This window comes from Cupressus sempervirens, chromosome 8 (assembly GCF_028749045.1).
Source record: "Cupressus sempervirens isolate cs-2001-9-10 chromosome 8, ASM2874904v1, whole genome shotgun sequence".
NCBI classification, from domain to species: domain Eukaryota; kingdom Viridiplantae; phylum Streptophyta; class Pinopsida; order Cupressales; family Cupressaceae; genus Cupressus; species Cupressus sempervirens.
This window is the reverse complement of record NC_143125.1, coordinates 797467049-797539137: the sequence shown is the minus strand read 5'-3', so window position 1 is coordinate 797539137 and position 72089 is coordinate 797467049. Positions and strand designations below refer to the sequence as shown.

At 36.4% G+C, this 72089-nt stretch overlaps 2 protein-coding genes across 5 annotated transcripts; one reads left to right on the top strand and one right to left on the bottom strand.

The window, feature by feature from the left end:
- The first annotated feature begins 9829 nt into the window (after positions 1–9829).
- LOC149544806 (uncharacterized) lies at positions 9830–10476 on the top strand. The gene is made up of 2 exons (XM_089796010.1): positions 9830–9926; positions 10163–10476. The coding sequence occupies exons 1-2, from the start codon at positions 9830–9832 to the stop codon at positions 10474–10476; spliced, it is 411 nt and encodes a 136-aa protein (XP_089652136.1).
- Positions 10477–15372: 4896 nt separating this feature from the next.
- Positions 15373–57560, bottom strand: LOC149544805 (NADPH-dependent aldo-keto reductase, chloroplastic-like). Of its 4 annotated transcripts, none has more exons than XM_089795373.1 (8): positions 57386–57560; positions 55361–55482; positions 37073–37123; positions 36616–36692; positions 16800–16887; positions 16435–16710; positions 15964–16218; positions 15373–15764 (listed from the first exon to the last, which is right to left on the bottom strand). In XM_089795373.1, the coding sequence occupies exons 2-8, from the start codon at positions 55466–55468 to the stop codon at positions 15678–15680; spliced, it is 942 nt and encodes a 313-aa protein (XP_089651499.1). In that variant the 5' UTR covers positions 55469–55482; positions 57386–57560; the 3' UTR covers positions 15373–15677. The 4 variants fall into 4 exon arrangements, with proteins under 4 accessions (XP_089651499.1, XP_089651501.1, XP_089651500.1 ...); XM_089795375.1 differs by having other exon boundaries at positions 55361–55477; XM_089795374.1 differs by having other exon boundaries at positions 57455–57560.
- Positions 57561–72089: the final 14529 nt, after the last annotated feature.

Here is a 72089-nt window from a genome sequence, read left to right as displayed (position 1 = left end):
CCTCCAATCAAGGATTTCTGAAGAGATAGTAAGGGTGCCACTAACCCAAAAGCAAGAAACAAGAAATCTATCCAGACGTTCTGAGATAGCAGCAACACCAGTCCTGCGATTATTCCAAGTATAGAGACCATTAGAAGGCTTAACATCAGAGAGATGCAAAAGAGATATGTGTTGTCAAAGAAGAGCAGAAGAAGGCACCAATCTAGCCAAACCACCATGCTTCTCCTCCAGACTTAAAACTGAATTGAAGTCCCCTGCTAACACCCAAGGATGATAAGGATGACAATTTCTAACATATTGAATATGTTCTTAAAGTTCCTCCTTTCCCGCAAGATCAACAGGTGCATACACATTAGTAACCATGATTACCTATCCTGAGTCTAGAGCAGAAGCTACCATAGAGAGAGCTGAGTGAGAAGACATCCAGCCAAGGGGAGAAATTTTTTGAGGATCCCAAAATATAGCTAAACCACCAGCACTGCCTGTTGCCCCAACACACTGGCATTGGCCACAAGACCAAATACTAGAGGCATGTTGGACCATAGACTCCACAGAGAGCTTAGTCTCTTGGATACAAAAAACATCAGGACTATGATCAACCACCAAGTTATGAATAGCCTTTTGTCTAGGGATGCTATTCAACCCCCTTACATTCCATGAGAGAATAATCATCATTGGGTAGAATTGGGAAAACGAGAATCCAAAGGTTTCACTGAACCAGACTCAATCAATATATCTCCCGTGAGTTTAATCTTCTCTTGGTCTATTTTATGCCCACTCCTTAGAGGGGGAGTAAAAGAAACTCGCTTAAAGGGTCGAGGCATCAAGCCCAAGGGGAGAGGAGATCCCTTGCCCTTACCTGATGGTAGCACATCCTTAACCAAGTTAGCCAAAACAACATCATTACCCTCCAACACTGCAGGAGTCACTAGAGCCTCTGTCACAAGAGCTACAGGGACCTCACAGTTCTGATATACTACAACTTGGGATGCCCCACAAGCATCATTAGGAACAGATCTCTCATCTGGGAAAACTAGATCAAAAGAGCTAGGAGGAGGAATACCCTCCTCTAGAACCATACTATCCAGCACCTCAAATTGGTTAAAACCTGAATCAAATAATCTTTCTTTCAAAGGCCTCTTTTGACCACATCCCTTAGCTCGAGGGTGAATAGGGGTAAATCCATCCTTATCCTGCATTTGAGGCTTACCCTTACCTGTAGCATCTTGCAGATTCATCTCCTTGGTAGTATTAGCCATCTGAGATTGTCCTTTCCCTATAGCATCTGCCAAACCACTAGCATTGGCAGTTGTAGAACCATCCACTCCTTTGAAACTCGAGTTACGAGGTCACTGACGCTGTAAATGACCATACTCATGACAAATCTGATAGCGAAAAGGGAGGGATTCATAATCTAACTGCTGCACCCAAGAAGAATCTCCCAGACAAATTTCCAAAGAATCTGGTAATGGGTTATTCAAATTAATTTCAACACAAATTCTAGCATAAGAAATAACCTTTTTATCAAGGGATTGATGTGCAATCACAGCCGGCTTCCCCAAAAAAAAAGCAATTTGTCGAAGGATGTCTTCACGCTGAAATTCCAAGGGAAGACGAGGCAAGCGAACCCAAATTGGCACTGTTGAAGGGAGATCCTTAGTAGAATTAAAACCTGAATGCTAGGGTTTGACAAATAACCCCACATGGTTGTAGAAATAAGGGCCTCCTTCAAAAACACAATCACGATCAGACATGCAAGAGAATACAACAAAAAAATAACTATTCCTTGCCAACATAATCTCCATATCGCCTTCCACCTGCCATGAGTGGCGGATCCATGCCTCAAGAGCGGATAGGGAAATCCGGATTCCAAGAAATTTGCATATCAAAGCATGCTTGGTCCAATAATCAATATCCTCCATTACAGTCATTGGAGGAATAATCAGAACAGGGCGATCATGGCTACGTGAAAAACAATCATTAACTTTTTTCAGCTTGGAGCTCTCCCCTGAATAAAACGATTCAGATCGCATTGCATGCATAGTTGGAGAAGAACCATCTGTTCTCACCAATGCAGAAGAAATCCCAGGCCCTGCCATGCAAACAATAAAACCCCAATCCAAAATTGACTGCAGAAGATTTCCAAAAACACCCACGCAAATCATGTCCAGTAGCTAGCAATCCAAATAGAACAGGAAGAGTAGTAAAGATCAAACAACAAGAACAGGCTAGGGGAAAAACCCTAGCCCAGCCGGCAGCCAACGCTTCTCCACATTCCCTGTTAATATTAGACTTAAATAAAAATTATATTAATATTTTAAAAATTGAAATTAATATCAATATTTAAATATAATAATATATTTATGTTATTAATTAAATCATTTATAATTTAAGATTATTTAAATTAATAACATTATAATATTGTACGATATTTTATAGACATAAAAAGATTGGTTATTTAAATACTTATTATTTTAAATAAGTATATCAGCATAACATTTTATATTAACATATATTCTTATGTTATTTCTAAACACATCCTTATGACCCAAACTAAAAAAGAGAAATTGGTGGATTTATATCATGTGGTTGAAAACTATGTATTTTCTAATATTCTATGTATAGTCTTGCGATGTTTATTTTCATGATAATTTTTCTTTGTGGGTTGTTTAGTTGGCCAAGTTAGGATGTGAATTGGAGACAGTTTTTGAGATTTCTTTTATAATTATTTGACTAGATGTCATGTTGAACTTTATTATTTGAATTGAGATTTATGTTTTACGATTTTTATGCTATTGCACAATTTTGAGAACTTGAGTTTTGAGAACCAATGTTATTTTTTGGGTTGCCTGTTAAGGAACCAAATTCGATCAATATTACTTTTTGTGGTATGAGACACTATTGTGGTTTATGATTTTTGGGAAGGTAATCTAAGTGCATGTCTATGGGAGTGGCTTGTAATGGGGGCTAGGGCCCAAAGTGGCTACCAGGGTAACTCATTGTAGGTTGTGTAACAAGTGATAACATAGTAATTAAAATATCTTTCCTAGCCCTTTTCTTTGAGATATATTTAAAAGATAAGCTAGAGATTTTTCCTCATCCATGCCTTGAGCACTTGTATAGACTAAGGGTGAGATGGAGATGATACCTTGAGAGGTATGACTAGTTTTCTCGTCATCATAAGAGGGTATTCTGGTTTCCCATAGAGTCACTAGGGGGCTGGAGTCCTGAGAGACTGCCAAGGTAACTCTAGAGTTGACTCGTATGATGACACTCCATAGTATGTAGCCCGAGTCTCCTTTATGATTTTTTAATATTTGCCTCTAATGGTGTGCTTGTTGGATATTACTTTTGATGGTGTATTTATTGTGAGTTGTTACTCATTGATTGGATATCATTTATTGTTAACAATTGACTTTTATTAATGAATGATCAATTATTTATTGGTGGTATTTTTTATTGATGGAGTTAGTGACTGGTAGTTCACTTTTATTGATGATAGTTGTTATCTGTTGGTCATTGTGCTTGTGACTTTGACATTGATTTTGAGGTGGTTTTATATTTTTGGTCTTGGTATTTGTATGTTGACTTGGTATGTGGTGTTTGTATTGGATGAGTGTCCTTTTGATTTTGATTATCTCTTCTTCTTGAGTAGTTTGTGTTACCCTTGAGGTAGTTTTGGCTATCAAGATTACTCGCTTAGGATTATTTTATGATTTGATTATCTGTATGTGGATTGTACATTATCTCTTCTGCATGGTGGGAGTGGGAGTCTGATTAGGTGACCACATGGTCGGGAGGTAATGTATTCTTACCATTTGGGTCATCCTCAAATTGACAGATGTTGGATGCTCCTTGATACAGTGGTACCATTATCATTCTTCCTCTTATTCTTAAAGACTTCTATTCATTTGATGTATCTATGTATCATGTGTTTTGAGATCCTATGAGATATTATATTGTATATTGATGTACTTGTATCTATTTTCACATACCCTATGACATGTGTAGTGGATGTTATTGATTAGATGTGCTTTCATATTGTTAGTTGTACTTATGCATTTTCTTATATGACTATGTATGTGTTTATTCATTTTATGATTATGGACATTGTAATTGAGATTTAAACTTATTAATAAAACTTTCTTAAATGTGACTCAACGTGAAGGAACCCTTGAGGAATTGAAATTGTATTTGTAATTGATTATGTGTTCTTGGTGTGTATGTATATATTGCTTACGCATTATTGTTAATTTGATGTTGTTTAAATTTTTTAATAAAAATAGTTCAATAAACTTTGTAACATATTAGGTTTATTTCTTCTGGGTTCCCAAGCAGGGCGTTATAGTGATTCCTCTCTCTCTCTATGATTCAACTAGGAGACATTGTTTAGTAAGTTACAAGCCTTTGAAATTTCTAGATTGAAATATGTTTTCTCTAAGATTGATTTTAAACCTATGCCTACTATTTATAAAGTTTAAACTTGCTAGGAAAGAGTGTCGGCAATAGTAGAGTTTGTGGTTCCCTTGGAGAATGTGCTAAGGAGTACACAAAGATAAAGGAAGAGGAAAGCAAGATGGATGAACTTGAATCTATGATTGCAAAATTACATATAAACTATTATTCATGTCAAAATATTGGTCACTTTGCATCTAGATGTCCTACAAACATACTTATGCTCAAGCCTAATTAACCATGTATCATCAAAAACATCTAACAAATCATATTAAATCAAATATAAATAAGTCAAATCATCCAACTGATCACCAAACATCAATCAATCTATTAATTATATAATCTATTTGTTCATCATGAGCTCATCAACTTTCATCTCTCTAGATTTTGACTATGACACATCAACCTATCAACCAATCTATCCTATTAGATTAACATCATTACAACATCAAAAAATTGATTTGACATCAAATGATACCAAAATGTCATCAACCTATCTAGAGCATCAAAAACATGTTATCAATCAAATTTATTTTAACTAGGGCAATTATTTTTCAAATCCAAAATTCATTAAGAAATAAATCAAAATTAAAATTTCAATCCATTTCTTGAGGAGGCATACATACTATCATCATAATGAAAAATATACCATCACATGAAAAATCATTAACTCAATCAACAGACTTTTTTAAAGTTAGGGATTGAATGTAGGAATTTTTAAAATCATTAGTAGGGTGTCACATAAGTGTTTCTTTGTCAAATTATTTGTTAATCATTAAATGAGTCATCAATCATATTAGTCATCAAGTTCAAATCATGCATCAGTAAATCAAACATTAGAACTAATGCTCTTCACACATTAATTCAAAGAGGGGCATTTGTAGACACCCTGAACTGAAGTGGTCAAATCAAGTGAATAATAAAAATTGATTAATTGAACCTAAGTCACTTGAATCAAAATTTTTTAAAAATTCTCCAAAGGGATCCTGGATTTAGACTTAAGATTATGAAGGTCTTCCTTACAAATGTAGAACATATTTTAAAACAAGTCATATGGTAGCTAAGTGTGACAATGTCAGATTTAAACTAACAGGCCCTCTTCATGGTGGAAGGGACCCTTGTTGGAAATCTATAAAATTATTAACAAAATCTATAAAGAGGATAAGAATATTGTTGATGGGATGCAGGGAACCACTGGATCAGTTCAGGAGCGGGCTATCTAGGTTGGGGTGAGTTATCTTTTGCTGGTTCTATCTTGGAAAAGTGGTAGGTGATGGTACTATTTCAATGATGATGGTTGTTCTCTATTGGTCTTGCTAGCTCATATATTAAGGTTGTGGTGGTAGATAAGTCTAGGTCTAATATTGTTGAATAGGGAAACATTGATGTTGTTGGCTTTGTCCAGAATGATGTTGTTGAGGATATTGTTTTTGGATGTGTTCAACAAAAGTTGGTTGAGACTTCTTTGGGAGAGGCTATGTTGTTGAACGTATCAAAAATATTTATGTGGATGGCAGTTCAAGTGCAGACTCTATCATGTGATCTCATCCTTGTGTTGGCTTTTTGTTGTGTTATGGCTATTCTAGTTAGGATTCTCTTTCTTGGCAAAATAAATTTGTAATGGTTGAGGAGGGTTGGATTCTAGTTACTGAAAAGCACTCTAAGAAGTCCCCTCCTCACTTTGATATGACTCTTTCACTCCCAAAAGAAGGGAGGTAAAACTTAGTTTCTCCTTTGTACTGCAAGTTGTGGGACCCTATGTGCAAAACCCTCTAGGCTAGATTGGGCTTAGGGCTTATTTTATTTTTTGTCTTGGGTAGTGCTATCATTGCCACTATTGACTTGTGGAGGGGTTATCTTTTTCCTCTCTTTTGTACTAGGCTTTGGGTCCCTTTCAAAACTTATTTTTTTCATAATATAAAATTATGTCATTGATTTTAATCAATTGGTTAAATAGTCTATTTCAATTAAATAATCCAACCCATTCAATGGGGCAAACATAACTAAATTAAATCAATTATTATTTCTATTTTCCCTTACCCCACACATGGGAAAAATCAATTCCAACCAATGGAAAATAAAAATGGAACTCACATGGATCACAAAAAGCTTTTCTATCTCTACCATCCAATTTGCATAGCAATCTTGACTGTTGATCTTGTCACCTTGTACAAATATTTGAAACATGCCTTGTCTCCTTATCCCAACACTTAAAATCATTGACTGAACCCTCATCTAACCTTAGTTAACCTAACTCTACACCCTACTCTTGGGAGAGAGTTATAAATAACATGCCATCTAAGAATAAATCATCCATTATCAGTTGTGTCCATATTATAGACATTTGTATTCAAGCTTTTGAGATCACTTAGTTGTAATTTACATTGTTCATTAGATCAAATTTCTTATTAATTCGTCATGATTTAGCTTAGCATTACATCTTATTCTAGGAATTGTCACTTAGGATTGCTTGTAAATTTGAGAGCATACTTAGTCTTCTTAGTTAGAAAAGCATGTGAGAGATGTTCATGATTTCATACTATAGACAACTACTCATGGAATTATAGTTGTAGCAGCCACAACCAATGTTCATTTCCAAATCAATAGTGACATTCATCAACAAATTCTTGCAAAAGACAACCTTTTCACCTTTCAACTCACATACTCTAATCTAATTTGTAAATGTGTGTACATTTAATAACATCTAATGAATTCCATTGTCCATTTACAATGCTCATTTGTTCTTCAAGTTGTTTACATCAACAAAATCAAATCCATGCAAATTGATGCAACAATCGGCAATATCTCAATTTTATAATCACCTAAATTCTATACAAATCAAGAGTACATTTTTTTATTTTTTTTGTCCTATTAAACAAATTATCAAAAAACCTCCAACATGATTAGCATGATTTGCACCTTCTAAGATATTTATTAGGTTTACATGGCTATCTTATCCTTTTCGTTCCACTAATGCTATTGTTAAGCATCACTTGTAATTTCCAATTTAAAACATGACATATTTGATTTATTTGCAAGTTTGGATTACCTCAAAGTTTGAATCTTTTCTTTTGTTCAATTATCTATCTTACATATGAAGATTCTCATAATTTATTAAAACATTTGTTAACTATGACACTAATGGTGGAATGATCTATTGGAAAGTAAAATTTGGAAAATTTTAAAAATAGAATTTATGTTGAGAAATATCTTAATTCTTACAAAGACGACGACATTTTTTCAAAAAATAGTATGTAAAAGTATGAGTAAGATAATTTCATGTGATTGTCAATTTCAACAAAGATCTTCAAACAATAATGGTTTTTATACTACCAAAATATGATAAGATAGATGGTTGTATTCTATATATATACAATAAACACATGTATATAGGCATGCCATACCATATTTGATGAGTAAGAAAATCAAATAATTAAATTTGAGAGGCCTATCAAGTAATATGAGACAAATATTGGACAGAGCTCACTAATAGAACAAACTAACTTTACAAGTATTTATTGTTTGTAGAGAATACCATAAGATATTTAAATGTGAATTAACTTTTTATATATATGCAAAAGATTTGAAAGTATATATCTCGTCATATGACTAGACACATTATCTCATTTAAAAAGAAGTATTTTTTTAGAATTCAATTAGTACATAATCATGGTATCCTTGGTAGTTTAACAAAAATATGTCATTTGCTTAAACTATAATAATATTATATTTTATTTTAAGCAATAGTCTACAATACAATGGTAATTGGTTAATTGTGAGCCTCTTATCTGGGATCTTTGGTTCAAATATACTCTAACTTAATAAATAATTATAATAATTAATCACAACACATTAATTAATCTTGGCAAAAAAAAAATTATTTTATTTTATTTTATTTTTAAAATGTAGCTTATATGCAACCTAAACATCTAATGTCTATTCTCCATTGTATATCTAAATCTTTCATATTGTATCTAACAATCAAAATTCAAGTGATTACAAAATAAAACCTCCTTTTATTTATTTTAACTTCCATTTCAATTCTTCAAAACAATATATTACACACCACAAAATACATATCAAAACCTAATACTTCATATGATTAGTATCACAAAACACATTCTCATGGAGTTCATCATACCATTCAAAATCTATCAACTCTATAACACTAAAGCAATTTTTGTAAATTACAAAGATCAAATACTTTACATTAAAATAAACAAGAGCTCTGATGGAGCTAGAATCCTTGCCTTTTGTTGCAAGTGGGTGAACATTTGGGTTTATAATTAGAAGGTTTAGCTAGATAACATTTTATTGTTAAATCGACTTACAAACATCTATGAAGTAAAGATTTGTGCCCCCTAATTTGGCGTAAAGTTTGGATAAGTAATCTCCTCCCCAAAATTAATTTCTTTTGGTGGACTGTTCAGCATGGCAAAATTCTAACTATGGACAATTTGAAAAAAAGGGGTTTTATTGTTCCAAATAGATGTTATCTTTGGAAAGGAGAAGAGGAGAATATCTCCCACCTATTTCATTTTTTGTAAATTACAAAGATCAAATACTTTACATTAAATTAAACAAGAGCTATGATGGAGCTAGAGTCCTTGCCTTTTGCTACAAGTGGGTGAACATTTGTACGAACATGGGCCAAGGTTTATGATTAGAAGGTTTAGCTAGATAACATTTTACTGTTAAATCAGCTTACAAACATCTATGGAGTAAAGATTTGTGCCCCATAATTTGGTGTAAAGTTTGGATAAGTAATCTCCTCTCCAAAATTAATTTCTTTTGGTGGACTGTTCAACATGGAAAAATTCTAACTCTGGACAATTTGAAAAAAAGGGGTTTTATTGTTCCAAACAGATGTTATCTTTGCAAAGGAGAAGAGGAGAATATCTCCAACAATTTTATTGTCAAATTGGCTTACAAACATCTATGGAGTAAAGATTTATGCCCCTTAATTTGGCGTAAAGTTTGGATAAGTAATCTCCTCCCCAAAATTAATTTCTTTTGGTGGACTATTAAGCATGGCAAAATTCTAAGTCTGGGCAATTTGAAAAAAAGGGGTTTTCTTGTTCCAAACAAAAGTTATCTTTGCAAAGGAGAAGAGGAGAATATCTCCCACTTGTTTCTAAAATGCCCATATACTTTAAAAATATGGGAGTTTGTTTGGGAGAAATTGGGATTATGTTGGGTGTTGAAGGATAACTTAAGTCAATTTGTGGAAAATTATGATTGTCCCTTCTATCATCCTAAACTAATACTTCTATGGAAAAGTGTTCCATCTTATATTTGTTGGCACATCTAAAAAGAAAGAAATAATAGAATCTTTTGGGAGGAGAAAAAACCAAAGGAGGTGGTTATGGGAATTATGCCGAAACTATTGACAGAAAATATAATGATTGCTAAATGCAAGCTACCAAAGGAAGAACCAGGTGGTAAAGAAACACAAATAGCAGAGAGATGGGGTATCTAGGAAGGTTCCAATCATTTTGATAACTCCAAGGTCTTAAAGAGACAGAAAAAAAAATGGGAACCACCAACCTTAACACAACTTAAACTAAATTTCAATGGTGCTGCAAAAGGGGGTATAGGAGCGGCGGGCAGTGTGCTGAGGGATAGAAATGGTGATGTGCTACTAGTGTATTCTAGAAATATTGGAGGAGGAAGTAATAATCTGGTTGAAGCAATGGCTTTGCTCTAGGGCTTGCAATTGATAAGGGAAATGCAGATAAAAGAATAACCATAGAAGGGGATTCCAAATTAATCATTGATTTGGTGAAGGGAGTTTCTAAACCTAGCTGGAATATCCTAAATGTTATCAAGGATATAAGACATATTGTTGATAGGATGGAGAAAGTTCAATTGCAACATACTTACAGAGAAGGAAATATGGTGGCGGATGCTGTTGCTACCATGGGATTTGAATTACGAAAATTGACATGTTGGAGAAACTTAGAAAGTCTAAAGGAGGAAATAAAGGCCTTAATCGGCAAGGAAAAGGAGGGAAGCAAATGATAAGCATAATTTGGCAAATAAAGGTCAGTGCCAATTTTGGCAACATTATACCTAGGAAGACAAAATGTGCTAAATTTAATAGAAAGTTTAAGGGGAAGTTGATAAGACAACACCATACTGATTGGATAATAAATAGAGGTGATTTGAGGTGGCAGTTATATCTCCATTATGGTAACCCAAGGCAAGATTTGAATTAATTTCTTATTGAAAGTACGAAAGCTTTCAGTACCAAGGTTGTTAGTACATTTAAGGATTTGTGAATAATAATGCTAGGTATGTGTGAATCCTGTCATAATTTCTATTGGGATTTTGAAGTGTCCCAAAAACTAATTTGGGAGATGATTAAAACCACTATTGTTGTTAATCGTACAATTTTTGTGATATTGGTGAGTAATATTTACAAGAACACTGACGGTAAAGAAATTCAAATGAGAATTACTGACGTTGGAGAGGCGAAAATCAATGAGGAGGAGATGGGTGGAGATTTGAATAGACTGGAACCACTGAAGATTGAAAATTTTAAGGACAGAATGGCAACCTAGTTTTTGTTAAAGGAGGGGGAATTTCTTCCCTATATGCAGGCGATGGCAGGATATGACGAAAATTGTTCACTCCAATTTGTGAACGGGTGGAATGAGCACAAGGTCACAATAAATGGCATTATATTTCAAGTTAATGAGGAAGTGATCGCAATGGCTATTGGGCTATCCATGAGGGGGGGAAAATGGTTGAAGGTCACGAAAACTATGGACGAGGCCAATATGATCATTTTTTTGAGGAGAATGAAGAACTGGTGCGGTATAGGGGAGGATTCAAAAGGGACAAGCTTTCGGCTCCGTGGGATGACGTCTGCATGTTGCTTATGAAATATATTACACTTGAAGGCAGGTTTTGAGTTTACTACTACTATCATTTTCCATTGCTCAATCATTTTAGAAAAAGGGATTTCATATCTATTCCATTTTATCTCTTACATTCTTTGGAGGATATGGTTAATGATGTTAGAGAAAAAAGGAGTAAGGGACTTAATTTTACCATTATCCATCAAGGTCTGATTTTTAGGCTCTATCAATTCCACCTTCCCCTTTGTCCCCCTAAGGTTATAGTGGTTGATAACCAATGCAAAAATTGGAATTCTCCTCGCCCTCGAGTACCAGCACATGTACTAAAATCTACACCCCGCATCCCTCCCCTAGAGGAGATGATAAGAAAAAGAAAAACCCAGGGTTAGCTATGGAAAAGAAAGATTGTAAAAAAATTAAGGTTGAAAAACCTATGGAGGTGAAAATTGAGGAGTCAGAAGAGGGAGGGGGTAAGGGTAGGAGAAGGTCAAGAAGGATTGCTAAATCCCAGGCTAGGTACAAGCAGAAATTCAAAAGATATAAGGTAGAAGAGGAGGAAGAGGAGAGTTCTGAGAGCAAGGAGAGGGAGCTAGAGGAGGGAAATCTCTCTGATTCCAAGAGAGATAATGAGAAAGGAAAAAAGAAAAGAGTGAAAACTCAGTGGATAATTCTCAGGCATCTACTGGTAATACCTTGGTGTTGGCTACTAAAGACATTACCACTAACACTCATGTGTTGGCCAACTTCACCCTTCAGCCAATTACTTTTTGTGAAGATAGTAACAAAGTGGACACTTCCCCCATCACAATTTCCTCCCTGGTTAAAGAAAAATGTAATGTTTTTTTACTAACCCTCAAGTTTTGCAGGATTTGACAAAGATTGAGGGTCCTGGAAAGGTTGAAAAAGATGGAAACGAAAAAGAGGAGTAACGAAATGAAAAGACGACACCGCTAGAAAATAGAGTCAGAACTTTGGAGGAGGGATTTCATACTTTCTCTAAATTTGCACTGAAGGTCACTCATGCAATGGCTACCACTCCAATTGCTGGTACAGGAAAAGGAGGATTCAGGGATGGACATGGAAGATAATAAGATCCTCTATAAGTTTCTTGCTTATGACTGGGCCCGGGTTCTTTTGGCTGGGAAAGGAAAAGAAAATGATGACAAATAATTTGACTGTTTCTATGGGATCTAACGATCCTAGTTTATTTTATTTTTTGGTACTACATTGTTGTTGGTTCACAGATGTTACTAAGACTTGTGTTGGCCTGTCTGAGCCAATAGTTTTATTTGAAACTTTATAGTTTGTTTAGTCCTGTAGTTTTTGGTTACTATTCTTATTAATAACTTTATAGCTTGTTTAGTTCTGTAGTTCTCAGATACTGTTTCTAGCTTTTTGGTTGATAGTGTTGTGGCTGGGTTGCCCATTGTTACTTCTATAGGTGCTTGTTGGTAGTGTGTTGGTTACCACCTGTTTTTGTAAGGGTCGACCGCCTTGTTTTGGTCGCTTTATATTTCAAAAACATTTTACATTATATATAGCATTATTTAAAAAATATTGTAAATTTTTTTAAAAATATTTATATATTTTTTGAAAATATAAACTAAAATTTATGATTGCTATAAGATGTAGATTTTGTTATAAATGTATAAAACAAAATATAAGAATGATGATATATACATAGTACTTTTTCATAATTTTTTTAATATGTTATTGAATGTTTGAGTCCAAAAAAATCTTTTTAGATTAGAATTAATATTTTTTTAATATAAAAATATTTGATTTTAAAAAAATTTATATGTGATGTATATATTATAAAATTATAAATCTACAGAATACTAAATTTCTTTTCAAATTGTTTGGTAGAGAAATTGCATAAAGAAAAAATATTGTCATTTTTCATACTCCAAAAAATTACATGAATAATTACATGAATAAAAAAAAGCATGTCCATTTATCTGTAATAATTGAAAACCATAATCTATATTTACTATATTGTCCATTGTAAAAATTTCTAACTTTGAAATGAAACAAAATTTATTATCTGAAATAAATAAATATTTTCTATGTTTTAGTCTATTCTAATTTAAAACTTTGATGTAAATATAATCTTAGACCTTTCTAATTAATATCGATTATAAGTGTAAGCATTATTTTATTATTATTAATTTTTGAAACAACAGTAATGAATTAATACTTTATACATTTTGAGCTGCCTGTTATTTGAAAAAGTGTGGATTTTAAGCTGATTGACAAGCACCTGTCACGAAGTATACATGCGTGCTATGCCATGGAACGGGCTGATGAGATGACAAGTGCTATGTGGGAGACTAAATTTAGCAATTTGGGGAAGGTTTCTTGTCAAAATTTATGGAGAAAGATTGTTGTCGAAGGTTAAAAGAGGGTTTCTGCTCTTGAGGATTTAAAGACGACCTTCTTCCTCTTTGATGTTTAAAATATTTTTTCATTTATGTTTGTTGGAGATTGTTGAATGTGGAGATGAAGGCACTATAATTTATTCTTTGTTTCCGTTCTCAGGGTTGAGTATTTGTTATTATCTGATCTGTCTGTCGTCGTGATAGAGCTAGTTACAAGTTTGAAATAAGCTTGATGTCTCAGATTCTTTTGTGCAATTGTAGACATGAATGGTTTTGGTCTTGTAGTATTTTATGTTCTTGCATTGGTGTATAATTATCTGAGGGGAAGGCATCCTCCTAGTTCATGGACTATGCAAGGGAATATGGTAGTTATTTGGTAGTACAAGAGCTTAATAAGAGAAATCTTTGTTAGGTTAAAAAACAATCCTTTGTAATTGAAGGTAGTGAAGGTTACAGGCGGAGGGCTATTGCATGTGTATTTATATATTTTTTGTTTGCTGCCACAAATTGTACTGCTTGAATCGGACAAGGGTTACACAGTGTTCTTAGGGAATAATTGATGGTATTCTTTTCCTAGATTTCTTGTGGTTTCAAACGGTAGGCATACTATTTTTGCGCAGATTTCCTTTCAAACAAGGAAGATTTTTGGGCACGGACGGCAACGCTGTTCTTGCCATAATAAAAAAAGGCCAAAGCAAGATCATGATCTTCGTGCAGAGTTGTTAATCTCCTATCCTGTTGTCCGTAGTTGTTAAACTCATGATTACTTTACTTTGTCCTCAGTTGTTGATCACTTTTCTTTCTTGTTTGTGATTTGGGTTGAAGCTGGAAAGTTCGGGAAAGAACAGCATATAAAAGACGTTTCCAGATTTATTTATTTTCTTAATTTTTAGTATAAAAAAATATTTTTACCCTGGGACAATTGGCACCAACCAATTAGAAAATAAGAAATCTTCATTTTATATTATTTATAAAATAATCTGCATTTTGAACTTTAGAAATTTTAGTTTTAGTTGTAAAAAAAATTAATGATGGCCACTATGGAAAACATTAGTCCCTGCCTTGCATAAGGCAGAGACTAATAATAACCAACTTGTATATTTTATAAGCACATAAAAGATACTTCTGCCGGTCTCTATGAAATCCATAAAAATAAATCATTTCATAATATAAAAATATATGTTCCCCACTGACGAAAACAACAATATTTCGCACCAAAAAAAAAACTACAAATAGTTATAAAAAGAAAAACTGATCCAAACATTTAAAAGAAACATTCCCACAAAAGACAATAACCTCCTGATAAATCATTATTCCATGCTCAAATTTGCCCTCCTAAAAAGATCCAAATTATTTTCCGCAAAATGTAACTCCAAAAAATGTAAAACATCATAAAATAACTCCTGCATTCCAATACAACCCCTCCCTCTATGCATCCACGCCTTCAAATCGTTCGACGCAACATATAACTGCCAGTTTAAAAAAAAATCGCCCATCCCACATATATAAACCTTAAAAAAAATGTCAGCCAGCTTTCAGATATAGTGCCCAGGCTCCCATAATTTTCTTTAAAAACGAAAAGCACGACACTACTTCAAATTGTTCCGTCAATTAAATGAAACAGTTCTATACACTTTAATCCCACAAACTGTAGACAAACCAAATTGTAAGCTTAATTGCTGCAAACAAAATCAGTTTTCTTATTCACTATAATCACCGACAAATGTTGAATTTTGTCTTTCTCTAATAAAGCAAACAATTTTTTTGTTACTCCATATCACCAGCCTTGTAACTTAGTCATAAAAAATCAACAGAGCTAAAAACTATTGCTCAACCACTTGTAATTTTTGTGATCAATTTTTCGCTACTCCATATCACCCAAACTTGTAACTTAGTCAAAAAAATCAATAGAAATGAAAACTATTGCTCAGCAGCTTCTAATTCTCGTGATCCAGAAATATTACTGAAAAGCACAAATTGCTTAGATTTCACCATCCCAAAGATCCTCCACATTCCTGTACGGACCATATGTCTCATGAGTAAAGAAGTCTCCACGGAGTAGCTTTTCCTGTTAAAAGCAAATCAAATGTCAATCATAACATTTCAAAATATACTAAATGTTTTTCAATTAGTAGAACAAGGTACAGACATGCAATTTTAAAACAAGGGTTTGTTTATAGTTATGTCTGAATCGTCACTGTGAGATGTGGGCATGATGAGCATCTGGTGAAGACAAGGAATCAAATGCTCAAAATTCAATTGGTTACCTGTTCAATTTGTTCAAACTGGTCCATCATATCTTGCGGTATTGACCAATCAAGCACATCTAAGTTAGATTTTATTCTTTCCTCACTGGTGCTCTTAGGCAGCACGCTGTAGCCCCTCTGTATACCCCAGCGCAGCGCAACTTGGGCAGGTGTCTTTCCCAATTTCTCTGCCACTTGCTTCACAACAGGCTGTTGTAGGACGCTCACTTTTGCTTTAATAATAGTGGTGCCTGGAGAACCTAGGGGCGAGTATGCCTGGAAAAACCAACATTTTAACTTCATTCCTTGTAGAACAAAAGTCATTTTTGTGATCAATGTTGCAAATTATCATGCAAAGCAAGTGTCACCATGTGTCTGGAACAAATGTCACTACTTAAAGAAACATATTTGTAACAATCTAAGTACCAATCTAAGTTGATTGACAAGGAATTCAGATCTGTAATCTAGGCTCTTTAGAGATTCATGACTTACTGTTATGTGTATACCATGTTTCTTGCAAAAATTCTGTAGTTTGGATTGTTGCCAAATTGGATGGCATTCCACCTGGTTCACAGCTGGAATAATTTCTGCATGCTTCACCAATTCCTCAATCTTCTTGGTAGAAAAATTGCTCACCCCAATAGCACGAACTTTTCCAGTGTCCAGAAGTTTCTCCATTGCTTGCCATGTGCTGCGGATGTCAACTGGCAAAAAGTTTGCGGGGTCGAAACGCTTTGGATCCTTTTTCAATCGCATGGGCCAGTGTATCTGGAGTAAAGCCACTAAATGAATTAAAAGGTCTTGTTTTCTTTGTCTGAAAGAAAGAAAATAAATTACAAAGATTGTTGATATAGTACCAGGTAAAGATCAAGATAATCAAGTTGCAGATCCTGCAGAGTACTGTTCAAAGCTTCAGGCACATCTTCTGGAGCATGATGGGTGCACCTGCAGTACATGAAAGAAGTACAATAATTCATCTATAGATATAACATAAGTGACTTAAAAGATGAAACACAATTTCTTAATCTCTTAGATATTAAAGCAAAAACACAGAAAATGACCAAAATTGCAAATACAAGAGCGCTGAGTAACTCTCTCATTTGCAGAGGAGTTCCTGCAAGTTATGTCCTGCAGATTTTGTGGGACACCCCCATGAGCACTGAGTCCTCGATTGCAACTCAGCCCATGGTCTGTACGCCAAAATTACCCCCTTTTTTGGTAATACACCCTTGAAATTAAGCTAAAACTATACTGTCCAAATCACTTGATTGCAATGTGTGTTTATATTATTTTATTAAAAAGGTTTGAAAAAGGGACACAACTGTGAGGAGCCACTACAGCCAAAAAAAAGCCATTTAACTATTTAGTCCTGCTCTATTGATCTTGTAATATGTATTTCTTTTCTTCTGTAGACTACCAAAATCAGGCATCAGAAACATACAGATAAAAAACCATGAAAAGCATGAGATTGACCATTTTTCAATCGAGACATTTTCATGAATTAAGCGTCCACATTATCTGCCAAAGCAGATAAAAGGTGCTATTTAAGAATCCTAATCAGCTATAATTAAAATGTTAAAATTTATTTTTATGGGTATAAGGAGAGCGCTGAATCTTTGGAAAAAATCATAGAAGAGAGATCAAGGAAAAGAAGCTAATAATGCATATTATATAGATTGATTGTGTCTTGAGTATAGATTGTGGTTCAATCAATTTGTTAGCAAAATTCTTCTGGGTTAAACATTCCAGGATGAGAACCACGGAAACCTTTTATTCTGACAATTTTAATTCCTGACAGATTAAGAGACATTTCAAAAGTATTCCAGTAAAGAAAATCACTGCAAAAAACAGACTGTTTACCAACTGCTAAACTGCTAAAAAGAGACACCTTGATCATCATAAAATGTTTTGTCTGATTTTCGAATTTTATTATTAGCAAAAAATTCTAAATCATAAGATTTTATAGTTATACTAATTGTATGAATTAATTTAGTTGTATGTTTAGGTTATTATATTCAAAGTGAATAAAAAGAAAATTTAAAAGGGACATTAATTTTTCATTTTGAACAAAGTGTTATTGTTGTCCAAACTTTTACCAAGACACCAAATCCCAGCAAATTTAGATCGGCCAAAATTAGGCAGCTTGAAAACTACATATATGAGCCTTACAGATATTTGAAGTTAAAATTTCTAAATGAAACAATCAGGAAAACTGGAGGATATATTTTAAAACTAAGAAACCATATAAACAATGGTATAATGATATCTCTTTTTTAAATTAAATGGTCGGGGGTTGTGAAGGGGCTCTCATCCAAGAACAACATATGTTTTTACAATGAACAGGACCATTACCGTCAACAAGAAAATCATATAACTAAGAAAGTGAAAAAACCACCACCCGCCACCTAAGAACTACCCATTAACAGAAAAGCGTGCTCCACCAGCCACCTCCCACAAGCCAAAACCTCCTCCAAATCGTACAAAAGGAGGCCTACCTCTTAGAGGTTTAATTTTACCAAACTCCCCATCTACCTATCCTACAATAAGCTCACATGCCCGAAGCTGTCAAATCCAGCAGTGCAGCAAAAGTCCCACAACAGAATTTTAGTGCCCACAGATATCGACACATTGTTGACAGCTTCTTGCCTAAATCTTGCACATCCACTTGAGGGGCCTTCAAAGATGCCTCTTGCTTCAAACCCACAAACGCTGCCAGCCTTAAATTCATCAACTTGCATCCCTGAAAAGGGAGGGAAGTATTAAGTGATCACAGCCAAGTCTTGTGCAGAACATTACACGATTTCTACCATTTCCTGAAATAAATTTTACCGCTTTCGTCAATCTCAGAATCACCAAGAATTACTTTCACAAACCCTGAGGCCACCAGCTATTGACTGTTGAAAATTGAACATAAGTGCATGTGATAAGTAGGAGATAATTTCCACAGCAAGTCAAATTGTGATATTGCTATCAGGATTTAACTGTGTGATTTTTGAGTCGAACTCATTGGCCCATATTTCATGAGTAGTGATTCAAAATGAATCCATCTCTCATGAGAATAAATGGAACACTTAGCACTCATTGGATCTAGGTGATGCTCACAGGGGTGAAGCACCGGGACTTCCCGGGAGGTCACCCATCCCAGTACTACTCCAGCCTGAGCGCGCTGTTTCAAATCCAACCACAAGGGTGAGAGTATCATTGCTAAAAAGCTTTTTTCTGTGTGTCATAGTGAAGAACAAGACTAAATGCATCCACTTCTCTTAGACGCCTAGCATCCAGTCTCCATGCACTAGAGACAAAAAACACCATAGCATCAACAATAAACCAGCGAGGCCTCATAAATAACGAAAAGGCGTCACCCTCAACACAAACACTGTTCAAATCAACGATTTAAATCTCCTTATCAATGCCCATTAATTATAACCAGTTATAATGAACTCCTGACCAACCATGAGACAAAATCATCATATTCCCCTCTTAATACCAAGAAAAATGGTTCAAGTCTACAAGCGAAAAAAACTTCCTTCAAAAACTGACAAAAAGTCTAAGCTTCCTCTGACATTATTCAGAGTTTCCCATCAGGGTAATCATCTTATACTAATAACTACAAGGGAGTTGCCTAGCTCTAACCACTAAACTCGAATGCTAACCTAGCAATCACCTTTCCCTACTCATAGTTTTATAATGGAAAAATTGATTGCATATGCATTCTTAAAAGTGACTTAAGAAATTTAAATCAGTTATCTAATCAACTGTCCATCCCTATTTAGTAATCTAATAAAAGGACTCTTAAGTGAAATGACTTGAATAAGAGATTGGTTGTAAATTTTAGAGGGATGTTCAGGAGTTCAATTCTGCAACGATTTATTTGCAAAAAGATTAAACATAATTCAGGAAAACTTACAATATGATCTGCCAAGACAATAATAAGCAAACTGATTAAGATCAACTCTGACAGAATAAAGATGCTGCTTAACTGTGACAGTTAAAGATGTTGCTTAAGTTATTGAACTTTTGTGGATTAAAAATTCTTTCTTGAGACTCATATTTCGGGTTTATTACAATTTTGAATGGAATAACGTGTTAGAACTGCCTTCAGATTATAAGAGGGCCTAAGTCTTGTTAGTTTCCACTTTACAGCTTTACTGTATCCATGCTCTCAAAGTTCCGAATCTTGGTAAATATCCCATGAATCTAATGTTCAAGGCTGTCTTTTTCAACAATCACATCCTTGGGGGTTAGCCATTTTCAGATCACCGAGTTACTGGAATTTTCCTCTTTTGCTGCAAAACTTTTGCCTGATTAAGCTTCTTTTAACATGATACCCTTGATCTCTTCTCTGCTAAGGGTTTGAGAAATCTGGAGCATAACCATTTCTGAAGGTTTGCAGATGTGGACGAGGCCAAGCCTCCTCTTCTAGTCTTAAACGACCAATAAGATCTGGGCATGAATTTTAATCGGATGATTATATAGTTTTGTCCGTGAATAGACCACTTGGTTAAATGTAGTTGTGGACTGTGGTTTAGCATTTAAGGCACAGCATGCATCCTTAAGCTATAAGACACAAAATAACTAAATGCTTTCTTTTTGAAGGATATTTTGCAAAATCAGTAGGTGCATATTAAGGTTACTTCAAGGCATGGAATTGAACCGCATGATTGGAACACAAAGTTTGAAGCCACAAACATGAACATTCAATGGACAAACAATGGATGTAAAAAGTGTAGACCATACAACATGTCTGGCTTTTCTTTAGGCACATCAAAAGAAACACGGTCATGAGATGCAAACTAGCATTATTGGTAAGCTCTTGTGAGGTTTTTCCCACCATCACCCTATTGCAAATGTGGGTCCCCCTCTTTTAATCGGTAGTAGTAAGAGTATTTTTCTTAGGTGCTTTTAGTTGGTAGCAATTTTCCAGTCTTTTAGTCCAAGAAGTGAGTTTGGGCGACTTTGGCATGCTGGATAGTCAAGTTTGTCTAGAATATGGGTGAAAGCTGGACTATGCTAGTCAAGGATATGGAGATGAAATCAAAGGATCAAGGATAAAATGAGTTAGAATCATTAGAAAATCTGTGTTCTAGTCTCAAGTTGAATTTGGAAAGTCAGGAAAGGTTACACAAGGTACCATTGATGAAGGCATGCCGAATCCTAAAATTTGGCCAAGGCTATGGTAGGTAGCACTATTGAAGGTATGTTGAATCCTAAAATTTGGCTAAGTCTGGAATTTTTTGGAAACTACAAAAATCCAAAATCTTTATTATAACTCCTATGAAGCTGAAATTTATCTCAGACGTCTTGACAATTTTTATATAAAAATATAACTTAAAGTATAATAAATTTTATTAAAATGTTATATTTTGTATTAATCACTGTTAGCATGAATGCTGATGCTATGGGGGACATTGCAAAACATTGTTATGATGTATTTATAACTGTATTTGTCATTGATGACAACATAGTAATAAGTTTGTAAAAGACTGACAGAGCAGCAGACTGTGATTTCTATATTAAGAACATTATATTACTTATCTGATGATGCACAGTTACCAGCACATACCACAGTGTGTATTTGTTACATAGGCAAGTGCAGAGAACCTGAATCAACATTGTACAGAAGATATGATTGATTTATAGAGAACTATATAGAAATAGAGTATTAGGAAAGCAGTTCCTATTGTATGATTGCTACAATTCGTTACAATTGTAGTGAAGGGTTGCGCAGTGAACTGGAGATAGTTTACGAACTGTTGATGACATCAGAGAGTGCGCATGTATGAAAGTCGCATGTGTGAAAGTTTGTGTATAACTGTGAGCCAACAGCATTAATTAAATGTGTATTTCATTTAATTAACATATGATAATGAAGTATGAAGCTAACTCAAGGATTTATTAATTAAGTGTGGTATAAAGGAAAGATGTTTTCTATGTTTTAGAAAAAAAAAAAAGAGAGAGAGAGAAGACTTGCAAATTACTAAATAGCAGAGTAGAGTGACATACTAATGTGTGTAAGTGACCTTAAGGGTTACTGTTATTGATCACAGAGTTCTAGATCTTATTGCATGGTCTGAAGGTAAAGGAGTCCAACATATTGGACAGAGGAAGAAGTGAACGCTTGTTACACATCTATTATTCTGAAAAGAATAGTACTGAGGTCAATTGCATAGTGGGATCGTTGATCTAATCCTGAGCTATTTGGACAGTGGGTTCAGCTGCCTTCCACAACTCCTAACAAGGTTGGAATCTCCTATCAGGGATTCAAAGTCTTCTAACAGGGACTCTTTGGTACTAAATATTGTAATAGACTCCTAACAGGGTCCATCCTCTAACAAGGAATATTCATATTAGTACATCATTTTGTATGCATCATTCCCACTGGGGTTTTCCCTCTGGTCAAGGGTTTCCCTAGTCAACATATCTGGTATAATTGTGTATGAGCATCTCTTTATGGTTATTGTTTACATTGGTTGATTGATCAAGATTGTTTAGAGGATAATTGTTTTTATTGTTGCATAACTGATTCACCCCTTCCCCCCCGCCCCCCCCTCAACCCCCTCTCTCAGTTATATTGGTGGACTATTATTTCTAACAAATTGGTATTAGAGCATCAGGTCCTTGAAGAAAAAGTTTAACAACTTTGGGAGATCTATGGCAAACATGTTCAGAAAAGAAAGTCTGAGATTTGATGGCACAAATTACAACATCTGGAAGGATAAAATAAAGACTCATCTCTTGTGCATGGGTCTAGGATATTGGCTTGTAACCAAGACATCTAAAAACATTGTGGAAGAAGACAATCTTGAAAGTTGTACCAAGGAACAAAAAGAAGTATTTATGTGCAACATAAGGGCAATAGAAGCAATATTGTCAGCTCTACTTGAAAGTGAGTATAGCCAGGTAAAACAACTCAAAACATCTCATGAAATTTGGAAAACCTTAGAAGCTAATTATGAGGGTGATACACATGCAAAAAGAGTTAGATTACAAAATCTGTATTTCGCATTCCAAGATGCTAAAATGATGGAAGATGAATCTGTAAGAAGTTATATTGGTAGAATATCTGAGATTGCTGCAGGAATCACATCTCTGGGTGGAAAGAAATCTGATGATGAAGTAATATGGAACATCTTGAAAAGTCTAACACCACCTTTCAAGACAATAACACAGATGATTCGGGTGATGATACCTTGTACTACTAATTTCACCAAAGAAACGTTGCTTGGTAGATTGGAAGCTGAAGAATTCGATCTGAAACAATCTGGAGAATTAGCAAAAGTTGAGACAGCATTTAGTGTATTTAATATTAAACCTGGTCTAGCAAGGAACACAAAAGTGCAAGGAGACATTGCTAGCAGCAGCAAGTCTATTGAGGAAAAGATCTAGGAAGGAGTGGCTCTTCTTGTGGAAAGAGAAAAGGATGGTAAGAATATCTTTAAATGTTGGACATGTAATGAATATGGTCATTATGCATCTAAGTGTCCTAAAATAGAAAGAAAGTATAAGAGAAGATTCAAATCCAGAAGACCTAGAAATTGTTTATATGCTAATGAAGAAGAAGAAGAAGAATCTGATCAAAACAAAAGTGAAGATGAATTAGGATTCGTAGCTATAAAGGAGGATGATCTTGACAAAGAAATCAAAGAAGAAAGTGCACTGATTTCACAAGTTGAAAGAAAGGATTGGATCATTGATAGTGGTTGTTCACATCACATCACTGGTGATAGGAGCAAATTTGTCAAATTCAGAAGTCATGATGGAGGAATTGTCAGAGTAGGGAACAATGCAGCCTGTCACATTACAGGGATTGGATCTATCACACTTGATGGTAAAACAAATACGGATGATGATTATTTTGTTGATGGACTAAAACATAACTTGTTAAGTGTTGGATAGCTTATGGACAAAGGTTACCAATTACAGTTTGGTAATAACACATGCATCATCAAGGACAAGGAAGGAAAATTGCTTGGCACTAGCACAAAAACCAGAGGTAATGTATTTCAGTTAAACACCACTGAAATTACATGTTTAGTAGCTAAAGTTGACAATAGTTGATTATGACACAAAAGATTTTGTCACATAAACTTTGATAATATTGTGAAAGCTAGTAATACACTTGCTGTAAGAGATTTACCTAAGATCACTAAGCCAACTAACATTATTTGTAAGGAATGTATCTTGGCTAAGTAGAAGAGAGTTTCATTTTCTAGCAAGCAGTTTGGTACTACACAAAAGTTAGAATTGGTTCATATAGATTTGAGTGGTCCCACAAGAACAAGAGGATTCTATGGAGAGAGGTATTTTATGATTTTTGTTGACGATTTTACCAGAATGATGTGGGTAGCTTTACTTAAAGAAAATCAGAGGCATTTGAGAAATTCAGATATTCAAGAACAAAGTAGAGAATGAATTTGGAGTTAAAATCAAGAGCTTAAGATCTGATAGAGGAGGAGAATTGACTTCTAGAGAATTCAATATTATCTGTGAAGAGCATGGAATCAGGAGACAGCTATCTTCACCCCATACACCTGAGCAAAATGGGATTGCTGAAAGAAGAAACAGATCAATTGCCGAAGCAGCAAGAGCTATGTTATTCGAAAATGATATACCAAAGACTTTCTAGAAAGAAGCAGTCAATACTACACACTAAACAGAGTACAAATTAGAAAAGGTATGGAGAAAACACCTTATGAGTTATGGTTCAGATACTTACCATCAGTCAAATAATTCAAAATATTTGGAAGCAAATGCTATATCAAAAGAGATGATGATATCAGTAAGTTTGATCCAAGGAGTGATGAAGGTATGTTTCTTGGCTATTCATTAAAAAGTAAAGCTTCCAGAAGTTTCAATTATAGAACAAAAACTATAGTAGAGTGTGCAGATGTGAGAATAGATGAAAAGTTTGGCACCAAAGAGAAAGTGATGGATTATAACTCTAATGGAGATGATTTTTCTGGGATGACCAATAGATGTAATGAATTATTTCTCAAGACTAACAATGACTTGCAGAATAATGTGCAAACTGAAGTAGTAAGAGAAGAACAGAGCGCAATACCTAAAATAAGAATTGAAGCAGCAACTCCTACCCCAAATAAGAATACGATAAGAATTCATCCTATTGATTAGATAATAGGAAGTAAAGAAAAAGAAGTAATGACAAGAAGCGGAGTCAATGAAGAACCATGTTTAATATCTCAAGTAGAACCAAAAAGCGCAGATGAAGCAATCAAGGATGATCATTGGATGAAAGCAATGGAAGAAGAACTTCAACAAATAATAAAGAATGACACATGAGAACTAGTCCCTTCACCCAAAGACAAAAATGTGATTGGTACAAAATGGGTATTTAGAAACAAAATGAATGAACAAGGAGAAGTAATAAGAAACAAAGCAAGACTAGTAAGCAAAGGCTACTCTCAATAAGAAGGAATTGACTATGAGGAAACATATGCGCTTATAGCAAGAATGGAAGCAATCAGAATGTTTTGACATATGCAGCAAATAAAAATTTCAAGATATATCAGATGGATGTTAAATCAGCATTCTTGAATGGAGAACTTGAAGAAGAAGTCTACATTGAGCAACCAAAAGGTTTTCCTTTGACAAAAGAGAAGGATATGGTTTGCAGATTAAAGAAAGCCTTGTATGGATTAAAGCAAGCACTTAGAACCTGGTATGCAAAGTTAGATAAATACTTAGCAAAGCTTGGATTTGCTAAAGGAACAATAGATAGCAACTTGTACTTGAAAGAGATAGAAAATGGTTTGTTGATAATCATTGTATTTGTTGATGACATCATTTTTGGAGGAAATGATGAAGCCAGTAAAAAATTCTCAGAAGATATGAAGAATGAATTTGAGATGAGCATGATAGGAGAAATGAAATTCTTCTTAGGATTGCAAATTGTTCAAAACAAAGAAGGAATATTTATTTCTCAGACCAAGTATTTGAAAGATTTGCTGAAAAGATTTGGACTAGAAAATTGTAAGCCTATTGGAACTCCTATGGTAACTAGTCACAAGTTATCAAGCAAGGATGAGACACCTACTATTGAACAAAAGAAGTACAGATCTCTGATTGGAGGATTGCAGTATCTAACTCATAGTAGACTTGATATAGCAAATGCGGTTGGAATTGTGGCAAGATTTCAAGTTGATCCTAAAGAATATCACTACGTAGCAATAAAAAGGATATTCAGATATCTAAAAGGGACATCTGATTATGGCATTTGGTATGACAGAAGTAATGATTTTACTCTTTGCACTTATACTGATGTTGCTTAGGCTGGAGATACAGATGATAGAAAAAGCACTAGTGGAGGAGCATTCTTTCTTGGTGGAAGATTGGTTTGTTGGCTAAGCAAGAAACAAGATTGCACTTCACAAAGTACTGCAGAGGCAGAATATGTTGCAACAACAAACAACTATAATTAAGTCATATAGATGAAGTAGATGATGAAGGATATTGGAATTACATTCAAAGAACCTATTATCATTTACTGTGATAACACAAGTATGGTTAACATGTCTAAGAATCCTGTTTTGCATTCAAGACTAAGCACATCTCTATAAAGTATCATGTGTTGAAAGAGAAAGTTGCAGAGAAAGAAATCAAACTAGAGTACATTAACACTAAGGAACAGATTGCAGACATTTTCACAAAGGCCTTACCAAAGAATACATTTGAGTACCTAAGAGGTGTGCTTGGGGTTATGCCCCTGACTATTTCAAAATAAAAGATGCAAAAGTGCATCAGTCCAGGGAACAGAGCACCATTGATAGATTGGATTGAATGTTGATGCTTCCTCAATGGGGGAGTATCTATGATGGACAGAGTCAGAAAAAGACTCTTGGTAATTGGTAATTGGTATACAACAGTGTCTTTAGACACTTGAGTTGTTTATGGATTTATATACAGAATTGTAAAGCAACACACTGGCTTCTGGTCGTGTTGATTAGATGTTCAAAAAAATTGAACCATTTGTGTACTATCTTTGACATTGATGTCAATGGGGGAGAAGTATTGCATGAAAAACATTGTACTATAGGGAAGAAGAGTTGCAATGAAGGATTTACATGAAGCAAGATTTGATTGAGGATTTTGGTATTCTTGGAACTAGATTTTTTCATCTATGTTGCCATCAATGCCAAAGGAGGAGATTGTTAGCAATGAATGCTGACACTATGGGGGAGCATTGCAGAGCATTGTTATGATGTATTTATAACTGTGTTTGTCATTGATGACAACATAATAATAAGTTTGTAAAAGACTGACAGAGCTGCAGACTGTGATTTCTGTATTAAGAACAATACATTACTTATTTGATGATGCATAGTTACCAACACATACTACAGTGTGTATTTGCTATATAGACAAGTGCACAGAACCTGAATCGACAGTGTACGAAAGATATGATTGATTTACAGAGAACCGTATAAAAATAGAGTATTAGGAAAGCAGTTCCAATTGTATGATTGCTACAATTCTTTACAATTGTAGTGAAGGGTTGCATAGTGAACTAGAGATAGTTTGCTGACCGTTGATGATGTCAGAGAGTGTGCAGGTATGGAAGTCGCACATGTGGAAGTTTGTGTATAACTGAGCCGACATCATTAATTAAATGTGTATTTCATTTAATGAAGCATGAAGCCGACTCAAGGATTTAGTAAGTGTGGTATAAAGGAAAGATGTTTTCCATGTTTTAGAAATTAAAAAAAAGAAGAGAAGACTTGTGAATTACTAAGCAGTAGAGCAGAGTGACATACTAATGCACGTGACCTTAAGGGTTACTGTTACTAATCACAGAGTTCCAAATCTAATTGCATGGTCTGAAGGTGAAGGAGTCCGATGTACTGGACAGAGGAAGAAGTGAAAGCTTGTCACACATCTATTATTCTGAAAGGAATAGTACCGAGGTCAATTGGACAATGGGTTCGTTGATCTGATCCTGAAGCTGTTTGGATAGTGGGTTCAGCTGCCTTCCACAACTCCTAACAAGGTTGAAATCTCCTAACAGGGATTCAAAGTCTCCTAACAAGGACTCTTTGTACTAAATGTTGTAATAGATTCCTAACAGAGTCCATCCTCTAACAAGGAATATTCATATTAGTACATCATTTTGTGGGCATCATTCCCAACGAGGTTTTCCCTCTGATCAAGGGTTTCCCTAGTCAACATATCTGATATAATTGTGTATGTGCATCTCTTTATGGTTATTGTTTACATTGGTTGATTGATCAAGATTGTTTAAAGAGGATAGTTGTTTTAATTGTCACATAACTAATTCACCTGCCCACCCCCCCTTCTCAGTTATATTGGTGGACTATTGTTTCTAACAATCACTTTTCCCTACGAGCTAAAAAAATGACTAAAGTCTGTGGATAACAAGAGCAAGAGGTGGCGGATTTCCTCTAGACCTAGGAATTTCCACCAAGGCCAATGCCTCTCCCCCAAAATCTCCACCCAAATGGAAGACACCATTTTGGATGAAATCAAGTACTCATGTTAGGAGATAAAAAATTGATGATCAAGAGGATGAAATGATGGAATTGTGAAGGAAACACGAGATTTTGAACATGGAAAAAGGGTGGCCAAATTTATCTCATCCCAGGGATTTTACCCAAGATTCCTCTAATCCTAAAAATTTCCACCAAAGAAGAGATGCTAAACTTTGATGATGTCAAAATGTGTTAAAAATCAATCTTTCCTTGGATGTATTAAACAAAGGGATATTCCAAGGATCCCAACATCTAGTTTGTCCTCTTGTGAGGACATGTCATTTTTTTGTCCTCTTTACAAGTTGTAGCACATGTCATATTGTGTAATTCCTTTAATAAGGAAATTAGTTTATCCTCCTTAAGAGGAGGTTGACACTTTGCACACACTTGTTATGAATGGTGGCATTCATAGAATTGGGAGTTACACATACAACTCCTCTTCTCATTTCTATTTAAGAGATGCCTCCCTCTCATTCTTCTACACATCACAATTGATGTTATTGTACATAAGATACCCTCTCTCTCTCTCTAGGCTTTTGTCTAATTCATAATAATTCACAAGGGGTTTTTCTTTGCTTTTCACTTTTCAAAACCTTTTGTCTCCTCTTGTTGGTTTTTGGGTGCTTGCTCCTAGTTTATGGTTTTCTCATGGTAACAGTTATTCTTCATCTAACTCTCTTGGAATTATTAATCCTTTCATGGTATCAAAGCTAAGGTTGCTAGTTCTTGTTTTCACTAAAAGGTATTGAGGGTTGCCATTGTGGAGACATATTTGACAAGAGGGTTACATCTCATTTCTCTAACTAATTTTGTGTTGCAGGTTGTTTGATTTAAGTTTTCAAAGTTTATTTTCTAACAAAATGCCTAAGTTGTGCAAACAAAAAATTGAATGATCAAAATTTTAAAATGTGAGGTTAGAGGTAAGCTTTTTCAAAGCAAGGTATGGCTCATAAAGTGTGGTGGAATTCCTCTTCCTAGGGATTCCAGCCATGATAAGTCCTCAACTTTTGAAATCTTTGCAATGAAAAAGCTTGGTTTCTTTCATGACGTTGACCCCCAAGTTGTGATAATAAAAAATGGTGATTAGAAGTTGAAACTCATGATATGGAGAAGGATATTGATTAGACTTTCTTAGAGAAAGAAAGAGGCTTCAAAGGGGATCAGAATTCCTCTAATCCTAGAGAATTCTGCCCTTGATCTTTCCTCTCTCACCAAAATGCTGCCCAAGAGGAGAGTGAAGTTTGGCCTTGAACTTAAGAAAATTCATTTTTCCTCTTTAATGTTGGTTTTTTATGAAAGCATTCAGATATATTTCATGAACTGAATTCATTTTTTCTTATTTCTTTTGGAAGGCAAATATGGAGCAAGGAGAGATTTGGGAGGTGAAAAATGAAGTGATGGCAAGGCGAAGTTCAAGATTTCAAGCAAGAAGGAACAAATCAAGCTCGAGGACTTCAAATGAGGATGGTCAAAATCAGATTACCAAAGGCGAGTTCAAGAATCAAGATCAAGATGGAATTCAAGAAAGCAAAGATACAAGTGAAAGAAAAATTGTTGCCAACTTGAATTTCCTTTGGAAATTTAAGTTCATTTTTAAGGATCCAAGCACATGAAGACTTCATAACTTGAAGAAGTTCATGATTCATGTTTGCAAGTGCAATCGAGTTCAAAATCATGTCAATGAGAAAATTTCAAAGAACAAAGATGGAGAAATTTTGAAATTTTCCATCACAATTGAAAGCTTGATGATGTTGAGCATCTAGAGATAATTCCTCATCACCAAAGAAATGGTTAAGTCTACAAAATAAAGAAGTAAAGGTGACAACCACTTGTCTACTACCAATTAAAAAACTCCAGTCACACATATCCAAGTACATTTAATCATAATATGCCAAGTGTAAAATTTTCTCATTGGCCCTCGAGCATTGTAAATTTTCTTATTGGCCCACAAGGTGGTGCCTTCATATAATTGGTTGATTGTGTGGCAATACTACTTAAGGTTTGTAGGGATAAGTCTTGGCCCTTCATTTCGAATTGGTCTCGGCCCTTTCACTATAAGTGGACACCTATAAAAGGCCAAGGCCTTCTCATTTGTAAATAATTAGAGAGGATAGATTTTAGATTCAATAGAGAAAAAGTTAGATGAAAGAGTAGAAGTAGCCAAGGCCTTCTCATTTGTAAATAATTAGAGAGGATAGATTTTAGATTCAATAGAGAAAAAGTTAGATGAAAGAGTAGAAGTAGAGTAGGATAGGAGACTTGTTGAAATTGTTGCCATAAGGCTTTTAAAGTAATTGTTGATTCATTGTTGGTCTCCATGGTGGATTACCCAATGTTGCTTTGAAGTGTTGCACAGTTTCCTCAATTCCTCATTTAGGATTTTTATTTCATGTTAAGTAGAAGTAGAAGTAAATAGATGGAAGACATTGTTGAATGATGAATAATGGTGGAGCTAGTGTCCATACCTTTTGGTACTTATTGATTGTGAGTTAGCATGCAAGGTTAGTCTAGGCCTAAATTGCAAGCGTTCAACTTCAAGTGGAGATGGTCATTTAGATTGCGGCTTCATAGGGTATTGGATGAGCATTGACAATGTGAAAATCATTCGTGCATCCATAGAACATAGCACCTTCCTATGTCTACTTGATCTGCCAGTGCAAGGACTAGTTAAAGGCTCAACCCCAACTTCAACATTGTGTTTCATTCTTAAGAGTAAAATATATTTCTCTAGACCCTTTCCTAGGAATTGTTTGATATGAAGAAGTTAAAGTCAAGTTAATATCCATTGAATGGATAGGCAACATTTCTTTGTGATAATCAGCATATCACATCATTATGACCAAGTGAAAATCCAAAATTAGGAAGGAGATTTGAGGTTGTCTCATTTGATCACACAATTTATCTACATTGTTTAGCATTTGAGCATCCTTATTCAAAAGAGAGTTGGAAATTCATTTCATCTTGGAATGCTAAGTCTTTGATTCTGTATATTGTAGTGGAGCAAAACTCACATCAACATAAGCAAAGTTGCATGGACACACATATGGATATGTTATCAGATATGGATAAGGATACAGCTGTTTCTTTAGACTCCCAATATGGACACAGCTGGTCACAACATTACTAAAAAACACATACACATATTTTAGCACAATTTTTAGGAGATTTTCATCACTTCAAAAGTAAAACAGAGTCCAGACACATAAATGATTATTAGTCGGTTTTACACTTTACAGTACGCAAAAAAAGTAAAATTTGCATTGGAAGATAACCCAAAAAGATGCGTTGCTGAAATACGAAAATATTTCATTTGTTTTTCTCATTTGGTCTACTTTGATTCTACCAATTAATTTTTTAAGCTGATGTCCCCACTATAGGCCAAGGGGAGTAAAAGTGAGACCTTGTGTTCAGTGCCAGGAAACTTTTTAGGGTTTCCTATTTTTTAGGGACCAAGTGAATTTTTTGACTTACTCCCAATTCACCGGGTGGACTACCTGATGGATTCAATTGCTGAGTTGTTTATATATAGTTCTTGCAGGCAACTATAGTCTTTTTAATAAATTAAAATCAAATAACTTATTATGTCATTTTAATTTTTGTAACTTGAATATATAAGTTCTTCTAAGTTGGGTGCCAGAAAAGGAAAATTAGGGTGAAAGGCTATTCCCAACTCTAATTAGGTTGGACCAGCCCTATCTGGGTCGTTTTTGCTTTTGCAAAGAGCATTGATTGTTTTTGCACACTTATATTTTGCCCTCATTCTTTCATCCTTGCTATGGTGGCTAGGGATTGGAATCTTCCTGGGAAAGCATACTCTGCAGGATTTCAATGACTGATTTTGTGAAAGATCAAACAAATTGTTGCACCTGGTTGGTTTCATTTCAGAGATCAAATTGAAACTGTTTATTGGAGATCTGGGTTTCTACAGGGTGGATTTTTATGTGGTTCCTCATTCAATTATTGCTGTTGTTATTTTTTTTACTGCAGTTGGTGGTCTATTTCCCAACACGCAGCTGCTCATTTCATTGACGTCATCTACCACTATTTGGGCGTCCTGTTGTTTGAATAAGAGCAGATCTGAACATTTGTGTTTTCTGTAATTAATTCCAATTTGTATTTTCCAGCACTTTAATTTATTGCTTCAATAAAATTAGGCTCTAGGCATGGGTATGTTGGAAATAAACATTAATTGTTTTTTTTCAATATTCAATTATTGTATTTGAATTTCAGCTTGTCATTGTTTGGACAACTAACTGAATTCCAAAACAAACACCTCATTCTGCAACTTTTGTCTAATTCTGAAAGATCATACAAAAAATTTTTAAAAATTAAATTAAATTAAAAAAACTACAGCAGCAGGGTTGAACTGATTGGGTTCTTCACAGTGGTATCAGAGCCAAAATCCCACCAGCCTGTAGGGTTTGAAATATGGGTGACAGAAATGAGGAAGATTTAGAGGCCAGGGAGGTACTAAGGGGGCTTGTTACAGGGTAGGAATGTGTAGCTGATGTACTTGAACAGTTGAGTGCACCGGTACAGGAATTATCAGGACAGAAAAAATTTGGTCTAGATCTGGAATAGGGCAGCGTTCATGGCATACGATGTGGGGTGATAACATCATCATGCACATTCGATAGGCCCACACGCCTAAATTTCATTAGGAGTGAACTACACATTGAGGAAGGTAATATTGAGTTTTCTGTAAACATCATCACATTGCATGAAGAGTGGGATGCTCTACCTCAACCAGTTAAGGATCACCTTAACTTTGATACGTTCATTAGCCAATGGAGAGAGCACGGTAGAAACCAAACTAACAGGGGATCCAGGAATTGAAACTGTGATTTGAAACAAGCTACCAGTAAACTCACAATGGCTAACTTTGATGGCATCAGTAAGATCACGGCTTGGTCTTGGGCGAGTAAGCTAGACACTTTCTTGACACTATGGCTAAAGGGTAGAAGAGGATGACATAAAATTTGCAGCCATACATTTAGATGGTGTAGCCCATGATTGGTGGCACAATGGCATGATTACTTTGCATCATGATCATATTGATACTTATCAGGAGTTTACAGATAGATTGGTCGAAAGATTTGACAAATGAAACCTAGAATTGTCTTTCAGAGATTTGGCCAAGCTCAAACAAGTGGGCAGTTTGGATACTTTCATAAGTGAATTCCACAAGTTATTAGTGATGGTTATAGGAAACTTAAAAAGGCGGCTGATTATACTTTTTGTGGAAGGGCTATATGAACCTATGAGAGCTTGGATCAAGGCTTTTGATCCCCCTAATGTGCAAGAGGCCATGAAGAAGGCACGAAACATGGAGGTCACAACACCACAGAACAAGTTTACTCCAAATGCATCATCCTCATCATTTATCAACAACCAACAAGAACCAAGGAAATTTGATAATGAGGATCAGAAGAAGAAATTTCCAGCCCCTTTGGATAGGGAGACTTTAAATGACTTGGGTAGGAGAAGGTTATGTTTCTACTGCAAAGGTCCCTATGACCTTAACCATGAATGTCCACTCAGACCCAAAGGAGCTAACAAGCAAATGGAGTGGTTTTATGAAGAAGAGGAGCTTGCTCTTGTAACAGACCAGCAAGCTAGTCACCATGATTCTGAAGCTAAACATGTAGAAAATAGGGTGGAAGATGACGGAGTTTTGCACCTACAAGAAGCCCACCTATCTAGCATGCAATGGGAGGGTTCTTTTAGAATGCAGGAAATCTTGGCTGGTCCATGAGTCATTTCCTTACTGGATACAGGTGCGACACTTAACTTTGTAGATGCACAACTTGTAGAGAGAAGGGGTATATAGACACAAGGATTTGAGGGGTTCCAGGTGAAGGTTGTAGATGACTACACTTTCCAATGTGAGAGAATGGTTCCAGATTTACCAATGAAACTCAACAATTTTGAGTTTTAAGGATGATTTCTATGTTGTGAACATGGGTGATACCAATGTGATCCTTGGCATGAGATGGCTCCATGCGATTGGAGAGTTCACACTGAACTTATGTGAGATGTAGATGAAGTTTGAGATTGATGGGTCTACACATATCCTTAAGTCCATCAAAGAAAGTAATCTGAAGACCCTTTCACTCAGGAGGATGGAGAGATTGCTTAGGCACGACACTGTGGAGTGGGCAACAGAGTTCAAAGTGATGCCTTATATAGATGAAACTCACAAAACAACATACCATCCAGATATTCGGGATCTTAGAATTAAGCATTCTAAGGTGTTCAGTGATAGACCACCACCTAGACCACCTGATAGGGGATGTGAACACATCATTGAGCTGGCAGAGGGCACTAAGCCTATCATAATTATACCATATCCACATCCTAGGCAGTTGAAGGATGAGATTGAGAAGACAATTTAGGACCAGTCAATTGAGGATGCTACATGGGAGAGTGACAATATTTTACAACATCCAACTTTGAGTTTGCTTGAGGGCAAGAAAATTCAGGAGTGGCTCATCATGATGTCCCCACTCTAGGCCAGGGGGACTAAAAGTGGACCTTGTGTTCAGTGGCAGGCAACTCTTTAGGGTTTTCTACCTTTTAGGGACCAAGTGAATTCTTTTGACTTAGTCTTGGATTCATTGGGTGGACTCACTGAGACCCCAGCTTTTGACCACAAAATAATGTACTAATATAAAAGTTCCTTGTTAGAGAATGGACTCTGCTTCCGAGTTGTTTTGAGGGAGTTCTGATTTTTTATAAAGTTCTTGCAAGTAACTATAGTCTTTGTAAGTCATTTTAATTTTTATAACTTGAAAATATTAGTTTTCCTAAGTTAGGTACCTAGGTTGTAAAGGGAAATTAGAGCGAAAGGTGTTTTCCCAACCCTAATTAGGTTGGACACCAACCCTATATGGGCCATTTTTGCTTTTGGAAAGAGCATTGATTGTTTTTGCACACTTAATATTTTGCCCTCATTCTTTCATCCTTGCTATGGCAGCTAGGGTTTGGAGTCTTCTTAAGAACGCATACTCTAGAGGATTTCAATGATTTTGAGTTTGCAAAAGATCAAACAAATTTTTGCAGCTGGTTGGCTTCATTTCAGAGGTCAAATTGGAACTGTTTATTGGAAATCTGGGTTTCTATAGGGTGGATTTTTGTTGTGGTTCCTCATTCAATTATTGGTGTTGTTATTGTTTTTTTTACCATGGTTGGAGGTCTCTTTCCCAACACACAGCTGCTCATTTCCTAGACGTCATCTACCACTGTTTGGGGGTCCTGCTGTTTGAATAAGAGCAGTTCTGAACATTTGTGTTTGCTGGAATTAATTCAGATTTGTAATTTCCAGCACTTTAATTTATTGTTTCAATAAAATCAGGTTCTGGACATGAAAATGTTGGAAATAAACCTTGATTTATTTTTTCAATATTCAATTATTGTATTTGAATCTCAGCTTGTTATTGTTTGGACAACTCTAACTGAATTCTAAAATATAAAACTCATTCTGCAAGTTTTGTCTAATTCTGAAAGATCAAGCAAAGAAATTTAATTTAATTTTAAAAAGTACAGCAGCAGGGTTAAACTGGTCCGGTTCTTCACAAATCCCATGTTTTTTAATCAAATTTGGAAAGATTTACGTCAGATTATAACAAAATCAAATTATATTGTATTCAGTGCGATTGGGAAATCGAAGTTTTTTGGGCACATATTGGTACAGTATATGACATGTATCTGATGGATGCTTGAGGAGATTCTGGTTGCTCTGCTGCTAAGGCACATCCTAATGCCAAGCTTTGCAATTGTCTGGAAGAAAGCAATTCTTAGAAAGAGAAATAAGATCAGTGCATATATAGCAGAATTATACTTTGGAATGTTATCTATTTCTTCCAAAAATATTGGATAGGCATAGCCTAATGTTTACAGCATTCGGCCATAATTTCTTCATGGGAGATAATCCAAGATGATGTAAATCCAAAACATTTATGCCATATAAGAAAATTTAGATAATAAATAGAAATTGCAAAGACCAAATGCCGACATCAATGAGCCTTTGGTGTTATCTAGTAATTTTCATTTTGCTAGTTTGACTTAATAGAAAAACAGGCACACACATCAGCTGTAATCTTAGAATTAACTTTGAACATTAGATACAAAAAATTGGACTGTAAGCATATTAGAAAGGGGTTTCCCATACCAGAGTTTGGAGGTAATCCATAGATTCTCCCGCTTTACAACATTCTTTTGGAACATTTCTTTGAGTGCAAGGCCAATCTGTCAGTACAAAACATCAAAGTCAGGCGGTTGCAGTAAATGTTTTGCAATTAAAAAAATTCAACTATATTGAAAACCATGTTAAAATGGCAATTGAACCAAACAATGACTTGATTGTGCAATGACTTATTCCCTTAATAGGACAAGTCAACAGAAAGCATACAAAACTTCTGTATGAAACACTACAGCCACTATTAAGAACTGGAAAGCAATGGGTGGTGTGCATTAATTGGAAACATCATTCATAAGATGGATAAGAGAACTTTATGGACTGCATTATGTAAATCAAGTAATTGTCTATAGTGTGAGAAAAGAAGGTGAATTGAACATGGTTGACATGATCTTGGGATCTCCAAGTTGGGCTTTAAAACTATACCGACCTCCTTCTCATTGCCATATATCCTTGCACAGTCAATATGTCTGTACCCAGCCTGCATTCATTAAACAAAAATTATAGTTAACCATAAATTTCAGGAGGAGAAGCAAATATGGCATAAAATGACAATGAAAAAGTAAGATCACATGTTGCAAAAGTTCATATAATCTAACAAAGTGCCTTAGGATCACATGCATGGACAACCGTTCCTCAATGATGATGAGGAAAAGCATGTAGGTTCAGGCTGTAGACACTTAAAAAACTTTAGAAAATAAAGTATTTTTATTTTCTGAAAAAATTCTTGATGACATCATCATTAATTTATTTATTTATTTATTTTTATGCCATTAAATCCCTTTATCTTAATTAAAAATATTTAATTAAGGAATCCCTCCCAAAAATGTTTAAATCTTATTTAAACATTATTTCCTTATTTATTAATTATTTAATTAATAAATTGACCAAAAAACCCAAAATAATTAATAAATTTATTTTTTGCCCAAAACTTGGCCAATTTCCTTAAGACCACTAACCTCTTCCAAAATCTTCTAATCCTTCTTTAATTTTGATTAAAGGCTAATCCCATCATTTCCTACCCCTAATCCCAACTCCAAATATTTAATTAAGATTAAATATTAATCCTCATGTTTATTAAAAAAGTTTTAATAAATATCTCCTCAACCCAAACCCTTGAAATAAATAAAACTTTATTTATTTCCTAAAAATCTAATTTATCCTCATCCTAAGAAGTTCTAGACTCTTCTAGAAAGTCTTCATCCTTATCCTAAGAAGTTCTAGACTATTCTAGAAGGTCTTTATCCTCATCCAAAGTCTAGACTCTTCTAGAAGATGTCTTTAAACCTAATCCTAATCCCCTCCTAACCTTGTCACATTCCCTAAACATGGGTTAAGACTTACTAACCCAAGCCAAAGTTAACAAATATCTCCTCCTTCACCCACCCTTCATTAAATGCCATCCACTTGCCTATCCCTAAGCTAATCCTAAACCATCCTAATCCATCCTCTAATCATTTGCACAATCCTAAGCAAGCTTAAAACCTTCCTAATCAAGCCCAAGTCGAAATTCCTCTCATCTCCTTCAAAATATCCCAACCATAAAACTTTATGAAGCCCACTAGGCCATAAATGACTCTTCCAAGCCCTTTTATTGCTCTTACAAGCCATTATGAGGGTCTTTATGAAGATTTTATCCCTTGAGCCTCCTTTGTTGACTCATCCTTCCCCTTTCCTCCATCCTCTCACCCTGTGACATGTGTCACTCCTTGATTGGCTGTAAGGAAGCACAATCCATGTGCTCTCCTCTCATGCAATTTGAGCCCTCCATGAGCTTTTTCTCATCCTTGCATCTTAGCCCTCAATCCCTCAAGCCTCTTGCCTATAAATTGGATCCTTCCCCTTTGCAAAATAACACAATCCATGAAGTAAAGTCATAATGCCATTTTAAGAAGCCATTTTACATCAAAACCATACACTCACACCCAAATTCCAACTCCATTTGAAGCCCTTTTTGAAGCATAAGCTTGAGCATACATCCTATTTATTTAAACAAAGCCACTCAACAAAAGAGCTTCTCATTGAGAGAGCCTATTAATGGCTCATATTCTCAATTGAGAGTTCATCTTAGTCTATCTTGAAGTTTATGAATTTTGTTTAGTTTGTAGAAGCTTTATTTAAATTTGGTTTCTATTAGCATACTAACATTGCTCATATACATTTTGGCACGCCCGGTGGGACCCCGCATGGGTCATCTTCATTAGCTTTTTTTAGTCAAGTTTTGTATGTCATTTGCTGATTTTGGCTAATTTTGCTTGTTTTTGTGATTGGTAGAATTGTATAAATTGGTTTTGTAGGTCCACATGAGCATGAAGAAGACAAAAGAACTCGTAGTCTATCTCATAGTATTTGCAGATTTTTCAAGCTTATAGGTGGACAAAGCACTTGGAATTCTTCTTCCTCTTCTTGTCTATATTCTTCTTATTCCATCTACTTCTTCTTCTTCTTCTTGTGGGAGATCTTGGCCATTTTTTTTTTAAGGAAGCAAAATCATACACACTTCTTTTTAGTGCTTAAAATGAACCCCCAAATCATACTTAAATCCATTAAAAAATTAAAAATTTGCAAAAAAGAAAAAATCTTTTAACAAGTGAAACTAAACCAATTCAATCATTTGCATCCTTGCGACATCAAGGTTTTAGATGCATTCATGCAAAGTTAGGAACACTTCATTTTTGGGAATTTAAAAAGAACTTCAAGTTTCCATTTCAAAAGGTTCAAAATCAACACTAAGTGCACACTAAAATCTAAATCAAACTCAAAGCATCAATCAAAGATAAAATGAACCTTATTTGCAAATATTTTAAAGTTCTTTTAAAAATTTCATGAAAACTGAGAGTCCTAAATGGTTGCCAAAAATTGTCCTAAAAGCTTTGTTATTTGTTCCAAACAAATGTTTTGTTGCAAAACCTTGAATGTTTCTTAGGTTTTTCATGCATCAAAACAATCTAGGAATATCATTTTTGGACTTAAAATATGCAAGCTAGAACACAAAATCTTGAATGAAAACCAAAGTCCAAAGAGTCATTTTCACTTTTGAGTCCAAAACAATCTTGAATGATCTAAGGTTTAAACAAAGCACTTCAAAGTTCTTAAAACAACACACAAAATCTCAATCTTGAATGCTCAAAGGAAAAAACTTGAAGGTTTAATCACTTGTCTTTGAATGCATATTGCTAAAATCACTCTTGAGTGCCATGGATTAAAATCAAGTTTTTTTTTTTATGAATGCATGATTAAAACAACAAATCCAATCTTGAGTGCCAAGGATCAATTAACCATTGCAATATCAAACACTTCATTTGGAGCTTCTAAAATTGAACAAAACAAATCTCTTTTCCACATGCAATTTAGGTAAAGTTTGATTTTTGGACATTTAAGAAACTTTGTTAAGTTAAATACAAATTTGCAAAAATCAATTTGAGTAGTTCCTTGGACTCACATTTTTTCTAATCACCCATCAATTCAACCATTGGTTGCAATCTCAGCACCATCTATGGGGATGGGTCTACCTAAGAGGGTGTTAAGTGCTCCACAAAGATCAAACTCCACCTACTTGGGTCTTTAGTGGTTTTTCTAAGTTAGAAAATTCCTTGAATGCGCATTAATCTCGCTCACACTTCATTTGGGCATAAAAATTGGACAAATCTTGACGTGGAGGGCCTCCGGGCGTGCGCTTGAAATTGAATCTCACACATCTTTGTTTTGGGCTTAAAAACAAAATCACACCAACTCTCGAATGCCTTAAAGAAAATTAATCGATACTTGACGTGGACGGCCTCCGGGTGCGCGCTTGACAAATCGAGTCTCACACATCTTTGCTTTAATCTTAAAACAAAATCACACCAACTCTTGAATGCTTTAAAGGAAATTAATCGATACTTGACGTGGAGGGCCTCCGGGCGCGCGAGTTTGCTTTTGTTGACCCTAACTCTTCTTCTTGTTTGCATTCTTCGATCAATTTACTTTTGTTGGCGCTTCAAGTTGGAATTGAACATTGTCTCTTAAACATGAGTGCTTGCAAAGTCTAGATTAGCACACATAAGAGTCAGTTGGTAAAAGAACAAGCGTGTTTTTTTTAGCCCAAGGTCATCCAAGTCTTCTCTCCCCTTGTCGTCTTTCGAGGCCATCTTGGGTGCATAAGATTAGGATCCAAAACCTTGTTTCTTTTTAAGAGGCCTGCTTGAGGATTTCATCACCCCTTGGACGACCTCAACTCTCGCGTTCCGGCGGAGTATAAGAACCGGGAGGTGAATCGAAAGACACCTCTCTTGGGATCAAGATTTTGTCACTCAGGCTAAGCCTCAAGGAACTTTATACCCTTGAGAAGTGAAAGAGGAGAAGTGGGTTACCACTCCTCTCGGCTGTGTGACATCTTTTTGGTTTCATCTACGGATTTGGGCTTCACATACTTTGGGTATATCGAGGACTCCCTAACTAAACCAACTGTCAGCCTTGTAGACAACCATCTAAGATGTTAATGTGCTTAAAGTGACTGATCGAAACATTTGTAGAACACACACACTCCTTGGCGCAAGTATCACATTCTGGGAATCAAAACTTCTATCTGGTTGTTTTTATCTATTGCTTGGTCTTTTACTTATTGAATGAATGTTTGCCAAACTTGGTCAATCCTAGCTTAGGGTACACTTAGCGTAGTCACTGCCTATTCCAGAAGTTGAACAAGTTGAAGCAAAATAACCGAGGTCTCTCAAAGCCAAGCAGACTCAAGAATTCATGTCAGAGCAACCCAAACCCAAACAAAAGTTTCACAAAGTTAAACTCAAGCCATCTCAGGCATACCAAGAACTTTCAGCCAAGAGAAAGGAACTAACACCAAGTCCTTGAATTTCCAAACTCCACAAAGTAGAGGATAAAGCTGCCGACGAAGCACTTCAAGAGGCCTGGTTAGAGCACACCATCAAATTTAGCCAACGTCCAGGAGTTAATCCTGCTTATGCCTTACCAACTAAGCATCATTTCTATGATTAGACACCCTTGTTTCTCCACACCTTCTTGGGTAAGCTTCACCTTAGAGTCATCTTTGTAGAAAAGTCAGCCATCTTAGGTTATCCCCTTAAGCATTATTAGCTCATCCATCTCATTTAGGACCAAACCATCTAGCCAGCAATCCAAAATCTTCACATCCAAGCCTTCAAAAATTGTTGTCACCTTGCTAAAAGTTTGTCATTCCTAAAATCTTTCAAAACCACCAATCTCACCAAGGTTATCTCTTTGACAAAGCTTTGTCTAGGGTAATCTAGCTTTGCCACTTGTTATCCCTCATCACCTTGAGCTAAAGGTTGGGATCCACAAGTGGTCAATCTCGTGTTCTTCCTAAAGGATCATCAGTCTATCCTTAAGTTGACACAATCACCACCAAGCTTGCACATAGGAAAGCAAACCTTTTGTGCTTTGACAACATATCTTTGAAGTTAGAATCCCCAACCCAATCCTCCTTAGGTTTTGTCATATAGCTTTGCCTCAACCTAGGAAATCATTTGCATAGAAAAGCCTTCCTCCCTTTTGCATCCACCAGCATTTGTTGCATCTCATCCCTAGAAGCATTTTTCATGCCACCCGTCACTCGCTTAGCCAAGAAGAAAAAAACAATGGAGCCCTATCATTTGGATCGAACAGCCTCACCCCCCTTGAGCACTCAGTCATCCTTCAGCCCAGAGAAAGCTATGCCATCATCTACTGACATTGAAGCTTTCATGAACCAACTAGGAAATGCAGTATTGGTAAATGCCATTATAGACAAGAACAAAGAGACAATCATGGCTAATTTTCGAAGGGACAATGTAGGAACCTTTGACTTTGGAAGACCCCCTCCATTATCAGATCCATCTCACCTGTTGTTTGGGCAGCTGCCACCACCCATAGGCTCTTATGATCCAAATTATCCTCAATATATGCCAAAAGAAGAGCCTCCAATCAATCCATATGATCCAACAGACCCAAACATACCATCATCCACCCAAGTTGAAATCTCCATGCCGCAAGCCAACCCAGCCACCACCACTCCATCCTTGGTTCATACCTCTCCGCTCCAAACCCCCTTTACCCAAAACACCTCACCGTTCACGCCCTTCACTATTGCTATTGCTGCTCCCCAACCCAGCCTTCCAAATCCACCCATCTCCCAAATCAGTGCTAGCATCTTTGGCCAACCTCAGCAATATACAACAGGGATGCCGCCCATGGGGCCAAGTAATCAACCTTTCATCACCCCCAGCTTGTTCACCACAGCCCAAAGCACAATCCCATCATTTCCATTAGGTCTTGGAAGCTCAGTGCCATCAGCCACAAAGCCACAAGCTACTACCCTCACTCCACAAAGCTATCAAACCCCACGAGCTACTACCAATGTTCTGCCTAGCTCTCAAGTGACCCAAGCTCCCACCACCACTCTACCAAGCTTCCAAATCCAGCCACCAAGCTATCAAACCCCATCAATTCCATTTCCTAGCTTTCAATTCCCACCACCTCCACCACCAACTAATCTATTACCTCCTATTACCAACTACTTTTCAATGCCACTTCTAGGAGGTAACCCACCAATCCAGCCAACCACCAATTATTTGCAGGTACCATCCCAAATGGGGGCGCAGCCCACATACCTTGGTCAAACCCCACAAGCCCCCCGATCCTTTCCCCAAGCTTCACAACCATCTTATACCTTACCTCCACAAAGCCATTCATTTATCCCACAGCTAGCTTATGTTCCTCAATCCCAACCTCAAATCCCATATCAACAGCAAGCCTCGCAGCACATGCAGCAATATGCGCCACATCCCCCTCAACAACCCGTCATCCACCATGCAGCTGCCCAAACAATGTACAATCCCTATCAGCAAATCCCTCACAGCTATCCATATTCAGTGGCCCCATCTAGCGCATACCTACCTTAAGGCACTCCTACATTGGAGGCACCCCAACCATCACCTATCAATTCAGAATGGGAGCAAATGAAGACAGCTCTGAAAGCCATCCAAGAAGGGAATGATCCGAAGACATTCAAGTTTGAGAATGTGTGTCCTTACTCATTTGACAGAGCCATTACCATGACACCGTTTCCCAAACACTTTGAGGTACCCAAATTTGACAAATTCAGAGGAAAAGGAGACCCTGTCACACATATCAAAGAATTTTACATGCACTGCTAGGACGTGGCATACAATGATGTCTTCCTCTTGCGCCTTTTTCCCAAAAGCTTGGTTGGACCAGCTCTTGAATGGTTTTACAGAATCCCCTATGGCACAATTAAAAACTTTGCTGAATTATCTGAGGCATTCGTAGCCCAATATGCCCATCTCGTTGAAACAGAGCTATCAATAGTTGACCTTGTCCACACTAAGCAAAAAGGTGGAGAAAGCCTTGCTGAATACCTGCAAAGATGGCAAACCCTTACCACTCGCATATCCTGCACCTTACCAAAGCGCCATGTGGTGAAAATGTTTATTGATAATGCCCATCCCAGCTTGGCTCACCACATGACCATGAACTGTTTGCAGACCTATAAAGATATCAAAGAGAAAGGAATGATCCTTGAGCAAGGACTCATTAAAGATGGTGTGGTCAAGATTTACAAAGAGGCCAACCAAAATCAATCACATTCCAATGACAAGTCTAGATATTGGAACAAAAACAAGCACGTTGCAACAGATGGCGTCACTGACACCAGACATGTGAATATTGTTGGTCCTTCTCACAACCAGTCCAACCCACCATATCAACCAAACAATCAACAAGCTATCAACTACCAACAACAGAATAACCAAAGCTATCAAGACCACAATCCAAGACCCAACTTCCAAGGGTCTAGCAATCAAGCTAATGCCATCAATGTAGATGCAGGACAAAAGCCCAGATTCCAACCTACACCTAGAAACTATACACCCCTTGGTGAGCCATTGGATGTCATTTTTGAGAAATTAGTCAAGGAAAACCTCATCAAATTTCCTCCTACCCAGCAAATTGACCCAAGCCAATCCAAAGCTGCATGGTACAAAGACAATGAGTACTGCAAATTTCATAGGGTAAAAGGTCACACTACCCTCAGATGCATGAAACTGAAAGACTATGTGCAAGACCTCATTGATCGGAAGGAAATCACTGTTGGTGCCCAAACCTCTCCCAATGCAGGCTTACAGATCTATCAAAATGCTTTTCCTCCACACAACAACCAAAATCTTGGAAAAGCACCTATCCAAACCAACAACAACACCAACAACCGTCAGCCAAACCAACAGCATGGGAAGAACAATGACCACACTTCATCCTATATAGACTATGGTAGCCTTATAGGTTGTATATCCAAGAAAGAGCCTTCTGTCAATGTTATCAATATCCAAGGACCAAACAATAAGTGTGCAGTCACCACTCGAAGAGCGCGATTTAACATTGCAGGCCTACCAGTTTCACCAGCACCATCAGCTCCATCAAAAAGCCAGTATAATATCTTGGAACACCTTGGGAACATGCCAGCCCAAATCTCCATTTTAGACCTTCTTCGCACTAGTCCTGTGTACAAGAACATCCTTGACAGTGCTCTCATAGAATCCCGTGTCCCTTCTGATATCAATGCTACTGATTTTCGTAATCTTGTTGGACACCTTTCATCCTCATGTGCCCTATCGTTCAAACCCACCGACATACCCATGGTTGAGCCAGATCACACCCTTCCGCTTCGCATAGCCATCATGGTATCAAATTTTGCCGTGAAAAGAGTAATGATAGATAATGGATCAGCCTTGAATATTTGCACCCTAAAATTCATAAAACAAGTTGGGTATACTGAGGCAGATATCATCAGTGAGGTTATCACCATCAAAGCTTATGACAACTTGGAAAGAACCACAGAAGGAACTATTTTGCTGCCAATCAAGGTTGGGCCAGTCATCCAAGAAACACTCTGCCATGTTATTGATATAAACCTACCATTCAACATCCTCCTCGGTCGCCCATGGATTCATGCCATGAAAGTCGTTCCATCCACTTACCATCAGTGTGTCAAATTTCCACATCAAGGCACTGAGATAACCATCCATGCCGATCCAGAACCCTTTGCTTACTGCAATGCGGTTGAAGCTTCATATACAAACCATTGCCCTAGAATTGATATTGGCACATCCATCACCAGCTCATCCCACACTTGTAATGACCCAGAAACCATTCTTGCCTCTACCCTTTCTACCGTGAAGATCAATAACAAGGGTTGTGGAGAGTATAGTCTATCGGATGCATTTGTTGTCGGGGCACTCCCACTTGATCCACATGCCCATGGACGACCGACATATCACAAAGCTAAGGAGATTCCACCTCCTCGATACAAACAGTTTGGCCCAACAACCTTTGTATCCTCAAAAATCCCTCTTCATGAGGAGCTCACTCCAGATATCAACAATTGGTTACATAAGGATGCACCTCAAAGGAATCAGGCATGCCTTGATCACTTCAGCCAGAAGTATCCCCAAGAACATAAGCTCATCACTGACAAATGGAACTATCAAGGTGGTGGTCTAGGACCAGAAGAAAGAGGCATGCAGTGCCCCATCGACGAACACAAGTGGGAATCGAAATGAGGTCTTGGCTTTGGCATACCCACAACTGAGGGCACCAAAACAGACGGTCATGCTTTTTTGAACATTCACCGCGACCTTGTCGAAATCGAAGACATTCCTGAGGAAGTTGAAAAGAGAGCCTACGACGATATCCTAGACCAAATCTCCCTCGGAGACTCTGTTCTCCAAGAACTATCCATCCACCTCATTGACCTACTACTCGCCCATCCACAACTCATAGATTGGGACCAACCAAGCGTCATACACATTGATGAATTCACATCAGAGGAAGCGCTTCTGAGATTCATGGGAGCTGAAACACCTCACAAGAAAACAAAGCCAAATTCTGCCTATATCTACAAGCTAGATCCCAAGGGGTATTTTGGAAAAAATCCCCAACCTAGTTCCGATACACCCAAAACTGGAACTAAGGTGAATCTGAGACTAGCTAAGGCAACGAAGAGAACCCCTCAGCAAGAACATCCAGAGCCACAAGCAGAACATGAGGATTTAGCATTACCTCCTCAAGATAATCAACCAGAGATATCTTCTATTCTAATTGAGGATACTAGGGAAGTCAACATCAGTTCTTCAGAGATCCCTAGGCTTGTTCTCATTGCTGCATCCCTATCACAAGACCAAGCTGATCTCCTCTTTGAGGTCTTAAGAGAGAACATTGGCCGATTTGCATGGTCATATTAGGACATGCCAAGGCTTGATCCAAAGCTTGTAGTTCATCATCTTGCAATCAATCCACAGATCAAGCCCGTTAGACAAAAGCTTAGAAAAATGCACCCCAAGGTGGCATTACTGGTCAAAGCTGAGTTAGAAAGAATGTTAGCTGCTAAGGTTATCCGACCTATCAACTATTCAGAGTGGATCTCCAACATGGTCCCCGTCACTAAGCCTTCTGGTGACATCAAAATCTGCACTGATTTCAGAGATCTTAACAAAGCTTGTCCAAAAGATGATTTTCCCTTGCCCAACATAGATATGATTGTAGATCTTACAGCTGGACATGAAATTGTCCCTCATGGATGGATTTTCTGGGTATAATCAAATCAAGATTGCAGAAGAGGATCAACATAAGACAGCATTCACTACCCCTTGGGGAACCTTTTGCTACAACATGATGCCTTTTGGCCTAAAGAATGTTGGGGCTACCTATCAAAGAGCTATGACAGCCATTTTTCATGATCTCATCCATAGCATTTTGGAGGATTATGTGGATGATATCTTGGTCAAGTCTCATACCTTCATGGATCATCTTGCTGACCTGGAGAAAGTCTTTGATAGGTTAGCCAAATATCATCTCATGCTGAATCCCAAGAAATGTGTCTTTGGGGTCACATCTGGCAAGCTTCTAGGCTTTATAGTTTCTAAACGAGGTATAGAGATCGACCCCAAGAAGGTCAAGGCTATCTTAGACATGCCTCCTCCCCAGACACTGCGACAACTTCGTTCTCTTCAGGGAAAGCTTCAATCTGTTCGGCGCTTCATCTCCCAGCTTGCAGATAAATGTACACCATTTTCACATTTACTGAAGAAGGATGAGAACTTCAAGTGGGATCCTTTATGTCAGCGCAGCTTCGACCATCTCAAGTAGTATCTCATCAATCCCCCTATCTTGGTTCCACCAATTCCTGGTCGTCCCCTGATTTTGTACATATCAGCAACACCTACTGCTCTAGGGGCACTTCTAGCACAGCTCGATGACTACAGCAGAGAAAGAGCCATCTACTACATCAGTAGAACCCTAGTTGGTTATGAACTCAATTACACTCCTATGGAAAAAGCTTGTTTGGCAGTTGTTTTCACAACTCAAAAGCTTCGCCATTACATGCTAAGTCATACCATCCAACTAGTCTCCAAGATTGACCCTCTCAAGTATATGCTCTCCAGAACAGCACTTACAGGCCGTTTGGCCAAATGGGTTATGCTCCTCAGCGAATTTGACATCCAGTATGTGGACATAAAGGCAATCAAAGGGCAAGCTATAGCAAATCACCTAGTTGATGCACCTCTAATAGATGCTTATCCGTTGATCACAAAATTTCTAGATGAGCATATCTGTCTAATTGAAGAACAACCCCCATGGAAACTTTATTTTGATGGCTCATAAACATCTCATGGATCAAGGGCAGGAATATTGTTGGTCACACCTCAAGGAGATTACATTCCAAAAGCCTTCAAGCTACAATTCCCTAGCACCAACAATATAGCTGAATATGAGGCCCTCATAGCAGGATTAAAGATAGCTGTAGAATGGAACATTGCTGAGCTACAAATCTTTGGCGATTCTCAGCTCATCATCAAGCAAGCCCTAAATGAATATCAAACCAAAGATGAAAAGCTATTACCCTACAAAGAGCTAGTTGATCAGCTAACCCAGCATTTTACAAGGCTTCAGTTTACACAAGTGCCTTGAATACAGAACAAAGCAGCAGATGCTATGGCTACTATAGGCTCGCTCTTGGAAATTCCCCAAGCAGCTACACAGTATGAGTTTTTAGTGGAGCAGCTCCTCACACCCGCCTATGCGAATGAGGATTCAAACCGTGTTTGTATCTTGGTTGGTCCCCAATCCCCTTGGTACCATGAGATTCACGCTTACCTTAACGATGGTATCATATCCCCTCACCTCACACGTACCCAACGCCAGAACCTCATCCGAAAATCATCCCGCTATGTTATCATAGCCAATACCCTATATCGTCGAGGTTATCACGATACTTTCTCTCGATGTTTAGACCAAAACGAGGCCGCGATGGTGTTAAAGGAAGTACACTCTGGACTTTGCAGTGCCCACACGAGTGGTATTGTCCTAGCGCGACAAATCCTTAGAGCAGGCTACTATTGGCCTACCATTGAAGAAGACTCCTGTGACTTTGTCAGAAAGTGTCTCCCATGTCAGCAGCATGCAAATCTTGTGCACGCTCCAGCAGAGGATCTACAGCCTATTGCACCACCTTGGCCTTTCGCTTGTTGGGGCCTTGATCTAGTTGGAACTATCACACCCCTCTCATCTGATGGACATAAATGGATAATAACAGCTACAAACTATTTCACTAAATGGGTGGAAGTAGTCCCCCTAGTCTCAGCTACAGGAGTTCAGGTCTCCAAGTTCATCTTGTACCACATTGTTTGCCGCTTCGGCATCCCATCCACCATCTTCACCGACCACGGAGGTAACTTTGAAAATCTCAACATGGAAGAATTATGCACTTCCCTCCGCATCCATCACCGCTTTTCTAGCCCATATTTCCCACAAGGTAACGGCCAAGCAGAGGCAACTAACAAAAGCCTCCTCAAAATCCTAAAGAAAGTTGTCAATGATTCCGATCGTGATTGGCACCTACAAATAAATCCAGCCCTATGGGCCTATCGAACTTCCTTCCGTACATCCATAGGCACAACTCCATACTCCTTAGTCTATGGTGTCGAAGCGGTACTACCTATAGAGGTTGAACTTCCCTCCTTGCGCATATCTTTGCAAGGGCAAATATCAGATGAAGAATACAGAGGAGCTCGGCTCACCCAGCTAGATCTCTTAGACGAGAACCGACAACAAGCCTATGATCATCTCACAGTCTATCAAACTCGTCTCAAAAAGAATTTCAACAAGAAGGTGCTTCCACGACACTTTCAGCCAGGTGACATGGTCCTCAAAGAAAATATGAAAGTCCAAGCAGATCGAGAAAAGAAAGGCAAGTTTGAACCTACATGGCTTGGTCCTTATGTTGTCACTACTTCCTTTGTCTCCGGAGCCTATCAGCTATCTACACCGGAAGGAGAACTCTTGAATGATCCTACTAACATCATTCATCTCAATAAGTTCTATGCTTGAAAATCCTTGGTATACCTAGCTTTTGAAAAATACCAAAAAAAAAAAAAGTAAAGAGAAATAAGCATCCAATGGTGAAAACTTGGCAATTCAAGCGCCTTGGATAGGTACCTTGGTGAAAACTTGGTAATTCAGGCGCCTTGTGTACTAAGACTAATCCATTATCTATCACTATCCTATCCCTCATCCATTCACCCACCATCCCATAAAACACCTGCTTGTTCCCTTGGTGTTCCAACCAAATATCCAAAATCTAATGGAGCTTGTAAATACCTCCTGTACAACTTGTAAAATCTTGTACCTCAGCTTGTAAAATCTTGTACCAAAGCTTGTATTATACCTTGTAAATCTTGTACCATACCTTGTATATCTGAATCTTGACCAAAGTTTGTACCATATTCCAGCTTGTAAATAATCTTGTATCCTAGCTTGTATACTATCACGTGCACACACAAAACCCCATTTTCACTTAAGCTTTTCGCAAACCATCTACGTATCCACCTATCACCTATTATAGACATCCCATCCTTCACAAACATTTCCATCTCACAAAAACCAAAACATGAACAAACTTGTACATTTGTAACATATCTTGGTCCATCAGCTTGTACATCCTCTTTAGCTTAGTACCATTGTATCTATCCAGCGTTCGTGTCAATTCGTCCTTGATCAGCATCTTGCACACATCGCACATCTTGGTTAGCTATTCCAATGCACCCTTTAGCTAGATTTCCTGTCACCAAAGTGTTATCTTTCTTAGTTCGGATTGTCAAACACATCACTCATCCAAATCCACCAGCTTAGGTGCTCTCCGATAGGTCCTTGCAGGATATAGCTTTCCTCATGTCTGATCTTGGTCCGTTAATACCTCGTCCTACCCATCTCATTGGCAAACGGTTCTCTTTTGGATTTTCACTTTCTTTTGATTTGGACTCTTCCCTGTTGGGTCTTGAAATATCTTTTCCAAGCTATCTCCTTGTTCCCTCCTCAAGGTTGCCACGATCTTCCATATCATGGTATACTGCGAATGGGGCAATCAGAGCGTAAGGTCTTGATCATGTCTTTTTCTTGTTTTCTTTTCTGCTTGTGGGTTACCCAGTGTCATTTCCACACTGCTTCCTCTGGGATTCATGTGTGATACTGGGGCAATCCTTGCGTGTTTGTTTTGAGTCAGTTCGTCAGTCCTCTGGACAGTTGGTGAAAAGGCCTTGATGTTCTTGGTAACCTTGGCAATTAACCAACAGTTCTATAGCAAATCTAGTGCTCAACTACATGGTGGTACTTCTCTTTGAAGTATCCCCCCGCTCAAAAAGCTTCAATGATTTTCCTTCATCTCCATTATCCCCCATCCATATCTAGCATCCGTCTCTCCTACCCCAGCTTATGCATCAGTATCTCTTTGAATCACTCCTCACCTTTAGCTTTAGGGATCCACAATCCTAGTCTTAGGGATCCACCAATCCAAATCAATCCACCAAGCCTCATCTTTCGAGATCCACAATTCTAGTCCTAGGGATCTCTGAAACCCATCTTCCGCCAATCTGACTCTTTGAAATCTTGTTGCATTAGCTTTTTAATCCCCTCATCCATCTCCCCATCTTGGATTCCTTTTATAGCGCTCCGCTCCTTCATCCTCTGCAATCCCTGAGATCTTAAGCTTGCTTCCTCTTGTGCCTCTGATTCTCCCTTTATCATTCTTCCGTAGTGAGAGTTTGAGCTAACTAAACCTCTTCTCTTAAGCCAATCTGAGTCTTCTTGCTCATCTCGGATTCTTGTACTTTTCAAGAAGTTGTCGAGCCTTGCTTTCTCTCCCTGCCGCCTTCTTGAGGGGGCATCTTGCAGTCCATTCTCTCCTCTTTTGCTCTAGCCTTGGGCATCTTATTTTCTTATCTTTGATGCCATGCCACTTGTGGCATCACATCAAAGAGGGGCAAAATGTAAACACCTAAAAAACTTTAGAAAATAAAGTATTTTTATTTTCTGAAAAATTCCTGATGACATCATCATTAATTTATTTATTTATTTATTTATTTATTTATTTTTATGCTATTAAATCCCTTTATCTTAATTAAAAATATTTAATTAAGGAATCCCTCCCAAAAATGTTTAAATCTTATTTAAACATTATTTCCTTATTTATTAATTATTTAATTAATAAATTGACCAAAAAACTCAAAATAAATTAAAAAATTTATTTTTTGCCCAAAACTTGGCCAATTTCCTTAAGACCACTAACCTCTTCCAAAATCTTCTAATCCTTCTTTAATTTTGATTAAAGGCTAATCCCATCATTTCCTACCCCTAATCCCAACTCAAAATATTTAATTAAGATTAAATATTAATCCTCATATTTATTAAAAAAGTTTTAATAAATATCTCCTCAACCCAAACCCTTGAAATAAATAAAACTTTATTTATTTCCTAAAAATCTAATTTATCCTCATCCTAAGAAGTTCTAGACTCTTCTAGAAAGTCTTCATCCTCATCCTAGGAAGTTCTAGACTATTCTAGAAGGTCTTTATCCTCATCCAAAGTCTAGACTCTTCTAAAAGATGTCTTTAAACCTAATCCTAATCCTCTCCTAACCTTGTCACATTCCCTAAACATGGGTTAAGACTTACTAACCCAAGCCAAAGTTAACAAATATCTCCTCCTTCACCCACCCTCATTAAATGCCATCCACTTGCCTATCCCTAAGCTAATCCTAAACCATCCTAATCCATCCTCTAATCATTTGCACAATCCTAAGCAAGCTTAAAACTTTCCTAATCAAGCCCAAGTCGAAATTCCTCTCATCTCCTTCAAAATATCCCAACCATAAAACTTTATGAAGCCCACTAGGCCATAAATGACTCTTCCAAGCCCTTTTATTGCTCTTACAGGCCATTATGAGGGTCTTTATGAAGATTTTATCCCTTGAGCCTCCTTTGTTGACTCATCCTTCCCCTTTCCTCCATCCTCTCACCCTGTGACATGTGTCACTCCCTGATTGGCTGTAAGGAAGCACAATCCATGTGCTCTCCTCTCATGCAATTTGAGCCCTCCATGAGCTTTTTCTCATCCTTGCATCTTAGCCCTCAATCCCTCAAGCCTCTTGCCTATAAATTGGATCCTTCCCCTTTGCAAAATAACACAATCCATGAAGTAAAGTCATAATGCCATTTTAAGAAATCATTTTACATCAAAATCATACACTCACACCCAACTTCCAACTCCATTTGAAGCCCTTTTTGAAGCATAAGCTTGAGCATACATCCTATCTATTTAGACAAAGCCACTCAACAAAAGAGCTTCTCATTGAGAGAGCCCATTAATGTCTCATATTCTCAATTGAGAGTTCATCTTAGTCTATCTTGAAGTTTATGAATTTTGTTTAGTTTGTAGAAGCTTTATTTAAATTTGATTTCTATTAGCATACTAACATTGCTCATATACACAGGCACCATAAGGAATAGAAATATATTTTAAGTGAAGTTCTACCAGATGGCTGACAGTTTGCAGCCAGCAAAACTAATATGATGGTAGGTCTATAAAGATTGAGAGGCACACTTAGCATAATAATGCTCCTATTTGAGGTAATAACCACCCAGAAAAAAATTGATGTCAGTGTGAAGTATCGAAACAAACGACATTTTGATCAACAAGCCAATGAATATTTCCATCTGGAGCATAGTCTTCAGAAATTAACATGGTGTCACCATATATCAGACTTAACATTAACAATAGCTCAAGAACCTAAGATCGTGTTTTAAAACACAAATCTTGATTATGCCTAATAGTATTCAATGCTATATTTAGTAAACCTCATATCAACATTCAACATGGTGCAAAAGAATCTAACCAAAATTTAAATATTCATCCATAACATCACAGCATTTAATGATCTATGTGAACTGATTCAAATTTTGTAACAGAAAAACTCTAGATTCCTTTCATAGGGCATTGCTAAATAAAATGATAAAATTTCTTATTAAGTTGAGATTTATGTTATGGACATCAGCTTCCAATGGAAAAGGGTTTTCAAATCTTCACTACAAAGAAACTATGTAATTTTTCCTAGAATCTTATAACAATCATAACTATTATTTAACACAAGCTGTATTCTCAAACCCCTGTTTCCATCTTATAGATCCCAAGCTCTGCTCTTCTAAGCTCATTCATAGCTAATAATACCAACCCTTTGATAAACATTCTCTAAGGAAAGAAACCTATTGTAGGTACTATAAAGGATTGTCTAGTCTCCCCATAATTTTTGTAACCATATTTGCCAAACAGTCCCTGGTCTTTGTTGCTAAATGTCATCTTGATTTGAAATTTGCAGGTATCAATTAGGTCCATGTCTTCACAAACAAATTATAAGAATGTACATAAGTAATATGATATGTTTCTTATCTCTGTGCTTTAACAATGAACGCATGTCATCATTTTCCATAAAGTTTTGATTGTTCCACGAAGATCACTCAAGCTTGTGATACAATGGCATTTTGCCACCCAAATACACTTAAGTCAGTGATATTCTAGTATTGAAGAACTTGAATGGCTGTTATCAACAACCTTGATTAGGAAAAATCATTCTACAGCCTAGTAATATAGATCATAATCTGGGACTGCAAGATGGTGTGAAATCATACATTGTAAAATATTAAACAAAATTGATCAAATCTTGAAATGGCTAATTAAAAATTGAGAAAGAATAGAGTAAAATTCTTGTCATTTCGCAACAATAGTGCTTAGGTCATCTCCAATCTAAAACTAGTTCAAAAGAATGAATGAAGTAAATGTTGCAAGAATTTGGATATCTTCACATTGCAAGATTTACACGTTGAAATGTGAAGTCCAGAGGACTTGAGTAAATGGCAGAAAAATTGGGATATCCGTAAATGTTTTGCATCAAAAGATTTGGAAATGCTGAAATCTAACATCAAAACTATAATTAATTAATTAAAACCTTTAGAATCACTAGGATTAAATATAAAAGTAGTAATATACTTATATTATTGATACTGAAACTAGAGCATACAAAATTGTTGCATTAGGCATCTCATTACAAAAAGAAACTCTGAATTTAGAACTTTAAAAAAATTGGCAACCCTGAAATAGAACATCAACAGCTTCTACCTCAAAAGGAGAGTCATAATTGGACAATTAAGTACCAATTCGACATTAAACTAATTACCATAGCATATTTCTTTTCAAAATTGTGCAAAATTTGTGGAAGAATTTATATTAAAACTAAAAATCCATAAAATCAATATTCATACAATTTGGTAATGTTAGAACAAAAAGTGTTTGATCTAATAAACCTTACCTCTATAGCCACCTTCACTGCATTTCCCACAACACCAGGTTCGGCCTGCCATGTTCCTAGTCCTACAGCTGGCATCTTCGCCACTGTACTTATTTTAAATGATGTCATGGCTTCCTTCTATCCTATAAAATCAGCATCAACTCTCTTAAGTTAATAAGAAATTTCAATAGAAACAGTCTGGCAAGAATAATGGTGGTCATTTATTTCAGCAAAAAAAATCAGTGTCAACAATCTGCTGAGTACAACAGAAGGTATTTGGTTAACTGGAATTTAAATCAGGTCCACTCTATCATCTCTGACTATGATTTGTTTAGAACCATTAATTGAAAAATAGGTAATAAAAGTTGAATGGGACGAGCTTAAGCATTGATGCTTCAAAAGCCAAGAACTGGGTTCAAATTCCAATTGGGGAGAATAAAATGTTGACATTGGGTAAATTACAGGTACACAACTGAGATTTCTAGGTGATTCCTGGTTTTTACAAAAGAAAATCAACACAAGGGATCGAAGTAACATTGAAAACTTGCCAAACCTAGTACTCTGAAGTGATTTGCAATTTTGCCTCTATGATTTTTTCAATAAGTGACAAACATCAAAAAATCAAAAAGAGTATACGACCATTAAACATATCATGAACAGAAATGAGAATTGTTGTTGGATCTAGGACCTTCTACAAGGATCAAAAACAAAAATGATTATTCATTCAGATCTTTGACCTTTAGTAAACTACGATTCTGTCAACACATAGATTGGTAAAATTCAAGTATTAATTCAACCCACTTTTTATTCTCAGTACAAATATGTAAAATGTTTATAGTAGAATAGGGTTCAGCCCAATTGAAATTCTCTGTAAATCCGTGCCCCTTTGAGGTAAACAAGACTCACTGATTTTAACTACAGACTTCCTTTCTTTTATTGATTTGTTAGCAGTACTAATTCGAGGAGTTTTTTACATTACAAAGATAAACTGTCATTGTAAAGTACTCATTACAACTGTTAAATAAAAGTTTATTTACACACGGGAAAACCAAATATATTTCATATATCAACGGGAAGGTCGACATTGACAAGTAAAGCCGAATCAAATGAGCTATTTTATCAAAACTGAGGCTTTAAAAGCGGAGCCCGAGATCCTTGAGATATATAATGTGGAAAAACAGGTAAAATATCACATTCACCTTGGTGAGTAGGTATGAGTAGATCGAGTACAGGGCTTGGGTGACTTTCACCAAATAAAGCTTGACATGCAAGTTAAAGATAACTCAACAAAAGGGAAATTTCAATCAACGGGATAAATCTTGATCTTACTTATTTGAAGAATCATCAAGAGTGCGAACAATTGGAAAGCTCAATAAAAGTGAAGTTTCATTCGAACAAATTAATCTTGGTACTATGGAAAAGCACAATTAGAATCCAAAACCCTACGCAATAGAGCCCACGGACTTCGTGCCCCTGCTGGGAGCTTAGACTGTAAAGTGTTGATGCATGTCAACAAATATCCAGCGAGGACAAGGGCTACCAAACTAAAATTACAATATTACCATTTTTCATTTTTATCTAAAAATTCTAATTACCATTTCTGTTTACAGATTCGATCTCCTGCTAAAACTCCTCCTAAATATTTATAATACAATGGAAACCAATAGAAGCAGTGGATATAAAACATCTCACTGTAAATCGTTCCTGAACCAAGATGCTAGTAAAGCCTAAAGCGCGTTCCCATGAGCTAATTCGGAAGTAAAACATACAAATTTGTGAATACACTTTCTGGTGATACTAACAGCATTTCAATCATTCCAAGCTTTCAAAACAATCCAAACATGAGCGGAATTATCCACAAAATTTAAATTTTGTTTGTGTTTGTCAGAATATGAAACTTCAGCTAAGTGGCATCAAAGAATGCAGAAGAACTAAGAAAAGCTATAACGATATATTCATGATCAAGACACAAATGTACATCCAAACCAATTTGAAACAAATCATATAAAATACTGTGAAAGTATAAATCTATTGCAGAAAATTTACCAATCTTAAATCTTTCAGAGACTGTATGACTTCAAATGAGATTGAATTCACACTCGAACGAGAGCTTACAGTTATGGCTTCTCGAAATAGCTGATTAATAGCGGAGAAAGTCCAACAGTGAGTCGGAAATGTGGGAGAACCAACAAGATTGGACTCTTTCGGCAAAGAAATAGGTAAATCTTAACCGTCGTTGAAGTTTGTTAAAAGAAGGGGACTGGCCACGCATTGCTTTCACTTTTGAAAAAGAACAAAAAACTTTCGATCTAGATTTTTTATTTTATTTAAGCTTTTAATGATTAAGACAGAATAATTATTAAGTTTTTTGTTTTAGCTTTTCATGATTGAAATAGAATAATTAATAATTAATAATAATAACGTATGAAATATTTTATCAACTAAAGATATAATAAAATCTATTTGGAAGAACGACAAAGATCACATGTATAAGAAGTTGTTCATAAGCAGTATGTGCTTTTTGGGTTTTTGATTTTAGGAGATGCAAAATGACAAAACAAACATTTAGCATTTGTTCTTCTTGTAAGATAGCATCTTATTGGAGGAATTATTGTACTTGAGCTAGACATTCACTTCTCTACAATTTCTCAATTATTATATTATTTTATTCTTTTACAATCAATCAATAGTAACTATTTTTTATAAATTGAATATTTCTAAACTTTTATACTAATTTATTATTTTTTTATTATACATTTTATTACTTTTCGTAGTAGGTAATAGGCTAGTACAAAGATCACATGTATAAGAAGCTGTTCATAAGCAGTATGCCCTTTTTGGGTTTTTGACTTTAGGAAATGCAAAATGATAAAACAAACATTTAGTATTCGTTCTTCTTGTAAAATAGCATCTTATTAGAGGAATTATTGTTCTTGCCCTAGACATTCACTTTTCCACAATTTCTCAATCATTATATTTTTTTATTCTTTTACAACCAATCAATAGTAATTTTTTTTTATAAATTTAATATTTCTAAAACTTTTTTACTAGTTTATTAACTAGAACTTTATTATACATTTTATTACTTGTCATAGTAGGTAATAGGCTAGTACTATTACATTCATTTTGTACTTTTAGTGAATTAGTTTATAATCTATTATCCAATCATAGTGACCTTTTTTTTTATTAATAATTTTTAAAAATAATAATATATGAATTCATTAATATAATTTATTAATATAACTATTTCTTTGGTCTTATAAGATCCCCTTTATTGGTTGATTTAGTTTGTATATTTTATTAGTATTTAATATTTCTATCCTTGTAATGAAATTATTTATAAATTTACCGACAACTTTGATCTATTACTATATAATTAACTAGCTTTCATATTGTCATTTTCGTATTACCATTTCAAATCTCATTTTTTATTAACTTTCAATACATAAATAATGCATGGTAAAAAGAATACATCTCTCATTTTTAAAAATAAAATCAATATATAGAGTTAACTTGTATTATACTATCAAAAACTTATATTATATTATTTTATTAGACATTTTACAATACTAAAATATTGTGTAATACATAATTAAAAAATTATAATCCTATTATAAATCTATTTTTTAATCTTTCAATTACTATGCCTATTAATTATTATAATATTCAACAACTATTTCTATTACAATGTATTTTACATGCCAACACTTGTTATTAAATTATTCACACTAAAGTACATGGCACTTGTTTAGTTTAAATTAAATTTGTGGATAGATTGGTTTTAAATTTTGAATTATAATATGTGGAGTCAGTGGTCTCGTCTAGTATTATTGTAACTAGTGCCATATAAGCCTATTGTTCTAGTTCCAAAAATTAAGAACCCGTAGGTTCTCTCAGACTTCAGACCTATTAGCCTATGCAATACCACTTATAAGATCTTCTCTAAGATTATGGTGAACCACCTAAAGCCGCTACTGCATAAATTTATTGGGAAAACTCAAAGTGGGTTTGTCTCGGGTTGTCAGATTCTTGATGTTGCTATAACAACACATGAGGTGTTGCACTTTATGGAGAAAAGTGGTAATCCAGGTATGACTTTAAAGTTAGATATTTCCAGATCTTATGACAGGGTTGATTGGACTTTTATGTATGAGGTCATGATGGAAATTGGTTTTAGTCAAGAGGTCATAAAATTAGTTAGATAGATGGTTGAGATTGTTAATTACTTGGTGCTGGTGAATGGGTTGCCTTGGGGAAACTTAAATGGGGAGAGAGGTCTAAGACAGAGGGACCCTATCTCCCCTTACCTATTCATCATAGTGGCAGAAGTGTTGGGAAAAGCATTCTTGAGTAAGATGGAGAAAGGGGAGATCAAAGGCATTAAATAGACTACCTTGCTTTCGGCAGAGCTTATACAATAATTCATGGATGATACATTCCTAAGTGGGGTCCCTTCAGTGGTGGAAGCTAAAGCTTGGAAACATGTATTAGAGATATATGTTGTTAGTACAAGATAGAAAATTAACTTGGATAAAAGTATGGTTTTCTTCTTCAACACTAAGCCAAATATCTAGAGGAGGATGTTAAATATCCTAGGGTGCAATATTGTTACTCTCCCAAACACATATCAGGGGCTTCCTTTGATTATCAAAGAAGTTAGCAATCACTTTTGAATAACATTATGGAGAAAATGTAGAAAAAGTTGATTGGGTGGAAAGGTAAAACTTTGAGTAGTATTGTTAAGCTTCAACTCCTGACTTCTTCCCTCTAAGGGATCCCAATCTATGTAGGGCCCATTTGCCGTTGCACCAAAAGCCATGACTGTTAGTGAACATGGAACACCACATAATTAACCACCTGTGGGCAGGGGAGCACGTCGCATCACCCAACAATCTCCCCCTCGACGCGCATACCAGGTGCTTACGCGGGTCGAGAAGGCACCGGGGAGATTTGAACCCATGACCAGGCCAAAACCAGGCTCTGATACCAATTGTTGGGCCCATTTGCCGTTGCACCAAAAGCCATGACTGTTAGTGAACATGGAACACCACATAATTAACCACCTGTGGGCAGGGGAGCGTGTCGCATCACCCAACAATCTATTTTATGTCAAATTGTTTAAAATTACTCAGGTTATGGCAAAGAAGTTGGAGAAGATCCAAAGAAACTTCCTATGGTTGGGTGGGAGAGAAGAACAGACTATACCTAGTAAGTTGGGAGACTGTGTGTAAACCAAAAGATAGAGGGGGGTTGGGTATCAGAAAGATCACTGACTTGAACAATGCTCTCCTTACTAAGGTTGGTTGGAAACTGCTGAAGGATGAGGCTAATTGGTGTAAGATCTTGCGAGCTAAGTATCTAGGAAATTTGAATTTTATACAATGTATTTGGAGAAACAACCTTCCTCTAAGATCCAAGATTTGGGTTAATATAGTAAAAAATATAAGTTTACTTAGGGAAGGTGTTAGATGGCTGGCGGGAGATGGAAATTAGATTAAATTTTGGGAGGACACTTTTAGACTTCTTAAGAAACTTCTGATCATAATGAAGTATGATCATCTTAGAAACTACATTCAGTTATAGGAGGGAAATAAAGTGGAGAATTTTATGGAACTAGGTAGGAGATGGAAAAGGTTACAATTACAATAGGATTACTGAGATGGTGGAAATCTTGTGGAGGAAATGGAAGACCTCCTCAAAGGGTATAAAATCTAGGGGTGGTTTAGACTGACTCCTTTATTTGGAAGGTGACTGCGTCTAGGGATTTTTTTGTTAGTTCTGCCTATAGGATGATGTATGAGAAAGATATGGAGCCTAAATGATGGCAAAGAATATGGCTTAACCATTTGATACCGAAGGTCAATTTTTTTGGTGGGTCTCCATGCATGGGAAGATCCTTACCATTGATAATTTAAGGAAAAGGGGATTCCAATTACCCAATAGATGCTACCTTTGCAAAGGCAAGGAGGAAATTATTCTCCACCTTTTCTTAGATTTTAGCTATGTGAGTAATATATGGGGTAGGTTGTTAAAAAAATTGGAATTGGTTTGGGTGTTTGATAGGGCAATTGAGCAATTTGTTGTCAATTGGCATTGCTCGTTCCTCCACCCCCTCCTTATCCAATTGTGGAAGGTGATTCCCCCCATGTCTGTTGGGGCATCTAGAAGGAGAGAAACAACACATCTTTAGAAATGAAGAGAGAAGTGAGGAGATTGTTACAAGAATTATTTTCAACTTGATTGTGAAAAATATGAAGATTTCTAAATGGAAGGAACTGATATTCCATCCCAATATGACTGAACAAAGGATTGCTAAGAACTGGAACATTGAGGAAGGCTTCATGGAGATTGACAATTAAAAATATCTTGCTAGGAAATTGATGAGATGGAGATCCCCTAAGGAGAACTGGGTTAAACTTAATTTTGATGATGCTGCGAGAAAGGAGGGATCAGCTAGTGGAGGGATGGTTAGAGATAAAGAGGGTAGAATGCTTATGTTGGTAATCTTGGGAAAGTCTCCAATAATGTTGCTGAAGCCATGGTGCTCCTATGGGGTTTGAAATTGGTAACAAATGTGGGTTGGAAGAATGTGAAGATTGATGGAGATTCAAAAATGATTATGGAAATCGTTAAAGGTAATATGAAAGAGGGATGGGCGATCAAAGGAGTGATAGAGGAGATAAAGCATTTATTGATCATCCTAAAAAGTTTTGAGCTACAACATAGTTTTTGAGAAGGTAATGGGGTGGCAAACGAGATGGCAGTGTTAGGGTTGAGGGTGCATGGCTTACATTGCTAGAGAGAATATAGAGTGTTACCAAATTTGGTAAGACTTTTGGTGAATAAGGAAACTATCTAATGATTATGCATTGTTGGAAATATTTTTTGGATCTTTAGTGACAAACTGGCGCTAAGTAGTTTGATGGGACTGGGCCACCATGGATAGATGACAAGGAAAGATTTAATGGGTACTTTTAAGAATAAGTTTGCATGGTTCAAAAGAGAAAGTATATCAAAGTATGATATAGGGGTATTTTTTGTGATTTTCTTATGCATTTCTTCGTACTTAGTGATGAGTAGAACTTCAAATTTTAAAAGGGTTCAAATCATTAGGAATAATGGAAAGGTAAGGATTTGAGGTAATGGTTTTTGGCATGTGATAGCTAAGCCAAGATGTGATACATGTAGTCATGACAGTAAAAGCCTTTATGAACACTTAAGGCAACCCATTTTTTTGTATAAGTGTGCTATTTTTTGAATTTTCATCTCTAGGGAAGAGGTCTGAAAGAAGCTAAAATTTTGGTGAAGATTGTTGATATGGGGGGGGGGGGGGGGTGGATCTTCTTCGTATTGAGCCTTTGATGATTGAGGATAGTTCCCATAAACCTCTGGTTTGGTATATGCTTAAGGAAGGGGGTTTGGTCCTGCTCATGGAGGCTCTTAATGGCTTTGATGAGCATTGTTCTCAATAGTTTTTTAACTCCTAGGAGAATAGAAAGGTCACTATGAATGGTATTATATTCCAAATATCTGAGGAGATCATCTCACTAGCAATGAGCCTTGTGATGAAAGGGAGAAAGTGGTAGAAGGTGACTAGGGTTACTGATGAAGCTAGCTTAAGCCATTTTTTTCTAGAGGGCAAGGAACCCATTAGGCATCATGGGGGATTTTTGTGGGAGAAACTTCTTGAACCCTGGAATGAAGTTTGTGTTAGAGTAATTAGTTGTTTTCACTTATTAATTAAATCACGTTGATTTAATTAATTAAGTTTCCTATTACTCTAGTTTGCTTAAGCTATCTCGTAGGTGCATATAATTAATATTTTATTAATTATTATGTGCAACCCTAGCTTTTTTAAACTTTAGGTTACCCTTTTTAGGTTTCGATCTCCTTTATAACGATTGATCTCTTTGTATTTTATTGAATCCATTGAATAATATTTTTCTTCATCTGAATACATTTTTTTTGTTTTCAGATCAAACCCTTGCCTCTTCTTGTCTTTTTCTTCTCCGTGACAAGTTTTTTGCATGTAGGTTTTCTTGGGCTTCATGGATTTGATTGGCATATTTGCTCAAATCCTACATGGTATCAAAGCCAGATCTTTTGTAGCTTGTTCAGTATTTGGAGAAAAAGGGAGAACAAGGGTTTGGCAAATTAGATCTAGTGTTTTTTCAAGTTTTTTTTGAGAAAATAGGGGGTAACCAATTTTTGGAGCAGTTTGAGGCCAAACAGACATCACGGATGGATTTAGAAGGTGTCAAAACCCCCATTTCTATATAAAATTTGTCCAATTCGGACAACGTTGATTTGGGAGGCAAAAAAAATTTGTCTGATAGGGTCGTACGACCCCTAGCACACAGATCGAGGCGCAAAAATAAAAAAATTACAAATTTTTTTTAAAGCGGTTAAAACACCGTGGCGATTTACTAACTGCAATAGAACCACAGGTGGTTAAGCGGCTCGCAGTGGCTACACCGTGGCTCTGCTCAATAGTGGCTCCTCCACCCACCTCTGCTCCACCCACGAGCGGCGGTGTATTTTTTGAATTTTTTTTTAAATTAAAAATAATAATTTGTTTGCATATTCCAAAGGCCCTATTGGTTTTTTCTCCGTAACTTGAACATACAAACTTTTTTTAATCTGAAAAATGCGCCAAAAAGCTGGTTCCAAGACGGAGATGATGGTACAGGTGTTTTTGGGTTTTGATGTAGTTTGGTTGCCTATTTTGGAAGTCAAAGCTATATGTTCTATTTTGCACTCTAGGAGGCATATCTTGAGCATCTGATCTTCGATTTTGGACTTCTTTATATCATTGGAAAGTTGTTTCTACACTCTTTCCAATGATACTGGCTGTTGTTCCAGATTCTGCTCTAGGCACATTTTATTCAGTCATATGCTTTTTTGCATTTTAGTGAATATCCTGGTTGTTTCAGGTCTGGGGATCAATTTTGTTGCTTCAGATGCTTTGTTTTGGCTTGTACTTTCTACTGTACCAGTATTATGTCTTTTCTAATCATTGTTGATATCATTTGTAAGCATCTTTATGCAAACACACTGAGATAAAGTACCACTCTTGCATTTCAAGATCCTTTTCATCATTGTGATTCGTTGTACTCGCACTATTTTATAAAGTGCCATGGGGAGGGATAGTTGTTTGCGATTTTGCACCCTCTTCCTCTTTTGCCTCATGGAGTGTCGGTGACACATGCCTTTATAGGTGTCTATACCTCACTCTTGATGTGTTTGGTTCCTATGTTGTAGGAGATTTTTGGCCCACTTTTTCAGTTGCCTATCACCTCACCCCATCTGCATTAAGGGGGGGTTATATTGTTGGTTCTAATGCTTCCTTGGTTTGATGGTTTGTTAGTGTGAGCTATGTATTTAGTACCTGATCCTACATACTAGGCAATTGTAGTGGCTAGCTACCTATGCATTTCGGTGAGATGGATCATCTACCATATAGACACGCTCAGTTCATGCCTTCCATTTTCGTGGAGGTTCTATAGATCAGCATTTTTTGATAGAGTTTTGCGGCTTATAATGCTTCAATGGTTCTCTTCATGATCTCTCTTTGTTCCTATCTTCTAGAGCACTCTTTGCTATCTCTTTTTGGAGTAGGGTTTTTCCCACGTGGTTTTCTCCATTTCTCCATTTCACAAAGATTTCTTTATATTGGGTACCTAATCAGGCCTTGTTGTTGGGACCCATTTTTATGCTTTCATAGCTATGCTAGGTTAGCTTACCTCCTGAGCTTCACTTAAGGGGGGGTGTTAGAGTAATTAGTTTTTTTCACTTATTAATTAAATCACTTTGATTTAATTAATTAAGTTGTCTATTACTCTAGTTTTCTTAAGCTATCTCATAGGTGCATATAATTAATATTTCATTAATTATTATGTGCAACCCTAGCTTTGTTAGGCTTTAGATTACCCTTTTCGGGTTTCGATCTCCTTTATAAGGATTGATCTCTTTGTATTTTATTGAATCCATTGAATAATATTATTCTTCATTTGAATACAATTTTTCTTCTTGTCTTTTTCTTCTTTGTGATAGGTTTTCTTGGGCTTCATGGATTTGATTGGCATATTTTCTCAAATCCTACAGTTTGATTGGTTTTGATGAAGTATTTAATGCTAGAATGGAGGTATGGTGTTTGTTATACTATCATTTTCCTCTCTTGAATCACTTCTGTCATCATGACTATATCTCTATCCCTTTTTTCTAGGTTAATGAATTAGTTTATATGGTTTCTGATGTTAAGGATAAAATGAGGAAGGGAGTCAATAATACTATCCTCCATCAAGGATTGATGTTCCACCTCTACTAGTTTCACCTGGTTCTATTACCCCTAGGATCATGGAGGTTAACATCTCAACTATCCATGACCCCTGCCCCCACCACATCCCACTTAGAATTACTAGCCCTAGAGCCCCCACCCCCAACCTTCATCAAGTGGTTCCCCTAAAGAAAGGAAAATCCCCCCCCAAGGTAAAGTTATGAAATTGGAGAAAGGGAAAGAGGAGACGGAGGACTCAGATGATGAGACAAGAAAGGGAAGGAGGAGATTTGAAAGAATTGCAAAAACCAATGCTAAAAGGAAGCCGAGAACCATGGCTTCATAGGAGAAGGATTCAAAGTTGAAGGAGGTAGCCCACCATAAACAAAGATTTAAACAAAAGACTTTGAATTTTGGCTTAGGGGAGGAGGCAAAGAAGGAGGTGGAAGTCTCAGATTCTTCAATGTCTAGCTCGGGAGGTGCTACTAAGGGAGGTAAAGAGATGACCCATGTCTCAACTTTAGTTAGTGTAGGGTGTGTGGACCTCACCCAAGACCAGTTTCCTAACATGGTGGAAAGAGCCCCCTCCCCCATGAAGGTGTCTTCACTTGTCAAGGTCTCACCTAAGGAAATGTTTACTTCTAATCCCCCAATTTTGTAGGTAATTGACAAGGGCATGGTGGATGGTAATCCAAGTGGTAAGAAAGAGATCCTTGAGGAGACTTGCGAGCTGGCTGATAGTGAATTGAGGGAGAGAGTGCATGCCCTAGAGGAAAGAGTGAGACTCCTAGTTAAATTCACTTTCAAAGTGACACAAGTTGCGGCCACTACTTTGCACCCGCTAAAAGAGAACTAGGAGGGGGCTCAGACTAATGAAGACTCTAGGATGATGTTCGATTTCCTAGTTGAGAACTAGGCTAAAATTCTCCTTAAGGGGAAGGATGACAAGCAACCCAATTAGGGCATGTCCCTCTTGGTTTCCTTTGTTTTATGTTTTGTTGGTGATGGAGCTTAGTAGATAGTTTAAGATGTCTCTGCCTTTTTTGATAATTTTATTTAGTATAAGTAGAATTGTTACATGCAATATTACTTTGATGCCTAGTAAGATTGTTATTGTGTTACTTCGTATGTTGCTTTTGGATTGACATTAGTAGGGGGTAGTTTTGTTTAGTGGTAATATGTTGGTTGTTACCAGTTTGCTTGTAAGGATCGACCCCCTTGTTTTTGGCTGCTTTTTAATTCAAAAACAAGTTCCATTTAATGGCTTAGTACTTGTCATTAGTTTTAGTGTAAATTTGATTTTTATTTAATAAATTTATTATAATATATAGAATATTTAAATTAATAAAAATATTATATAGTATTTTTATTATAATAATATATAAGAGTATTTCTTAAAAGACTGTATAATATAAGTATATATAATTTTTTAATTGAATGAAAACAATTAATTTGTAAAATACAATTTAAAAAATACAATATTAAAAATTCTAAAAAGTATCAAAGTATGATGTTTTACAATCTAAGTTACACTGATATAAATCACATTATTAAAAATATAATTCTTAAAAACTATAACACCCCGCCCGAAAACCCAAAAGAAATTAACCTATTGAGTTTGTCAAACATTTTTTTTTGAAAGATTAAAACAACAAGAAATAACATAGTAGAAGCAATAAGTCACATACACACAAAGCAATACACTAGCAGTTACATCTCTTAAGGGTTCCACGATGTTGAATCACATACAAAGTTTTATTAAGATTAAATCTGATACATAACAAAATCAACATCATAGAATAACCATAAGTACAAATCAAATGAAATAATATACAAATACATAAAATGCCACATGGCATAATCAGAATGCATAATCATCCTATGTACAAATCATAGGGTATGAAATGCTATAAGATTATATATCATGAATAGATAAAACATCTTATAAGATCTCCAATAATCAAGTACAATACATCAAATTATGATGAAAGAACATAATCACATAATTAGAAGAATACAACAACTACACAAGTACATCTAGCAACAACATCCAGTTATCAAACCTCAATGGTATAAGATGTTAGCATGAATGTTGATGGTATTTCTTTGGGGGAGTATCCTAAGCATTGGAGAGCATGTGGCAGTATTGACATGTTGCATTAATGACTATGTTTTTCATTGATGTCAACATAGCAATAATTCTATGAAGATTGGTAGAGTAGTAGATAGAGATCATGATCATATGGAAAAATATTTGATTGTTAGGTGACATGCGGTTAAGTACATGTTCCACACTGTGTCCTAATGATGAGGTTAAGTGTGTGTAACTTAAATTGAAGGCATGCAAAAAGTTGTAAGTGATATACATAGAGTAGTGTAGAATTAGAGTACCTGAGAAGCAGTTTCTAATGGCCATATTATATCTTTCAATAGAGATATAATCTAGATATGCAAAGTTATATAGTGATAGAGGATAGTTTGATGATGATGTCAGTGCAAGCCCTGAGGTCACACATGTGAGAAGTTGTATAGACTATGAGCTAACAATGCTATTGTAATTGTAAAATAATTAATTATCTTATTGTGGTCCTATTATAATTAATTGGGAAAGCTTCAAGGCCAACTCAAGGAAATTTTTTGAGGACTTATTATAAAGGAAAGTATTTTTCTTGTTTATAAGAGTGTGTGAGATGTGAAGTGTTCAAGGAAGTGCGAACAAGAGCATAGTATTTGGTAAATGTGAGTAAGTGATCCAAGGGATTATTAGATGTGAGTTTTGTGATCTAGTATCAAGATTAGAAGGAGCAGAAGTCTAGTTGATAGGACAGAGAAAGAGGAAGGAGCAATACAACTCAATTCTATTATTCTACAAGGAATCATACAAAGATCATTTGGATAGTAGGTTCATTGGTCTTGCCCCTGGCCATTTGGAGAGTGGGTCCATCTGCCTTCTAGAATTCCTATTAGGGTGTAAGGAAACTTAGCAATAAAGAATATAACCGTTTCCACATAACCCATAATAGATCTAAAATAAACACGGAATTAAAATCCACATGCAAGAGAATAGAAAACATACCCACAAAATGTGACACAAGATATACCCTGGGAAACCCTCATTGAGGGAAAAAACCCAGCCTCCAAAAACATCCATCACCATGTATTATTCAGCAAAAATACCATTGCCATACAACCATGGAAGCCTTCATGGCCTTAGCCACAACCGAGCGAACTATGTGAACAAGCATGAATCCACACATCCCATGCCATGCTTCCAACCTTCACAAATGCTCCCTTGGCTAACCTGTCAAGCCTTGTCCTGCTCGACTCTTGCCTTTTGTCTTCTCCTTGTCACTCTCTCTCTACAACAACTACCCTTGTGGCTGCTTATATAGTAGCAAGTCCCACAAAACCACTAAGTGGTATTACATAAACCATGTGCTACCTAACCCACTGACCCCACATTTAATATTGGGCATTCAATTCTTTTCCCCAATATTAAATAATTACATATAATATTATCACAATGTTACAATAAAACTCATCAAGAATATTCTATGGGAATCTTTACATGTTGCACGTCCATCTAGGCACAACATTACATAACAAAATAAAATATAACAATATTATGCAATGTGTGCAACACCCATTATTTCAACATAGGGTTGGCACAACTCCTAATAGGGTTGGAATATTTGAACAAGGATTCAAAGTATCCTAATAGTGACTAATATGTACTGAATGTTTTTATAGACTCCTAACAAGGTCCATCCTCTAACAAGAATAATTTATATTAGTACATCATCTTGTGGGCGCCATCCCCATCGGGGTTTTCTCTCTGATCAAGGGTTTCCCTAGTTAACATATCTAGTGTTATTGTGCATGAGTATCTTGTTGTGGTTTCTAATTATATTTCTCATACGGTTAAGGTTTAATAAGGTTGATGATTGTGATAATAGTTGGATAACTGATTCAACCGCCCCCCACCCCCCCCCCCCCCCCCCCCCCCCCCCCCCCACTCTTAGTTATATTGGTGAACTATATATTCTAACTGTAAGAATTTACCTAAAGGAAAAATTCACCCAAGAACTAAGAACTCAAACAAAAGCACAAGTGTAGACTAGAAAGATAGAGTATGATCAGAATGACAATATATTCATTCAATATGCATTGTTCAAATACACTAGGAGTGCATGTATCATTCAATATGCGTTGTTCAAATACACTAGGAGTGCCTGTATATAAAGGCCTCTAAGATACATCTAGAATGCCTTGAAATCAGCATAATGATATGTAATACAACCAGGTACATGTCCACCACATTGGGTTATCCTCCATTAAGCACAGAAGTAAGTGTAGTGATGAGAGGATAAGCCTACAAGGGTGTGACACACAAACCCGTGTTGTAGACACCATGTGCTAAAATAGAGTTGCGTACTTTTGTGTTGTCAACATGACAACTCAAAAAGGTGTGCAAACTCCTAAGTGTCTCATAAAATAAAATAATAAAATAATGCATTAACTTAAGTAAACTTAAGTAAGTGTAAATAGTAAATACATATTTACACCAATAACCCCCCTTAAGTGCAACTTAGGAGAATGCCCTTAAGCTTACAAAAACTAGGATGAAAATGCATAATGGGTCTTGACTACTAGGCCATGTTAGGTACCCATATACATAATGAAGATGCAATCTCTCATAAAGCAGAGAAAGAGGGAAAACCTCATGGGAAAAACCCTCCCCTAAAAAAAGAGATAAATAAGGATGCATGAATGGATGGAGTAATCAAGATCCCCCATTACGACATACATCCAATATATACAAAAGTGAAGAATTAGAAGAACAAAACCTCATAAGAGGAAAAAGTCCCCCCCCCCCCCCCCCACCATAAGAAATAAGAGGAAGAGAGACAAGGTAGTCTCCCCCCCCCCAAAAAAATGAAGAATGCCTTGTAGTGAAAGCTGCTCTAAGGAAGAAGCTGGTCCATGAGTGTTGGATGATGTGCCTCCCCTTAGGAAGAAACAATGACAAAGGTACAATCCTGAAGATGTATGCTGGCCCTAAAACTTGCTCAAGTATCCTTATGCTAATTATGATGGTTACTCCTTCCAACTGTGCTAAAAAGAATGAATGCAGATCTGGCAAGGATGTCTGTTGAACCTGTTCCAATGAACCATATGTCTCCTCAACCGAAAAATAGACCTCTGACAATTTTTGTACATAAGGATCCACAATCACGCCAACCTGTAAAGATTGATCATGTAGAGAATGGACATGAGGGTTAGAGTGAGCCCTCGCAACAACTGTAGAAGGATCTCCTTCATCAATGAGAAGATGTAAGTCCTCAAGTCTATCTCCCAAGTCAATTGAAGCTTGAGCTAGAAGATGAGATGTACCATGCTATGTTGGACCTTTCACAATGGAAATATAAGTATGTGGACTAGACTAATGATGTGACCTCTCACTACAACTGTCGATAGAACCCCACATGTCTGAACTTGTTGAAACACTATCGCTTGTGTTACTATCAGTTTCCACTATGTATGAAGTTCGGAATGGATTAGATGATAAGCCGGGTGAACTTTCCTAAAAGTGAACATACTTCTCCACAAAAATCTCACAAGTCTCTAAATCCACCAGTTTATAAGCCTTCACATTGTCTTCATATTTGATGAAGGTACAAGGCCTAGGTGTTGGTGCCTTGCAACCCCTAGAAGATAGGTTTGCCCATGCTAGACAACTAAAGACTCTGAAATGACTCACAACTAGTTTTTTGCCTCACCATGCCTCAAAAGGAGTCTTACCATCTAAGGCATTATGAGGAGACCTGTTAAGTATGTGAGTACTACTACTAATGGTTTCAACTTCTAATGTAGGATCGAGAGACTAGGATTTTATCATGCAACTTGCCATGGTTTTGAGAGTCCTTATCCTCATAGCTACAACATCTATCTTGTGTGGACTGAATGCTAGTGGATTTCGAAGATTAATCCCCTCAAGTCTACAAAAGTTCTTAAGTCTTTTGTCTACATATTTGTTCTCATTGTCCACTTGTAAAACCTTGATGGCTTTCCTTGACTTGTGTTCAACATGAGTCTTGAGGTTTTGAAGCTTATGAGCCACTTCATTCTTGTGATGAAGGAAGTGGACCCAAGTGAATCTCAAAAATTCATCAACAAATGTGAGGATGCAGTGGCCTTGGTTGATTGAAGTCACTGCAAAGGGTCCTGCTAAAACCATGTGAACTAACTGAAGAACTACTGGTGCTCTAGAAGACTTCCTTTTATCATACTTGTCCTTGAGATACACTCCCCCTTAGAAAAGTTGATATTAGGTAGACCTTTGACCATGTGTTTTGAGCAAAGTTGCTGAAGAGAGTGGAAGTCAAGGTGACCAGACCACTCATGCCATAAGTTGATGTGTGAAGTAGAGTGAGTCAACAAGGATTGAGAAGGAGACTTAGGTACAAAGTGGGA

What these genes read in the sequence shown, in the direction of transcription:
- LOC149544806 (XM_089796010.1), top strand. Translation starts at nt 9,830, where the DNA reads ATGCCGAAACTATTGACAGAAAATATAATGATTGCTAAATGCAAGCTA. An exon ending in ACAAATAGCAGAGAGATGGG is followed by an intron (nt 9,927 to 10,162) that starts GTATCTAGGAAG and finishes GCTTTGCTCTAG; the next exon opens with GGCTTGCAATTGATAAGGGA.
- LOC149544805 (XM_089795373.1), bottom strand. Translation starts at nt 55,468, where the DNA reads ATGACATCATTTAAAATAAGTACAGTGGCGAAGATGCCAGCTGTAGGA. An exon ending in CAGTGAAGGTGGCTATAGAG is followed by an intron (nt 37,124 to 55,360) that starts GTAAGGTTTATT and finishes TAATGAATGCAG; the next exon opens with GCTGGGTACAGACATATTGA. An exon ending in AGTTTGAACAAATTGAACAG is followed by an intron (nt 15,765 to 15,963) that starts GTAACCAATTGA and finishes TGCTTTTAACAG; the next exon opens with GAAAAGCTACTCCGTGGAGA.